The following is a 56613-nucleotide window of genomic DNA, read 5'->3' as shown; positions in this document are numbered from 1 at the left end:
TAGTTTGTAACACCATGTTATTTAAGATTTTATGCATAATATTAGTCTATCACGTTAAATTGATCTTAGTTATGATGAACATATAAATTTCCAACTGAAAAAATTTCAAAAATTCAAAGGGTTACATACTAAATTTTTTAAATAATATATTTAAATTTTGAAGAGTTGCGAATATTTTATATGTATTAATGATTTAAGTTGTGTTACATAAAATTTTATAAATTAATTTAATTTCTTATTTACTTCAAATAATCTATTTTTATGATATTCATTTCAATTTGGTAGATCTAAATAATTTTATGAAATCTTCAGTTTTTAAATATTTATAATATTTAAAAATTAAAATCCGTTCCGCGACCGTTCCGCGAAATTTCATTGTAACTGGAACGGTGGTCTCCGCGACGATGTCCGCAACCGCGATTGCGAAACTGTTGACGGCCGTGACTTTGAGAGGGGAGAAGGAAAGGGAACGGGGTTTGCTAGCTGTTGTCTTTGAATAGGGGTTCGAGATTGAGTTCTCTCTATTTTCACGTGTGTAGAGTGTATTTAAATTGACAATATTTTATAAAATATTGTCTTTTATTTAGAAAAAACTCTTGTAGACCACAGTTTTACAAAATTGTTGTAAATTGCTGTCTTTTTTATTGAAAAAACGCTCAAAGACAACAGTTTTAATTAAAAACATTGTTATAGGATAAAAGACAACAGTTTTAAGCTGTTGTCGTTTGAGTATTGTTAATAAAAAATTTTCTTGTAGCGTCTTCATCATGTTTAGGCAGTAGATTAACTTAATTAAGAGTCGGGCTACTACATCTATACTCGCAGTGATGGCGGTGACCATGGTGACGTCTAGGGGCATCATCATCTCCCCAATGACCCACACTATCATGATTCTCATCCTCTCTACTAGCCATCTGGAAGAAGTAGCGCACATCAAAAACGAAAAGTGTCTCACTAAGTCCGAAATATCAAGCATGCTCTGATACCATAAATATAAGGACCTAATCCGGATCACCTACTAAATCACTTATTAAGAATACAATTTAAGATAATCCTAAAACAGAAATCAAACAGAGGAAAATAAAACGAGTTTAAGAACCCAAACCGGCAGTATACAATCAGTGACTAAAAATCCAAAGTCACAATATCTTTATACAACCAAATCGAATCAGTAACAAAATCTACTGAACAACCCTGGAGAAGAACCACAACACTGCGGCCACTGATCCACTCTCAACCTTGCCTCGAACCACTGGCCTCGCTCAACTTGAGCCATGTCCCGTCGAATGGATGTACAAGGAAACAAAACACATGGACGTGAGCAAACTATGCTTAGTAAGCATGAGTATACAAACCTACTATGATGCATGCAAATGACGAGATACTGGTCAACTGTATCGTACTGCTAAGCCCAGGCGCCAATGAGCGTACAGTACTATCTAGGATCCACTCCGCTTGGTACATCCACACACTCGACAAGGATCACCGTAGCATCGGTCTCCGTAATCACGGCATCTCCCGGTGTCCAACAATATAACAAGAACGTAAGGTTGAGCGATCCTACTCAACTGGTTATCTCGAAGGAGATTCAACTCAACATGAATATGCACATGCATCATAATATATAAAACAGTAAAACATGGATAATGATACATAAAATGCAACATGTAATCAAGCATACTCACTGGAAATCAAGTCAGTACTTACGAACCTCACTAAGTCAGTCCTAGCAATACCAGTTTAGGGTCCAAACCTACAAGCCAACAATTATCATATCACTAAAGCTGGTGTAAAAGTCATAACTAAGCCAATATATAGTTACTCCCTAATAATACTAGAGATTCTCGGGCTATACATGCGTTCGTCATCAGCCCTTTGCTATCGAAGGCCCCAACTCATAAGCATCGCTCCGCAGCTCTTCCGGAAGCACCTCGTTGTTGCCCGGCCCTCGATTATATGGTTGTAAACGCCCCAAAGAACTCAAGACAAGAGAGGAAAGAAGTGTGAATGAGCAAGAAATCTGATTCTCAGATGCCCTATTTATAGGCGACGATTGAAAGTTCCGAACTCCCGATCGAAAGCTCCGATATCTGCCGATTTGTTTGTTGAATCAAATATTTAAAAATTAAGATAGAGCTTCATTATTCATGGGTCATCAACTATTATTCATGGTCTTAATTATTGAATGGGCTTATGAACATATAATACTAGTTTTGTTTTTGTTCTTGTAGATTTTGGTGTCCCAAAAATATTTGGGCCTGAGACAGGTCTGGGCCTGGCATAGTAACAACAACAATAAAAATAATAACAGCTCCTTAGACACGTCGGCCCTCACTCACTCATATAACATGATAATCTCGGGTTGAAAACAAAGGCTTAACTAGTTTACAAGTTGCCAATCTATTCAGGGAAGAGTCGATGCTACTCTGAGGGTAGCACCCTCAAAGTGATTTGGACGGACCAGATCAAATCATTTGATCTGCTGTGTAATCTGGTCCGTTCAAATCATGTTGGGGCAGCTACCCCCAAAATAGCATGAACCGTTCCTCTATTCAGAAGAAATGTTGCTTGATTTGATTTCTTTCCTTTAATTACTACGTACAGTGTAACATGATATTACATGGTGTACCCACAGAGTTTATTAACCTGTCATCATAGGGATGACAATGGGGCGGGTCGGGGACGGGGATGTCTTCCCCATCCCCGTCCCCGAATTCAAATTCGATCCCCATACCCGCCCCGATCCCCATTAAATCTTATCGGGGATTTCCCATACCCATCCCCGCGGGGATCAAGTCCCCATCCCCATACCCATACCCGAAATATATATATATTTATCTATATTATAAATAAATTTTATTATAACATATATATATACATATATATATATGTATGTATGAATTAGTAAATTTTATTGTATAAAAATATAAAAATTATTATTCAGTTTTATAATAAAATACCTAAAATATTTTGGGTCAAATTTTTTATTATAATATTAACTTTTAAAATTAATAAAAATATTTTAAATACAAAATATTTCTATAAATAAAAATTATTATTTTAAAAAAAATAATGTGTATCAAAAATTTATTAAGATTATATATTGTTTCTAAATTTATCAAAATAATATATATATATATATATATATATATAGACTAATATAAATACTATATATGTTTATGTAACATGAATGAGATTCAAATAATATTTTTATGTTATAAAAAACTACGCTATCATAAACGGATGTATTATATATAATGTATAAATATATATATATGTATAAACGAAATAATAATAATAATAATAATTATTATTATTATTATTATCGGAGCTGGTTCGGGGACGGGGATAGCATCCCCATACCCGCCTCAATATGTTTCGGGGATTTTTAAAAATCCCCGAACTTGAACTCATATCCAAAAATACTCCCTCAAACCCGTCCCGTTTTGGGTTTTTTCCGCGGGTATCCGAACCCGCGTGGAAAATTGCCATCCCTATGTCATCACACTTCGGTTTTAAACAAGTTTAGTGAATTATTTGCCCAACAATCAACAATTGATCATTTTTTGTTTGATGAGTACAATAATTAAATTTCAAAATCAGAGAGCGACTCTCCCACACGCAATACTTAAAAATAATTATAATCTTTTTTTTAACTCAATAATTATAGTCTTTCTACTAAACTATTTCTTTTTTTTTTTTAATTATCAAGTGTAAATCAACGGTCCATATTTTTTCGTATACTTTGGGTAAACCTCAAGATTAACATAATAGTTCAAATCATGCTAATGAGGTAAGTCATAGAGACTAATCCAAAAAAGTGTTGGTGAAAAATCAAACACTTAACATTGTTAAATTCTTACCTACTACTTTACCAACTTATACACCCACCAAAGTTTTTTCTAAATATATATTTGTTGAAATATCGAAAGTGGACCCTATATATATATATAATTCTTTATTGCTTTTCTCCTCTGTGGCTTTGATATATAATTCTTACCTACTATTTCTTTCTTCTCTTCCCCGCACTCCATGCACCATGGAGCTTCCCTTTCCCAAAAACCATACCAGGATGGGTAAAAAAGCAAAGGATATTTCTATGATATTATCCCTAGCTCTAGTCCTCATCACCTTTATTACTCTAATCCTAAATAATCCATATGATCTGTTCAAATATCCTTTGCTACCCTACAACAACTCAGTTAAAACAACTGGGAAATACTGTGATATCTCCAGAGGGGAATGGATCCCCAATCCGGATGCTCCGTATTACACGAACACGACGTGTTGGGCGATCCATGAGCACCAGAACTGTATGAAATACGGGAGACCCGATTCGGATTTTATGAAGTGGAGGTGGAAACCGGACGGGTGTGATTTGCCGGAGTTTGACCCGTTTCAGTTCCTGGATATGGTCCGGGACAAGTCTTTGGCCTTTGTTGGGGATTCTGTAGGGAGGAATCAAATGCAATCCATGATATGTCTCTTATCCAGGGTATGTTATCAATTGCCTAATTTTTTTTATTTTTTTTCGTTTCTTTCAAATTTCTATGGCTTGATTTATGCTAATTAGATTTACTAGCTGACAAAGAATAATGGGTTTAGTCAAATTATGTTGGAGTTGACTGCATTTGGTACGTTTATGATATATTGGGCAACACAAATTCATTAATTATAAAGTAAAGCATTTGCTTCTTAATTAGTATTCTCTTGCATGCACCTGAGAAGAGATCGAATTTATGTCTAGTTATGTTAGGGGAGTTTTTTCTCTTGTTTTTTGAACTCTTATGTTAGGGGAGTTTCATGTAAGCTGAAAATGTGAAATTGTTGAATTTGTTGTTGTACTTGTAAATTGTATCAGCCTGTTTATAAGTCGTGGGGTTCACACTCTTAATAATTATAATATTGATAAATAAATAAAATTGAATAATAAAAAAAAAGGGTTTGGCGAGTCTTTCAAAACCCGGCCCCATCTATACTTTTTGACATGATGATGACCAATTAATTAAACATGCATGTCACTAATTAGTACCGATCGACTCCCACTTAGCTACAATCCAATAATTAATTAATATTTTCTTTGCCAGCCCTGAAATTAATTATTGGTCGCTGTTTCGGACATAAAAGATAATAATCACAAAAGGGTAACAAACATTATAATCACCCGCACAGCAAATTAGGTGGGTTACGATTTTGAATTTGTGAACTTATTAGTCTGATATATATTTTTTCTCTGGAATGATCGGCCAAAAAGTAGAACTGGTGGCAATGTTGGCTGCATCGTCGTCTTATTCAATAATCTGTTGTACCGAATGCAATAATCCTGGGCCAATTATTATTTTTTCCAATTGGAACGAAACATTTATTAGTGAAAAAACAGTACTCTCTAAAATAATAGGGGGGGACATGGCTTGAGACAAAGTTTAAAGAATCAAATCTTGGGAACGTGACCTTTGAATTTTCTAATAATATTTAATATATATCTATCTATATATATATATATAAATATATACTAGAAAAATGTATGAGTGTTGCACGTAATTACAATTTTATTTGATTGAGAATGAAGTTATTAAATTTCAAATGTTTATGGTTATTAAAATCACGTGTTATACTTTTTACTGGCAAATTTAAATTTCAGTCACTATAATTTAATATCCAATTAGCAGGTGAAGCGAGAATATTATTACGTCTTTAACTTTTTCTTTGGTGATATTTTTGGTTCTTGCTCAAAGTTTTTTTTGGTAGTGATATTATATGTTTATACATTGAGTTTAATTTATTTTTTAACTGACAACTTTAAAGCAATAACATATGTTGTATAATTATTGAAAAACATAATATATATCTATATATATAATTTTGATCCCCTGCACCCTAGGGTGCAGGAAAACTGTGTGAGACCACTAAAACCCGGTGGTGAGTTTTAGTGGTGCAAAAAAACAAAAAATAAAAATCACTAAAACCCACTATCGGGTTTTAGTGGTCGCACTAAAATTTTCTGCAACCTAGGGTGCAGGGGATCGGTTATATATATATATATATATATGTATATATTTATTACAAACTGTAGGATCAAGTGATGTCAGTTATTAAAAGCTATAGTTGATAGGAACTGTGCAACTCAAATTTTTTAAATCGTACAACAGTACAAACAAACACATGTTTCAATTGTTCAATCTAGGAGAAGGACAATTATTGCATTCAAACAATCATTTTATCCATTATTGTGCTTTCAATCAATGTGAATCGAAATCATGACCTTGACTTCGATATTAATTGTATAACTGAACGCTTCTCGCTTTAACAAAATTTATAGTTGATGGCAACAATACGACTCAATTAATATTTTAAACAATACATACAAAATCTCAAGCGTCATGAATAATTTATGTTAAATGATAATTTTACTTATAATGATTTTAAGTAAAAAAAAATAGTAATTTATTTCAGAAAAATGATTTTTTTATTCATTAACTTGTCTAAATTTGAGTTTTAGTCCATTGAGTTGTCAAATTTGGTTTTGGTGCACTAACATTTAATTTTTTACTATTGTTAGTCCAATTGTTGACGTGATATTTGATAAACAATTTTCGATCTCAACATTTTTACGTCATGTCAGTAGTTTTTTTTTTATTACAAATCAGTATTTTTCAGTGTCACGTTATTCATTAGACCAATAATTGCTAAGAATTAAAATTTAGCGTACCAAAAATAAACTTTGAAAACTTAGTGGATCAGATCCTAAAAGTAAATAAGTTAGTGAACAAAAAAAACTATTTTTCCTTTATTTAAAAGTTTTATTTGGAAATGAATGTTGATCTTATATTAATAAAATAAATATAAATCATGTATTTTTTTTTCTGGTAAATCATGATAATCATAAACAATTGTTGTAGCTTGATTTGCTTTGATTTTCAATCATCTTGGTCATACATAATAATATATTCAAATTTTTCTTACGTATTTTTTTCCAATTTATTGAATAAATTTATTTGTTTGGCTTCGATAATCAAATTTAAATATACATTAGATAATAATTTAGTATAAAAAATAATCAATATGCTAACAAAAAATATAGAAATAAAAACAACATTTTTATAATATAAACTCTGTGTGTTATAGTATATATACAAATATATATTAATAGTATTTAATTCAATTATACAAATAATTATTTAATTAATGATATATATATATACATATTTTTTCATAAGTTTGTCAAACTCTTGTTTTCATAATTAATATGTCGTAAATATCTTTTTTCACAAATAAAATTCATATAATGTGCAACAGTCAATCCAAAATCTTATTTATACTTTTATTTGTTTAAATCTTGTAATATTTTTTTCAAAAAACTCTTAGAAAAGTAATTTTAGTGGAACTGGTGACATTATATTAAATTATCTTTTTTTCTTCCTATTCGAGATTACAAGTATAAAAATAAATTATTTTTAGTTTTCTATTATTATCGCTAATAACATAGTTTCTAGTATAGATATATTATATTAATATTTCTCGAACCTCTAATCAAGTATATGAAGAGAATAATTTTATGTCGTCCAATCTCATTACCTCTAGTTTTTCAATCATTATTTTATACGACAATGCCTTGATAAAACATTAATATGTTTTCTGCTTAATTTCTTCAATAGTAATCCAATCGAATTGTTTTAATTTGATATACATATAACGTATATGCTGTTTTACATGTCATAAAAAATATCTATATATGGAGTGTAATAATTAATTTATAATTTTTAATAATAGTATGCTAAATATATTATTTGAAAAAAATATGAGCAGATAAAAAAATTTGAAGAAATATATTTTTTAGAGGATGAACAATCATATTTTAAACAATTTAAAATTTTTTATACTCAATATTTCAAGGATTTAAGTAACTTAGGTATAAGAATAATTTCTCTGACATAAAAATCGATTTGAATGTAGTGTTTTTTTTACTTTTTGTCACGCAAATTTTTATGATTTCATAAGTATTAAATTAATTGATTATATTAGCCAACTATTATACTATAGTACAAACTACAAACATCAACATGAAACTTAGTTATAATCATACTCTCTATATCTCGCTTATTTAAACTACATATTTTTTTTTTTATCTTTCTCAATTATATAGTATAGTTTTCATATTAAATATCATTTGTACTACTCTTTTACCAATTTATCCATATTAAATTCATAAAATGTATAATTATTTTATTTTATTAAAATTTCACTAAGGAAAAAATAAGAAATTTATTTTTCTAAATAGTAGGATGAAATGAGTATATATATTTTATCTTGGATAAGAAAATATTGATATTGTTGATTACATTTGTAGTTCCTAAAATTTCAAAAATATTACACAATTAGTCATCACCATTTGTTTTATAATATCTCTTCCCAAAAACTGAAATATCAGAAAGTCTAGTTAGATGATCAAATCTCAAAAAAATAAATGAATGATTGAATAAAGAATGTGAGTACATTTTCTATATAAATAAAATAGAACATCGACTTATGACATGATTTCACTTGTCTTGAACACAATGGTGAAATTTAATGGTTTGATTTAATTTTTTTTATTTTTCTTAAAATTTTAATATTCAAAATATTACGTTAAAAAGTATAGTAAATTAAAAACGTAACTATGACGATAAAGTTTAAATAAGTCCAAAAAATTAATTTTTTTTCAATTTATAGAGCTAACATTAAGGTAGCTTTCAATAATTACTTTTTGTTTCCATGAGTGTCACAATATAGATTTAGGATATGCATTAAATATTAAAAATTAATTTATCTTCAATAAATAAATGAACACATAAAATGATATGAATTAAATATTAAAAATTAATCTAACTTGAATAAATAAATGGATTAATTTATAAAATAATATGAAAAACCTTAAAAATCCTTGAAAATGACAAAAATATTAATTATTAAATGAAATAATGAGGAAAAAATTGTAAATTCATTATCAAAAATGCCAAAATATAGATTTAGGACATAAATTAAATATTAACAATTAATTTACATTGGATAAATAAATGAACACAAAAAATTATATAAATTAAATATTAAAAATTAATCTACCTTGAATAAATAAATTGACTAATGTATAAAATAAATGCAAGACCTTAAAAAACCTTGAAAATAACAAAAATATTAATTATTAAATAAAATAATGAGGACAAAATTATAAATTGACAATTAAAACCAAATAATTAATGAAATAATGAGGATATTGAAGGAAATTTACAATTCAAACTTGTATATTTATATAGGTAAGTTAAGTTAAGTTAAGTATAAGTATAAGTAATAGAGTAATAGATAGATAATAGATAATAGATATATGTATATATGTATGTATCTTTTTGTTAACTAATTCTTATATTCGCTAAATCTATAATCTTTATCCACCTAGTGAAAAGTAGATTCGAAACTCCGTTCATTTCATCAATATTACTAGTTGTTTTTCACACGTAATGAATGTTGCCTTTCAAATATTGATTTCAGTTCTCCACTTTTGAGTTGTTGTATTTAAAATGGACACACACACTTTCACGTTTTGAAATAGATCTGGACACGTGCCGGGTCGGAACCCGTCAGGTAAGCAAAATACCAACCCTTAACTAACCCGAAATAAATATTTAAAAAATAAAAAAAATAAATTAAAAAAAACCTTTGCACAATTAAACTTATAAAAAATCTATCAATATATTTCATTATCTCAACAAAAAATTTATTATATTTATTCAATAAAAATATTACATTTCATTATATTCAATCACACTCACTTGCATTTCATTATATATATATATATAATTTTTTTTAAAAAAATGGGCTGACCCGCCGATTAAACCCGACCAACCCGAAGAGTCGGACCAATTGGTTCAGACCCGGCGGGTCGACGGGTTTGACACCCGTAACCGTAATGCCTAATGGCCGGACTGGTCATAGTTCCGGATCAAACCTGTTGACCCGGTTAACCAGTTCGCTGACCACGTGCCGTGCTGGGTTAGACCCGGTCTTTGGCCAGGACTACTTTGAAATATGATTGATTGTGTAGTAAAAATTGAAACATTATAATCATGATTAATAATATTGATTTTAGAAATTATTTTTTGTTTGGATATTCGAATATAGGTGGAATACCCAGTGGACGTTTCGACCTCATCAGACCAGGACTTCAAACGCTGGAGATACATAAATTACAACTTTACGCTCGCCACCTTCTGGACACCGTTCCTGGTCCGATCGCAAGAACGAGGTTCCGACGGCCCGACCCACACCGGCCTCTTCAACCTCTACCTCGACGAGTTCGACCCCTTGTGGACCACTCAAATCGACGATTTTGACTACGTCATCCTCAACGCCGGCCACTGGCTCACCCGCAGCGCCATCTACTACGAGAACAGCAGCGTTGTTGGTTGCCACTATTGCCAGCTTCCCAACATCACCGAGCTCAAAATGAGCTACGCCTACCGTCGCGCATTCCGCACGGCGCTTAGAGCTATCAACGGAAGAGAGAGTTTCAGAGGACTCACGTTTTTGCGTTCCTTTTCTCCTTCGCATTTCGAAGGCGGATTGTGGAACGAAGGCGGGAACTGTGTGCGGACGCGGCCGTTCCGCCGCAACGAGACGATGCTGGAGGGGAGAGATTTGGATTTTTACACGATCCAGTTGGAGGAATTTAGCCTGGCGGAGAAGGAAAGCAGGAAGAGATTGAGATTACTGGACACGACGCAGGCGATGCTCTTGAGGCCCGATGGGCATCCGAGTAGATACGGGCATCGCCCCGATGAGAATGTGACTTTGTACAATGATTGCGTGCATTGGTGCTTGCCTGGCCCGATCGATTCTTGGGCTGATTTTTTGTTTCACTTGTTGAAGTTGGAGGCCCGAAGCTCTTGATGCAAGAGATTTCACTTGATTATAATTTCTTTTATTATCATCATATAATATAATAATATATAAAAGTCTAGTGTAAACATAAAAGAGAGCATGACATATTTATATATGCTTCAGCCTGTAGATCATGCTAAGTTTTAGCATCAAATTCAATTATAAGTCTCACTATATAGTTGATTTCTATACAATTTCAGATCATGCCTTTTTTTATTATTATTATTTCAAATATTTATTCTAATAAATTATTTTAACTTTTCAAAATCAATTATTAAAAATATAATCAGAAAAGAAATCGTAGCAATATTTTTCACAAATCGTATCAGTAACCAAAATCTATATTAAATACCATTTCACAAAGATATTGAGTTAAAAGTTAAAACTAGGCAAAAATAAACAAATAAGATGAATATTCCCCTCTGAAAGCAGAATCAAAGGTTTCGTTAGGCAATCTCATTAAGCACACACCAGTTTAGGAACAAAAGCACCGTCTTCCACCAAATGCACATATTCAGGTGGTACAGTACATATGGTAAAGTATATTTTAGAATGAAATCTTGACGAATACCAATATATGTAAAACTAATATGTAAAGCACAAAAGCAGACCTGAGAAGCATCAACCTCTGTAAACTCTCACTTCGACCTGCTGTATGGACAGGAAGCCTGTGATAAGTATCGACGTCATAGTCTGAAGAAATCGGCCCCTTGTCAGACCCACTTCGTCCAAACCTATTTCTAGCTACATTAACATCTATACTGCTGCTCTCTTTTTGCCTCAATAGCCTGTTTAACTTTTCCAATTCCATTGTTCTGAGATGAACTTCGTGGAGGAGGCCTTCTGCTTGAGCCTGAAAATGCAGGAAGAAACAAATAGTAAGAGGACACTAACGTCCGTTTCATAATTTACGACAGTAATAGGAATTAGAAGAATAAATTTAACTTGTTTTGAAGCAAGTTGTTCGATTAGGCCGTGAAGCTGTTTATCCAATGCTTTTTCTCGCTGACCTACAAGGGATTGTATCAGTTAACGGAGAACGAAAAGGAAGCAAATACAAAAATTATATGATTGAAACAAGTTCCTAAAAATCTCTAATTTTTGAAAATTTGAGATTAACATGACACAACAATATACCTGGAGTTGGTTGCTTCAATGCATTATCCTGGACCTGCTGCCACTTTTTCTCCAAGATTTGAACTGCATCTTCCATTGACGCCTACAACAGATAAGAGGGTCAGCATTTAAACTAACAATGGACAAACACAGGAAAAAACATATATCCTTGAACACGAACACACCAGTTCCTTTCTCTTGTCTTCCAATTTTTCTGTTAATGCAGTTTTTCGAGCTTCTATATCTTCTTCAACTTTTGGTTTAGATTCATTGAGCATTTCTTTTGATTCTTCTGAACCCGTAGCAACCACACTAGTCTGCTCTCTCTGCAACTCAGTTCTCAGGTTCTCCTCAAACGATTGCACTTCCTTAAAAAACTAGAAAATTTTAGGCATAAAAACTATAAAAGATAAAGACAGCAGACTCACTTCCAAACATCCTACTAAAGTAAACGCAAAGCAATTGATAGAAATGGTAATATTTCAATGGCCCACAACATACACATAAAACATTAGGAAATTATAATCTGACCTTCAACTTACTTCGAAGTGTATCTGCCTCCTGCAGCTTTTCCTGTATTTTAATTTCACAATTTGATATGGCATTTTCATACTCCTTGTTTTCTTCTAGTAACCTGAGTTCTCTCAGTTGTACCTTCAACAAATATCACTTGTAAAGGTACAGTTTCGCCGCGTGTAAAGCAACTTAATCCACAATTTCCGCATGAAGTTTCAATCTACTGGGCAATAGATGACTGCAGGACAGATCAAGCCACAGGACGTGGAGGCTTTGGAGGAAAAACTAAGAATTTCACTATCATTATTTTTTATATGTATAGAATGTACACCGACTTCCTGTTCTACATTCCTGGATGGGCACTGGATGACAGTCTCCCAGTAGTTCAGATTTTGTTTATAAGTTGAAACAAACAGATGGAATGGAGAGTAAAAACATATAGGATAACTGACACGAATTATTATAAGAATGTACTGAAAAATCAGAATTCAACAAATTACAGTATCACGCGATGAACAAAATTTCAAATGCAACCTATCAAATTTGTAGCCACAGACCAGTTCTCAATTCTCTTACTGTGTACTGAATTTTTCTATCATAAGCGATATGTTCATGGTCAAAAACATGTTTTCCTAATATTATCATTGTTGTCGAGAAAAATAAGTGCATAAGCTCGAACTTCATATGCCAGTCGATTAAAAAAAAGAGAATTATCAATGGAATCACAAAGAATACAGATAGCATGAGACAGTTCTTACGAAAATAAAAGACGAAAACTAAAAGGTAAAGAAAACCTGTTGTTTCGTGGCGGAGTGGGCGTTAAGCTGGAGGGTAAGGGCGGCGTTGGAGGCAAGGGAATGGGCGTGGAGGTGGGGAAGGCGCTGCGAAATGTCCGGAGGAGGCAGTCTCATCCGCAGATCTTGGATCGAGCGGTTCAAAGAAGCTGCTTTCGCGTCCAATTCCTTGACGTAGCTCTGTTGTTCAGGAGTAAAGATGAGTGGGATGGAATCAGGGTGGTTGTCTTCGTCGCTCCGCCCGCCGACGCCGCCTCCCACCACGTCCGCCGCCCAGGCTAGTAGTCCCGCCATTGCACTTTGTTGTCGGGTTCCTGGTAAAAATTCAACAAAGGTTAAAGCTGTGGATCCATTTTAGGAACCGAGATGAAAACATCCACCGATTTTAATCACGGGTTGCCACGTCCTTGGGTGGGTTTTGTTTATGCTACCCGCATATCCTGCGGGCGACGTGTAACTTTATGATTGGTCAAAATCAATGGGCTCCATTGATTTTAACAAATCAAAATTCGTCACGCCACCCACAGGGCACTACCCTATGGGTGGCATCTACTTAACCCCTTGGGTGACAAGTGCCCTTGGGTGACATAGAACTTCTCGGTGTTGACATGGCAGCCGGCGGCAGGGTTGGTCAAATCTGAGACCGGCTCCACCTCTATTTTGGGGGAATGTTTATGCTAGAATATCCAACGACTCATTTTTTTTTTTTTTTTTGCATTTGAGATGTTCGCGCATGCAAAACAAATTTGACCGTTGGATTCTCATTTGGGCACTGCCTGATATGAATCTGGATGTGTAAGATTAGCAAACACAGTTACAATTTAAATCGCACCCTCTAATCAATAAACAAAAGATCCAAAGTTTTACACAATCTTTGAAACAAGTAAAATTGATAGGATTTTGGACTTCCACCTTTAATCGACGGTACGATTAACAACAGAAATCACAACAATTGAAACCAATGAAAACCTTTAGATAACTTGTATTTGACAATCTTCAGTGAGAAACAATCGACAAACGCTTCCAAGTAATTAAACTGAAAAAGTTTGATTTGAAGAACAAAGCAATACTTTGAATAAAAGAAAATTTCAATAATTTGTGTATAAATGAATCTGAATTATTATTAATGAAATAAACAAAAGTATTTATAGTTTACAATTAAAAATAAAAGATAATGCAAAATATAGCCTAAAGATATCAAAGATATCATCTAAAAAGTTTCCTAGTATAATTAAAAATCTCAAAAATAGAAAAATAAAACCAAAATATCAAAATCATGAACACACACACAACACGCCGAAGTGTATGTATTTTTCCAAAAAAATCACGCTCGCTCGAGCGAGCATAACTCGCGCTCGATCAAGGAGCTCTCTGGTCTCGAAAATTCCCAAGCTCGCTCAAGCGAGCACGAAGTGCGCTTGAGCGAGAAGTCCTCTGCCCAAAAATTGATTTATGCAGCTCGCTCGAAAGAGACTGGGTTGCGCTCGAGCGAGACCTCTTCTGCCTCACTTCGATTTTCTTCACTCCTTTTGACTCCCAACACTTCAAGGACGCATATGCAACTCCCAAATTGATCCTCAAGTGCTTCAACTCCATCTTGGTAATTTAGCATCAGCTTTTGAAGTTCCTTCTTGAATTTGTTAGCTCGGCTTCTCGTTACTGGCCCTCGTGGCAACTCCAAAGGATCGCGAACTCCTCTTGCCACTTGATCCACATGCGAGCTATCCATGATCGCATCATCCTCCCCTTCTTGAAAGTGATTTGTCCTCAAATCTCGTTCGTCTCCTACATCAAACAAAGATAAGTCAGATACATTAAATGTAGTACTCACGTTATACTCACCTGGAAAATCTAGTTTGTAGGCATTGTCGTTGATTCTCTCCACTACTTGAAAAGGACCATCCCCTCGAGATAACAACTTTGAACGCCACTTCTCCGAAAAACGCTCTTTTCTCAGATGCAACCAAACCCAATCACCGGGTTCAAATACAACCTTCTTCCTTCCCTTGTTCGCTTGCTTGGTATACTGCAAATTCTTTTTGTCGATATTTTCACGTACCTTTTCATGCAAGCTCCTCACAAAGTCAGCTTTCTTCTTGCTATCCATATTAACCCTTTTACTCATAGGTAACGACATCAAATCCAATGGAGTCAATGAGTTAAAACCATACACAATTTCAAAAGGTGAATAATTCGTAGTAGAATGTACACTACGATTATAAGCAAATTCAATAAATGGCAAACAATCCTCCCAATTTTTCAAGTTCTTTTAAATGATAGAGCGCAACAATGTCCCTAAATTTCTATTAACTACCTCATTCTGTCCATCAGTTTGTGGATGACAGCTAGTAGAAAACAACAACTTAGTTCCAAGTTTACACCACAATGTTTTCCAAAAGTAACTCAAAAACCGAGTATTCCTATCAGAAACAATACTTCTAGGCATGTCATGCAATCTCACAATCTCATTAAAGAACAAATCTTCAACATGCGAAGCATCATCTGATTTGTGACATGCAATAAAATGTGTTATTTTTGAAAACCTATCAACCACAACATAAATAGAATCTCTCCCCTTCTTAGAACTAGGTAATCCAAGAACAAAATCTATGGAAATATCTACCCACGGTTCATTAGGTACTTGAAGTGGAGTATATAACTCATGTGGTTGTGATCTAGACTTTTTCTTCTTACAAGTCACACACCGCTCACACATTCTCTCAACATCATGCTTCATATGCAGTCAATAAAAATGTTCATGCAAAATTTGATATAACTTAGCCACACCAAAATGCCCCATTAAACCACCGCTATGCGATTCCCTAACAAGTAACTCTCTAATTGAAGACTTAGGAATGAAAAATTTATCCTCTTTAAACAAATATCCATCATGCAAGTAAAATTTATCCTTTGGACCACGCATACATAATGCATAAATCTCTCCAAAATCAACATCACTCACATACAATGCTTTCACATGCTCAAACTCCAAAAATTTAGAATCTAAAGTAGTTAAGAGCACGTATCTTCTTGACAATGCATCCGCCACTACATTCTCCTTACCTTGCTTGTACTTGATTACATAAGGAAAAGTTTCTACGAACGCTACCCATTTGACATGTCTTTTATTCAACTTTTGTTGTCCCTGAGATGCTTCAAGGACTCATGATCCGTATGAATCACAAACTCTTTTGGCCTCAAGTAATGCTGCCATGTCTCGAGTACCCTCACCAACGCATAGAACTCCTTGTCTTAGGTAGGATAATTCAAAGACGCTCCACTCAACTTCTTGCTGAAGTACGCCACCGGCTTTCCCCCTTGCATCAAAACGCCTCCAGTCCCTACACCTGATGCATCACATTCAATTTCAAACATATAAGTAAAATCAGGTAAAACAAGTAAAGGAGCATTAATCAGCTTTTGCTTAATGATATTAAAAGACTTCTCTTGCTCCTCGCCCCAATGGAATGTAACGTTTTTCTTGATGACCGCAGTTGTAGCGACCCAACCCGGATCCATTACTTAATCAGAGTTAAGAGAATAATTAAGCATGCATTAAATAAATCACTACGAAAGACTTAAATAAAATCAGACCGGCAGAATACAAGAGGTTAAACAAATTCGATTATACAACTCAATCGAATAAATAAGCCTAAAGGGAAAAACCTACAGCTAAGCCTGCTGTCTTCATTGGTCACTGGCGACTCCATGCTCCTGGTGCTCAATCCTGCACCTACACCTGCCCCGTCGAATGTGGTGTCTAGGTACACAGAAAAGACTGGACGTGAGCTCTAAGCTCAATACGAAAGCACGGGTAAAACATACAAATATGATGCATGCACATGACTGGGTATCCATATCTGAGATAACTATATACAACTGCTCAGTAATGGTGCCTAGGACATGATTGGTACAACCCGGGGAGCAAACCCTGCGTACACTGCTCATTTCTAATGGACGTAGACCGTGTCTTCCAGATGCCAGTGTCGGCTAACCCGTCGGTCGCGGGGCGCTCGACATCAACCGTCCGAACAGGGCTGAGCGGCCCTACATGGCTCATCTCAAAATATGGACAGACGCAATATGATATGCACATGTTGCATAATAATATGATACACAAATGCAACATATAAGCATGCAAAACCCACTGGCTATCTCAGTCAGTACTTACGTACCTTATTACAGGCAGTCCTAGCAGTCCCACTCTAGGTTCCAAGCCTATCATCAACTCTACAATTCAAATACCCATGCATTATTTAATAAGCTCTAAAAGCCTTAACTAAGCTATTGCATACTCCTAAATAATTTAAGAATACCATAGCTATACCTGCGTCCATCGTCAGCCCGCTTATGGTAATTGCCTCAAAACTAGGCCACAGCTCTGCTACGACGCCTGGATCACCATGCCACTTTTGGATTACCCATTGGATGCCTAGATCTCACTATATCTGAGTTAGAAGGCTAAGAAATGAGAGAGAAGAGAGGAGAGGTGCGAGTTGGAATGAACCCTCGGACCCTCTATTTATAGACACGGAATGGAACGTCCGTTCCTCAACGTTGCGTCCGTTCTGCCTGACGAACGTTGCTTCCGATCCCCATCATTGCTTCCGATGTCCCATCAAGTGCATAATCAATGACGTAATATTGTTGATGTCACGGATGACATCAACTGCCAAAACGTTGCATCCGTTCATGAACATTGCTTTCGTTCCTGGTCACCCTTCGGGCCTTATCCAATCATTCTGAATCCATTTCTGAAGTCCGTTAATCCAACAGAAACTTCCTTAATCATGTATTAATAATTCAAAACATGATCACATGATTAATATAGTCATTAATCGTTAATTACGAATACGGGTTGTAAGAGTGGGTGCCCAGTGAGCCAACTGTGTGGCTATGGGCTTTGTTGACTCTTTGTATAAACAATCTTTTGTTTAATATTATTTACACTTTTATGGCAATGACTTTATATTACTTCATATTGTTATATTGTGATATACTATTGTTGTTTTGATAAAGACCTTGAATATACTATAGTGTATGTAAGATGTGGTAGAACATGGAGATGTCTATCATGAAATACATCTTATAGTCACTGTATATTCTAAAACCGTTCCTAGTCGATTGAGCCGTCCGATAATAAGGATAAGGATCGCTCGAGTTTGAGACTAGCATTTGCGATGCGGAGTACCACGTTTCATTGGTAGGGAACATGGAGATGTTCGAAGCATGCAAATGGATATTCATAGGATGAATAGTCGAACTACCCTATCCGGACTTTCCAAGTGGTTATCACTTATCGAGTGGATAAAGTCCGCGGTTTTGGTTGTACACCATTAGTCCTTACGACTTGAAACATCATGGAGACTCTATATGCTAGTACTGTGCTTTGACTCGTTTACCGACTCTGAGGGGGTCATCAGGTGTCGAGATTGGGTACAGTTACGACACATATAGGAGTCAATGCATTGTTGTCAAGGATTCACCACATACTTGCGAGTGTGGATATCCTATGCGATCTGAGGAGATATTAGTGTGACAAATCTCTGGCCAGAGTACTTGATGTGATTTAAGAAATGGTTTCTTAGTAGCACATGCGATGTCACTAATTTGATCTTCAAGATGTATTGCATAGTTATCGAATCTTGAGCGACTCTCGATATACCAATGGTTGTTGATTCGATCGGGATATATGGATGAAGGGACCGTACTGTACGCTAACCAAAATCTACTGGTTCTTGTAGGCACTATCAGTGATACCTAGGGAATCATGGTGCGATGTTGCTAGGCGCTTTACCATGATTCGTTGGGCAAGTCGGAAAGTGTTGTTCCGAGTCACAAGGAGTTGTGAGCCCACGGCTAGCTGTATCCCTGAACCATTGAGGGTCACACAGTGTAATGGAGTTTTAATCCCCGTTGAGATAGTTAAATTTAAAGAGTTAAATTTAATGAACTAAGGAGTTGGACTTCTTAAATAAGAGTAAGGGAGTAGGATTTCCTAAAATGACATAGGGATGGACATTTTTGGAAACCACTGAATTCGGATTCAGGAAAATTTATTTTGACTTTAAAACGTGCAGAAATGGTTTCTGTGCACATTGGTGAAATCGTTTTATCAATCGGAGTCACGATGAATTTTATATTAATTTATGAACGAGCGGGCTTTGCTTGTCGGGCCCCAGCTTATGACTAATGGGCCCTAAGGTGTTAGTGGCCTGCATTATAAATAAGTTATTTCAGTACAGAAATTACACACAACAGGTCATAAATTTTGAGAGCAAATTTCGAAAACCCTAGACCCTCTCAAAACGTTTTTGGCCGCCCCCTCCCTACTCTGTCAGAGAAAATTCCGGTCTGTGATTTTGAATCGCAGTAAGGAATAACGAATCAAATTCGTGTATTCTCTTCGCAGAAAACTTCTGATAGATTTTCTAGTGCAATCTATCAGAGGGATTAAACCTCTGTTCGTGGACCTGATTGAAGGTGTTCATCGGTTCCAGGGAGAGACAACAAGAGCAGAATTGTTCTGTTGGTGTCCATTAATCTCGTTGCGAGATTTGAGGTAAAATTTATTTAATTGTTATTTAAATTTTACACACACGTAATTCAATCGATGAACGGTTGATACCCAGACCATGGAAACGTTCCATGAAAAATTTTTAAACTTCCGCTGCACCGGGTATCAATCGTAATTGGTCTGGGAACTCGCCAGTTTTCCAACAGTGGTATCAGAGCCAGGTTGCTCAGATCAATCGATTGAATTAATCAATTGTACAAAATTTTTGAGTCTCGGTTTTTGAAACAAAATAAATATTTTAAATAAAAAAAAAATTTTTTTCGGGGCAAAACCCGGGCAGCGATTGGATCGCTGCCCGGTGGGGCAGCAATTGTTGCTGCCCCGGGCGGCGCACGGCGCCGCCCAAAGGGGGCGCACGGCGCCGCCCAGGGCGGCGCACGGCGCCGCCCAGGGCAGCGCTGTGCGCTGCCCAGCACAGCGCTGGGCGCTGCGCAGGGCAGCGCTCGGCGCTGCCCAGGGGCGGCGCTCAGCGCCGCCCAGCGCAGCGCCAGGCGCTGCGCAGGGCGGCGCTCGGCGCCGCCCAGGGCGGCGCACGGCGCCGCCCAGGGGCGGCGCCAGGCGCTGCCCTAAGGGGGCAGCCGGGCTGCCCCCGGCCCGCGCCCCGGGTGCGGGCCAACCCGGGAGTGTCCCGGGTGGCCCGCGGGAAAAATTATATTTTTATTAATTTTAATATTTAAAATTTTATTTTTGGTCCGGTCAAAAATTGTTTTTGATTGGTTCACGAGATTTCGGATCGAATTGTTCGAGTCCGTAAATTTTAAAATTGATTTTGGATAAATTTGAATTTTTGGAAAATTTTAATATTTTATCCGTAAATTGAATTTTGAAATCAATTATTTTGGTACAATTGATGATAAGATATGATCTTATGATATATTAGATAAAATATGATTTTATTTGTAAAATTGGATTTTATAGATAAAATATGATTTTATTTGATATGGAGATAAAATATGATTTTATATGTGAAATGTGATTTTATATATAAAATATGATTTTATCTTGTTTAAATTTGAATTGCCACAGCATGTTATCCAATAAATTAATTTTGAATTAAATGTTATTGGATAAGGATGATCGATTGCCATGACCAATTTTGTAGGTGTATGTTAGGAATTTACATTTTGTCTTTATTGTTGTTGGTTTTATTAATGGGCCTGGTTTATGGCCCGATATGAATGTCATATGTAATAAAAGTGGGCTTGGTTTATAGCCCGTTCCCACCCCCTAAAAATGTATCCCCTACTTGTCATTGTTATTTATTGTAAATACATTAGATTTAGTGGGAGATCAAGATTTGAAGATGGTGGGCCCAGCAGACAATGAAGACTGAAGAAATGTAAATTGGAAGCATATGTAATAGGATTGCATTTGCATACTGCATATTACCTAGGATTGGACTAAGACCCGTGATTGGCAACCACGGGTCAATTAGAAATGGAATCGATCATCCTATATAATATGTGATATTATGATTGTATGCATGTTTAGACATAAATTGCGTGAATCCGGCAATGCATGCAATAAATTAAATATGATGAGACAAATATTTTTATAAATAAAATCCCTCATTTTAAATATGATTTAAAATTTATATCAAGATAAATAAAGGAAATTTAAATATTGTTTAAATGTTCCTACCTTCCATCAACGGTCAATGTATGTGATGCTACCCGCGGATACGGTCCGGCTCATATTATTGGGGGGCCCGTCCGTCGGAAAGCTGTACATTGGATCGACAAATGTTGTAAGTTGGGTGGAACTCCCATGGGATCGGCTCATATTATTGGGGGATCCACATGGCGACCGTCCATCACAACTTAATATTGATGGGTCATCTTGACATGTCACTTTAAACGGCGTCATATTATTGGGCCCTTATTGGACATGAGGTAAACACATGGGGGTTGCTTTGGAAGCAATTGGGCTCTACCTTTTGAGAATTATGGTTGGCTGATATTATTCGGGACCATAAGTTTGTCAATTGGACTCCATGTTCTCACTAAGGAAAAAGTTTCCCGTTTTCACTAGAGGGTGGTGAAATCGTTAAAATAGTGGGAGTGAGATTCATAAAATTAAATTCGCCTATTTTATGTCTTAGTAAATTATTTAAACAATCATCGATAATTGTCTGTTTTATCTCAGTAATCCACATGTTTCTGTTCTCCAACAAAACAAACTTATTGACGCAAACAATACAGAATGATTCCATAAGTTAAGATTGTCCTAAGTTCGGAAAAGATTTTCTAAGTGTTAGAAAAGGCTTCTCCGAAAACAGCCCCGGCTGATGTAACTGCCGAAAGGTTGGCCGAATTAGAGAAATGGTTGGACCATGATCTCAAGGCCAAATGTTACATGCAAAATTGGACAAGTCTAAACAAGTTTGCCATCACTGCAGGAAACCCGGTAATTGGAAACGTAACTGCAAGGAATACCCCAAGCAGTTGCGAACTGCAAAGGGTATGTTTTACATTGAAATAAATGTTTTTCTTAATACTACTTCTTGGGTATTGGATACCAGATGTAGATCTCATATTTGCAATGAGTTGCAAATGATAACAAGAAGTAAAAGGATAAGGATGGGTGAGACCCAGTCAAGGCTCGGGAATGGTTCCAGAGTTAAATCCATAGCTATGGGAAATATTTATTTTTGCAGAACGGTTTTAAGTTACTTTTGATAGATGTTTTATTTGTTCCAGATTTAATTAAAACATTATTTCTGTTTCTATGCTAGATAGAGATGGTTATTCTTGTAATTTTGTGAATGGGATTTGCAGTATTTACAAGAATGAATGTTTAATTGGAAATGGACAACTTGAAAACGATCTATATAATTTAAAACTAAAAGACGTTCCAGTGAATTGTATTGACAAACCGGCAACAACAAACAAAAGGAAAATCGATAGTCAAAACCCGGCAAACCTATGGCACGCTAGACTAGGTCATATTTCCTCAAGGAGGATGAACAAGCTAGTGGGAGAGGGCATGTTTGATATGTCTGATATTAACTCTCTACCTACTTGTGAATCCTGCCTAAAAGGGAAAATGACTAAATCTCCTTTTAAGGGGAAGCCTGAGCGTAGTCAAAATCTGTTGGATTTGATCCATACAGATGTTTGTGGTCCATTTAGAGTAGGGACTCAACATGGCCACACCTACTTCATTACCTTTACTGATGATTATTCTAGGTATGGGTATTTATATTTAATGAAATATAAGTCTGAAGCATTTGAAAAGTTCAAAGAATTCAAGGCTGAAGTAGAAAACAAGCTAGGTAAAAGTATTAAAGCACTTCGATCGGATCGAGGTGGAGAATACTTGAGTACCGAGTTTTTGGACTATCTGAAAGAGAATGGGATTCTCTCTCAGTGGACTCCTCCTATGACACCACAGCTTAATGGTGTATCGGAGCGTCGTAATCGAACTTTGTTGGACATGGTTCGATCTATGATGAGCTTCACTGAGCTTCCACCTTCGTTTTGGGGCTATGCGCTTGAAACGGCGGTATTGTTGTTGAACAACGTCCACACTAAAGCAGTGGACAAAACACCATACGAGTTATGGAATGGCAAAGCTCCTAAGTATTCGTACTTGAGGATTTGGGGATGTCCTGCTTACGTGAAGCGGACAGTGGGAGATAAGTTGGATAGTCGATCCAGCTTGTGTTATTTTGTGGGGTATCCGAAGAATTCAATCGGATATTATTTCTATTATCCTGCTGAAACAAAGGTGTTTGTTTCACGGAATGCCACCTTCTTGGAGAAGGAGTTCTTATTGGATAAGAAAGGCGAGATGATGGAACTCGAAGAAGTTCGAGAAGAACCCAAAATACAAAATAACGATCCTACACCTCAGGAACCATTGCTGGACACGCCTGCACCTAGAAGATCCGAGAGGACTTCTAGACCTCCAGTTCGATATGGTCTTCTTCTTGAAGAGGGTCAAGATGAACCCGACATTGGATGTGATCCAAGAAGCTTCAAGGAAGCAATTTCTGATGCGGATTCGAATTTATGGCTTGAAGCTATGCAGTCAGAATTGGATTCGATGCATACTAACCAAGTCTGGTCTTTAGTGGATCCTCCCGATGGAATTGTTCCAATAGGGTGTAAATGGATCTACAAAAGAAAGCTTGGGCCTGATGGTAAGGTATTGACTTACAAGGCGCGATTGGTGGCAAAAGGTTATACTCAAAGGCAAGGAGTTGACTATGATGAAACCTTTTCACCAGTCGCAATGTTCAAGTCCATAAGAATCCTAATTGCCATAGCTGCATGGTATGACTATGAGATATGGCAGATGGATGTGAAGACTGCTTTTCTTAATGGAGACATTAAGGAAGAAATCTATATGAAGCAGCCTGAGGGGTACACATCCATGGGAAGCGAGCATAAGGTATGCAAGCTTCAGAGATCAATTTATGGTCTAAAACAAGCATCAAGAAGTTGGAACCAGAAATTTGATGAAACAATTAAAGACTTTGGTTTCATCAAGAACCCGGAGGAACCTTGCGTGTACAAGAAAGTAGTTAAGGATGCGGTGACATTCTTAGTACTTTATGTTGATGACATCCTACTCATTGGGAATGATGTAGGGATGTTGCAGTCAACAAAGATATGGTTATCAGGTAGATTTTCGATGAAGGATTTGGGTGAGGCATCCTACATTCTTGGGATACAGATCTATAGGGATAGATCTAAGAGAATGATAGGACTCACTCAATCAACCTACATCGATACCATATTGAAACGGTTTTCAATGGATGGGTCCAAGAGAGGACATCTACCCATGTGTCATGGAGTTTCTCTATCCAAGTCTATGTGTCCCAAGACTGATGCAGAGATAGAGAATATGACACATGTACCATATGCGTCAGCTATAGGTAGTATCATGTATGGGATGATATCTACCAGACCGGATGTAGCATTTGCTCTGAGTGTCACGAGCAGATATCAGTCTAATCCTGGTCAGATGCATTGGAAAGCCGTGAAGGACATTCTTAAGTACTTGCGAAGGACTAAGAATATGTTCATGGTTTATGGAGGACGAGAACTCAAACTGGAAGGCTATACCGACTCTAGCTTCCAAAATGATGTGGATGACTCGAAGTCAACCTCTGGATTTGTGTTCATGCTCAATGGCGGTGCTGTCTCTTGGAAGAGTTCCAAGCAGGACACCACAGCGGATTCCACCACTGAGGCTGAATACATTGCAGCATCAGCTGCTGCTAAAGAGGCCGTTTGGATGAGGAATTTCGTCCAAGAGTTGGGCGTCATTCCTGAATTTGTTGGTCCAGTCCCGGTGTACTGCGACAACACGGGTGCCGTTGCTCAAGCAAAGGAACCAAGGTCTCATCAAAGATCCAAACACGTACTGAGGAAATACCACATAATCCGGGAGATTGTGGAAAGAGGAGACATCAGTGTCGAACGAGTGGCCTCTGCAGACAATATCGCTGATCCACTTACTAAGCCTTTGCCAGGACCATTGTTTGACAAACATCGCGAAGCAATGGGTCTACGTAGTATGACTAGTTGGCTATAGGGCAAGTGGGAGATTGTAAGAGTGGGTGCCCAGTGAGCCAACTGTGTGGCTATGGGCTTTGTTGACTCTTTGTATAAACAATCTTTTGTTTAATATTATTTACACTTTTATGGCAATGACTTTATATTACTTCATATTGTTATATTGTGATATACTATTGTTGTTTTGATAAAGACCTTGAATATACTATAGTGTATGTAAGATGTGGTAGAACATGGAGATGTCTATCATGAAATACATCTTATAGTCACTGTATATTCTAAAACCGTTCCTAGTCGATTGAGCCGTCCGATAATAAGGATAAGGATCGCTCGAGTTTGAGACTAGCATTTGCGATGCGGAGTACCACGTTTCATTGGTAGGGAACATGGAGATGTTCGAAGCATGCAAATGGATATTCATAGGATGAATAGTCGAACTACCCTATCCGGACTTTCCAAGTGGTTATCACTTATCGAGTGGATAAAGTCCGCGGTTTTGGTTGTACACCATTAGTCCTTACGACTTGAAACATCATGGAGACTCTATATGCTAGTACTGTGCTTTGACTCGTTTACCGACTCTGAGGGGGTCATCAGGTGTCGAGATTGGGTACAGTTACGACACATATAGGAGTCAATGCATTGTTGTCAAGGATTCACCACATACTTGCGAGTGTGGATATCCTATGCGATCTGAGGAGATATTAGTGTGACAAATCTCTGGCCAGAGTACTTGATGTGATTTAAGAAATGGTTTCTTAGTAGCACATGCGATGTCACTAATTTGATCTTCAAGATGTATTGCATAGTTATCGAATCTTGAGCGACTCTCGATATACCAATGGTTGTTGATTCGATCGGGATATATGGATGAAGGGACCGTACTGTACGCTAACCAAAATCTACTGGTTCTTGTAGGCACTATCAGTGATACCTAGGGAATCATGGGGCGATGTTGCTAGGCGCTTTACCATGATTCGTTGGGCAAGTCGGAAAGTGTTGTTCCGAGTCACAAGGAGTTGTGAGCCCACGGCTAGCTGTATCCCTGAACCATTGAGGGTCACACAGTGTAATGGAGTTTTAATCCCCGTTGAGATAGTTAAATTTAAAGAGTTAAATTTAATGAACTAAGGAGTTGGACTTCTTAAATAAGAGTAAGGGAGTAGGATTTCCTAAAATGACATAGGGATGGACATTTTTGGAAACCACTGAATTCGGATTCAGGAAAATTTATTTTGACTTTAAAACGTGCAGAAATGGTTTCTGTGCACATTGGTGAAATCGTTTCATCAATCGGAGTCACGATGAATTTTATATTAATTTCTGAACGAGCGGGCTTTGCTTGTCGGGCCCCAGCTTATGACTAATGGGCCCTAAGGTGTTAGTGGCCTGCATTATAAATAAGTTATTTCAGTACAGAAATTACACACAACAGGTCATAAATTTTGAGAGCAAATTTCGAAAACCCTAGACCCTCTCAAAACGTTTTTGGCCGCCCCCTCCCTACTCTGTCAGAGAAAATTCCGGTCTGTGATTTTGAATCGCAGTAAGGAATAACGAATCAAATTCGTGTATTCTCTTCGCAGAAAACTTCTGATAGATTTTCTAGTGCAATCTATCAGAGGGATTAAACCTCTGTTCGTGGACCTGATTGAAGGTGTTCATCGGTTCCAGGGAGAGACAACAAGAGCAGAATTGTTCTGTTGGTGTCCATTAATCTCGTTGCGAGATTTGAGGTAAAATTTATTTAATTGTTATTTAAATTTTACACACACGTAATTCAATCGATGAACGGTTGATACCCATACCATGGAAACGTTCCATGAAAAATTTTTAAACTTCCGCTGCACCGGGTATCAATCGTAATTGGTCTGGGAACTCGCCAGTTTTCCAACACGGGTCACTACATTTTCCCCCCTTAAAAGATTTCGTCCTCGAAATCTAGGGTAAAACCTCGAGAACGTATTAAAAACCTTTGCTCGAGTGTCTGGTCGAAATAGCTCCCGACACACTCAGACTCTTGTCGAATTATCTGCAAGCTGCATAAATTCTAAACCGCGTTAGCATTCTCTTAGCTGAAAACTACTGCGTTACTTGGTGACATCCAATCTTCCTTGAAGCTAACGTATCACAGCACTGATACATCCTCCATCGTAACCACGATCTCACTGATCACGAATGATACCAATACCCGCTCAATCGAGATCATCGTCCCAAGGAAAATCTTAGACTGACAAAGAACAAATCATAACCTGATTGGCTTACTACATTCGTCGAATCACCAAACTAGATCTACCATCTAATGGTTCCAAAACTTCTCCGTGCTCAACACCTCTAGTCAGGAAACACCAATCCCAACACTTTGCTGACACAACAAATTCTGAATTTCTTCTCAAGAGAATTCAGTTGACACAAAGTTATCAATGTAACTGCTTAATATGATTCCAGACTGGTCATCCTTCCCATGCCCTACCGAAGCGAACGAGCTTCCTAAGCAACACTGGGAGTTCAGTCCACCATGCCTAGTGCGAATCTCAGTTCACGTTTCTTAGTATAACTCAGCACTGTGCCCTGATGAAAACTATCATCGCTCGCCAATAATGACGCTAAGTCATCTCCTAGCCATTGGCCTGCGAAGTCACGCATACACTGCAATAGAAGTCATCACGCCTCTGATGATCCACATCATCTCGACCATAGGTTATTCACCCATGAATTTCCAATCGATGACATCCTCCTGATAGTTATACATACTCGCAATCACTGTACACACACCAAGACTAAGGCAAGCTCCCACCTCGACTGGGACATTCCACAGTGCACAGGCATATGGAAATGCTTCCTATTCCGTCTCAAAACTCGACAGTTACATGCGCCTGGTATAACTCACCTCGGAGTCTCTGATAATACCATCATCGCTCGTCCCAACCTCCCAAGGTTGAACATAAAGATCCTGGAAAATAAATCCCAATGGATTTTTTAGAGTCCAATCACTCCTTTGCTGAACGTATCAGCCTTAGCACTGAAAAGACGAAGATTCCTGACGAACACGTCATCCATGGAAAATCGCAATCTTACAAAGTCTTCCAACCCAACAACAATTGTCGTTGGATACTAAGTCGACTACCGACTTTCTCAGTCATCTTAATGACATCGTGCACCACACGCTAAAAATTAGCGACACGCCCTACTGGATCTCGAGAACTAGATCCCAGCTAATGTCACACCTCACGATCAGACAACTGATGTCCATACGAGTACACCATTCTCGTTGGATCTAAAACCCAACGGTATACTAAGACATCATCACAAGAACACTATCCAGTGAACTACCAATTCCTTTGTTTGTTCCTTCTATCAAGTTAAAACTTAACTTGACCATACAAGTCAATTGTAATCTTTCAGTAGATTCGTCTCTGGAAAACCTAGAGACTCTAAAGCATCACCTACTCCGAGACTGTACCAAGTACTCATCTCCTAAGCACTATGCGACAAAATACTATCCCAAGTATTTCTCGATTGCTATATCCAAATCATCATTGATTGGATTTACCTTATCAATCTCGTCGAATTATCGATGCTCGCACTCGTCCGATCAGACAACCACTAATCATCTAAACCTACGTGGCTCAATCAATAACCATGACTCAGCTGCCATAAAGAACTATTTCCAAACACTTGGAATATCCAAATTGCTCTGGTTCCAACACACCCATAATTGATAACCAGAAAATAGCTATTAGTAGCCTATCGACACAATCTCGTGCCTTACTACTGACAGCTGCCTCGTATACTGAACTTAATCAATCTAACTCTGACAGAGTTAGCAAATTGCCACTGGTAGTCATTAGCACACATCCCATGCCACATCAGCACTACTAATCTTGGTCTTGTTTACCCAAGGCAAACGTCAAGACGAACTAAGCCCAAGATTCGCTTGCAATCTATCAACCTAGACCATTTCCATCCCATGGAAATCCTACGCTCCACCTCTGAAAATATCAGACAGTACTTAGCGCAAACACTGGACTCACTATCCTTACCTCGTTCATTTAGGATGAACACCACGGCTCGTCAAGTCCAAAAATATTACACTAAAGAATCCCAAAGATTCTCACAATCTTCGGACACACTCCTGATCCCTCATTAAGATTGTGCAACAATTCAAGACTGAGGTAGCTTACCACGATAACCCACCTGGACAATCACCAAGGTTTCACGGGTATAGGCCATGCTTTCCTCTCATCTCAAATAGTCCTGTAAAATCCTTAACATCTGATATAATCCATCACAGATGAAATCAATTATCATGAATTAGTCCTCATATTCGATTCAAAGTCTTAAAACAACATCCCATCCAAGTTCTTGGATGATTCCTATCACAGGAAAACTCGAACCACAACTCTGATGACAACCCCTAGCCATCCCTGGTAGAAATCCTTCCACCTACTAGACCCACACGTCTAGCATTAACCCAAAGGTTAAAACCTAACTGCTCAGAGTACACACTCGTCAAGGAAATCCCTCCAAGACTAGTTCTCATAGCAGAACACTCAAACTAATATCTCTGGAACACAAGACAATATCGAACCATCGATATCAAACCTGATATCTAATCCAAGGTCATACCTTGTCGTGACTGTCGCCAAATCCCTAGACTGAGTAGCCTTCCCACCGCCATCTCCTGAAGCACAAAAGCTCCCAGGTACCACTGGCATAGGATCGTGCCCCATCACGTCTAGTCATGGTTATAGTACACAACGCTCGGTATATACTGGACCTGGTATCCTGATGAAAACCAAATCTTCACAAGTCTAAACCTAAAAAAGGTCAGACAACCTACTGTTCTAAGGAAACAACCTAGAACAAAGCTCAAATGTTTTAAACCGAACAATACCCTTAATGCCTCTAGATGAGTCCACTCATCGCTGGAACTATCTTAGTCCACTGACTACTAGGTCAATCCTAGAAAAACTCTTAGACTAACCGCAAGTCAAACAGTCACAGTCGGCCCACTCAAATCCCATGCGTAACAATAGTTGAACACTAATAAACTAAAACCAAGCCAACCTTCCGCACAATCATGAAATCATTCACGATTTGCTGAATAAATAAAACATGTATCATTGCTTCAAGTTATGTACAATTCTATTTATTACAATCCCATGTAATACAATTACAGTATTTCGAAAATACAATGAAATGTACAACCAAACTTGAAATGATGCAACCATAGTATGATGATTCATTACAACTAAAATACTGTTTACAACTACAACAATACAGTATTTAAATCATCGTACAAGTCTTCGTTTCTTGAGCATGAAGCTTCTAATCGACACACGCATCGATACAAGCATACTCCTGCTCAAACCTCTTGGTATCTCGTCCTGCCAAGACTTCTGGAGAAATAACTCGAGCTCGCTAACCAGCTATGCTCTGCATCAGTGCCTATCAGTCGACCTCTTCTGCTCACGATCTACCGTCAGCTTTTTTCTTGTAATCGTATCATGCTTTTGAACATGAAGTTTTCCGTGTGCCTACCAAACACATCGATACAGGCGTACTAGCAAAACCATGTTCCGCATGAGTTTAATGACCTTACGCTCGAAACATGTCATGCTTTAGACATTCGAGGCATTCTCTGGTAAAGGTCAATATGAAAATCTCTCCAACTACGACTGGAGAATCTTCAGAGTAGTGTCATCATGGTACGGACTATACAGATGCAAACATCAAGTAAGTCCCCACCAATCCTCTTCCACTGCCTCTGGCATCCGGTACTCGATCCAAAGCTAGGATCCACATTAGTAGAAATCTGGAACTCTCGAACACGATCCATCGCTCCTGTCCGCACTTGCTGGAATCCCACAAGACAAATCTTCAGAAATCCTGCCGATGATGATAGTCTTCAGGCAATCTAATCGTCGCGTCATCATCTCTTCCAAGGTCTCATCAATCCTATAAGGATAACCCAAAGTTTTAATACTATATCCCAAGTCTCTTGCATGCCGCTCTGATACCAAAAAGTGTAGCGACCCAACCCGGATCCATTACCTAATCAGAGTTAAGAGCATAATTAAGCATGCATTAAATAAATCGCTGCGGAATACTTAAATAAAAGCAGACCGACAGAATACAACCGGTTAAACAAATTCGATTATACAACCCAATCGAATAAATAAGCCTAAAGGGCAAAACCTATAGCTAAGCCTGTTGTCTTTACTGGTTACTGGCGACTCCACGCTCCTGGTGCTCAATCCTGCACCTACACCTGCCGCGTCGAATAGGGTGTCCAGGTACACAGAAAAGACTAGACGTGAGCTCCAAGCTCAATACGAAAGCACGGGTAAAACATACAAATATGATGCATGCACATGACTGGGTATCCATATTTGGTATAACTGTATACAACTGCTCAGTAATGGCGCCTAGGACATGAGTGGTACAACCCGGGGAGCAAACCCTGCGTACACTGCGCATTCCTAATGGACGTAGATCGTGTCTTCCAGATGCCAGTGTCGGCTAACCCATCGGTCGCGGGGCGCTCGACATCAACCGTTCGAACAGGGCTGAGCAGCCCTACATGGCTCATCTCAAAAGATGGACATGCACAATATGATATGCACATGCTGCATAATAATATGACACACAAATTCAACATATAAGCATGCAAAACCCGCTGACTATCTCAGTCAGTACTTACATACCTTATTACAGGCAGTCCTAGCAGTCCCACTCTAGGTTCCAAGCCTATCATCAACTCTACAATGCAAATACCCATGCATCATTTAATAAGCTCTAAAAGCCTTAACTAAGCTATTTTATATTTCTAAATAATTTAAGGAGACCATAGCTATACCTGCGTCCGTCGTCAGCCCGCTGATGGTAATTGCCTCAAAACTAGGCCACAGCTCCGCTACGACGCCTGGATTGCTATGCCACTTCCGAATTCCCCATAGGATGCCTAGATCTCCCTAGATCTGAGTTAGAAGGCTAAGAAACGAGAGAGAAGAGAGGAGAGGTGCTAGTTGGAATGAACCCTCGGACCCTCTATTTATAGACACGAAATGGAACGTCCGTTCCTCAACGTTGCGTCCATTCTGCCTGACGAACGTTGCTTCCGATCCCCATCATTGCTTCCGATGTCCCATCAAGTGCGTAAGCAATGACGTAATATTGTTGGCGTCACGGATGACATCAACTGCCAGAACGTTGCATCCGTTCATGAACGTTTCTTCCGTTCCTGGTCACCCTTCGAGCCTTATCCGATCATTTTGAATCCATTTATGAAGTTCGTTAATCCAACAGAAACTTCCTTAATCATGTATTAATAATTCAAAACATGATCACACAATTAATATAGTCATTAATAGTTAATTACGGATACGGATCACTACATTAGTCATGAGTGACGCCGATGTGCTAAAATACTTCACGAACCTCCTGTAAAAACTCGCAAGCCCATGAAAACTCCGAACTTAACCAATCGATGTAGGTGTCGGCCAATCTTGAATGACACTTTCCTTCTCTTCATCAACCCTTACACCTTGTGCACTCACAACAAAACCAAGAAACACGAGTTTATTTGTACAAAACACACATTTTTTCAGGTTAGCATATATTTGTTCAGCATGCAATGTGATTAAAACAACTCTCAAGTGTTCCACATGATCATCTAAGTTTTTGCTATATACCAATATATCATCAAAATAGACAACCACAAACTTCCCAATATATGCACGCAAAACATGATTCATTGAACGCATGAAAGTACTAGGTGCATTAGTCAAACCAAAAGGCATAATCATCCATTCATACAACCCATACTTTGTTTTAAATGCAGTTTTTCACTCATCTCCCTCTCTCATCCTAATTTGACGATGACCACTTTTAAGATCAATTTTGCTAAACACACAAGCACCATGCAATTCATCTAACATATCATCTAGTATAGGAATAGGATGCCTATACTTGATGGTAATGTTATTTATAGCTCTACAATCAACACACATACGCCAAGATCCATCCTTTTTAGGTACTAACAACACAGGTACAACACATGGTGACATCGACTCACGCACAAAACCTTTATCTAAAAGCTCACTTACCTGTCGTTGCAACTCCTTAGTTTCCTCCGGATTGCTCCTATAAGCTGGACAATTCGGCAATGCACTCCCGGATACCAAGTCGATTTGGTGTTCAATTCCCCTCAAAGGTGGTAATCCTTGAAGTAGCTCATTCGGAAATAAATCATCGAATTCCTGAAATAGAGACACAACAATGCTCGGAAGATCTCCGGCTATATCATTTTTGTTAAGGAGTACCTCCTTATAAATCATCAACACAAGTGGAATTTGAAAATTCATAATATCTCTCAACTCACTCTTTTGGGCTATATATATATTTTTTTCAGCCTCTTTTCGCTCAATTTTTTTTTTCATCTTTTTTTGTATCATTCTTTTTTTCTAAGGTCATCTCACTTTTTTGATCACTCTTTTTTTCGGCTTCATCTCTCTTTTTCTTTTTCACTTGATCCTCCAACACTTGCTTTGGAGTCATAGACAACAATACAATAGATTCTTTGTTCATTACAAAAGAATATTTATTTTTAAAACCATCATCGACCACTCTCCTATCAAACTGCCATGGTCTACCCAATAAAATATTACATGCTTGCATAGGGACCACATCACACAAAACCTCATCAACGTATTTGCCAATAGAAAATGGCACCACAACTCGCCTATTAACTCTCACCTCCGCACAGTCATTGAACCATTGCAACCTATATGGTTGAGGATGCTTCAAAAGAGACAACCCCAATTTCTTCACAAGTTCGCAACTCACTACATTGGTGCAACTACCCCCATCAATGATAAGACTGCATACCTTTCCCTTTACAAAACAAAGAGTATGAAAAAGATTTTCCCTCTGACTCTCCTCTTCTTCTCTAGGTTGTGCATGTAATACTCTCCTACTCCGGAAGGTAATCGGCCAGCTCATCTTCTCTTGAGCTGCTATTCTACCTTCATGGTCGTCTGCACCATCTCATTCAAATCAAAACAGTGACGAAGCTCCGCTTGATCTTGGATTTCTCTATTCAAACCACACAAAAATCTGGCCATTGTAGCTTCATTATCTTCCTCAATATTGGTCTGGATCATCGTGGTCTCCAACTTTTTGTAGTAATCTTCCACGCTCCTTGGACCCTGCTTCAAAGTTTGTAAACGTCTGTACATATCACGATAATAATGGTTAGGCACAAACCGCTTCTTCATAACACGCTTTATCTCTTCCCACGTCTCAATAGGCGGCTCCCCACACCTCCTTCTAGTGGTCACTAATTGATCCCACCAGATTAACGCATAGTCTACAAACTCAACCACTGCCAACCTCACTTACTTAAGATCAGAATAGTGATGGAACTCAAACACAAACTTCACACGCTTCTCCCATTCTAGATATGCCTCCGGATCAGATTTCCCATGAAACGCTGGAATTTTCATCTTAATGCTACTAATATTCCCATCCTCCCTACTGCCCTCCGTAAATTTTTCACGTACAAATTCTCGCCTATGTCTACCCCCATGTATTCTTCTCTCCCCATCCCAATTCCCATCAAAACTTTCCTCATCGTCTTCAAAATCATTCCCTTTCCTATTTTTATTTTTTTTCCACTACCACTACTCTCCTCAAATTTACTCATCCGCTCATGAAGAGGTTCTAACTCCGATCTCATCACCCTAGTAAATTTCCCCATCAACGCCTCCATTTGAACCTTGGAAATTCCTTGGTTCACACTTTCACTAACATTTTTATTAGGATTCATGGTACCTGCAAGAAAATCGTTAGTAATAAATTTCCTCACACAAATTCTCACAGTTAACTCCAAACGACACTCAATCGCTCTTTTTTTTCCACTAAAATTTATGGAGAGGCTTTGCTTTGTAGAATAAAATTCAAACCTTCAAGTTTAAAAACTTTTAAACTCTTGAAAATTGACCCACAAAGATTGACGGAGACACGCAAGAAATTTTATGGACAAATTGACTTTGACTCGCGCTCAATGATGAACTGATAAGTGTATTTTATTCACTTAATTTAATTATGATTTTAATGTTAATTGTTGGTTTCGAGCAGATTTATGTGTGGGTTTTATTGTTTTTGTGTTCGTAGGAAATTATGGAGATTTGGTGGAGAAAAGAAGAAATTAATGGAAAAGAAGAATTATTGTGGAAGAGAATAAGAAATAAGAAAATTGTGTGAGAAAAGAGAAAATAAAAGAAAGAAAAAAGTAAAGAAGAAAAGAAAGGAACAGACAAGAACAACGAAATCAAGATGGGCTTCTTCAATTTGGGCTTTATGGTTAGCGCTTGTTTAGCGCTAAAGATTTAAGAGAGAAGAGCAATCGCGCTAAGTCTAGTGAAGCGAGAGAGTTTTGATAGAGCGTTATGCGCGCCCGCCTAGAATTTGGAGCGGGCGCGCGTCGCGAAATTTATGTGGGAATTTTTATCGGCAAAGGAAAGTTTCTATTTTCTTGGGCTTTATTCTTGGGCTTTTGTGGGACGATATAAAATAGATTTCTTTATCAGATTAAAAGAGCCAGCCACCACAACACACGTACAGATTAGAGAACATAGATTGATCGTGAATTTTTTGGGTGATTTCTGGAATATCTGGAGCTTAACTTGAAGAACGAAGACGGAGATCGATAGACCGAACACGGCGTCGACGACAGATTTGTTTTCTACTTTTTATTTTATTCTGAATATGTTTGGATTTATGAACATTTTTTGTTTTATTCAGAATTTGATTATGAACTAATTTTTATAGTCTAGAGGTCGGACGGAACCTGGTGTAGACGCTCTCATGAATTTTTGATTTTATTGAATTGAGTTTCTTCTAGATTAATTATTTTTTTTATAGAATTGATTGTCTTTTCAATTATCTGATCAATAATTTATTTGTTATATTTATTTGAAATCTGGCACTCGGGAGAGGAGATTTTGAATAGAACCATTAGAAACTACACTGTTAATTATTTATATAGCTCGGGAGAGTGTATAATTTTAACAGAGCTTTTAAAAAGAACATTGCTTTGTGATAGATCACTGCGATAAATTCTTAATAGGGATATTGAAATTGAATTGTAGTTGATAAAAATTATTTGTTGCTCGGGAGAGGGAATTAATAAACTTAAGTGTTCTTGGCTATTAATTGACTGGAATTCATGAAGATTAATTAATTAGGATTGATTGTTGTTGAAACCAGGTGAAATCTGAACCTCTAGACCATTTTCTCTGATTGATATTTATCTGAAAGTTGTGTGCGTGCTATAAAATCATCTGTTTATTTTTATTTTTCTGCAAAATTCTGAGTTATTAATTTTCTAGATAAAGTTTGGACTATTTTAATTACAAGCACTAAATATTTTCATTTTACTCCCTGTGGGATCGATATCTGATTTTATCAATATATTAAAACTTGACACTCGTACGCTTGCGAGTATTTTTCACAACATGAACAAAAACAAAGGAATTGGCCACAAGCTACTTTCTTCACTTAATTTTGTTTTTTTTCAGATTTTCGGTCCCATTATTTTTTTTGACCGATTATTTTTTTTGAATTTATAACTTGTAGCACAAGACCCGAGACTTGGATAACAAGTTTGAAAGAAACGACATAGAAATTTGATATGAGATAGACGAAGAACTAAGAACACGAAGAACATAAAGAATAGATCTAGATGTAGATAGGATACTTACTTGATTCAAAACCTGGCTCTGATACCAAATGATATGAATCTGGATGTGTAAGATTAGCAAACACGATTACAATTTGAATCGCACCCTCTAATCAATAAACAAAAGATCCAAAGTTTTGCCCAATCTTTGAAACAAGTAAAATTGATAGGATTTTGGACTTCTACCTTTAATCGTCGGTATGATTAACAACAAAAATCACGACAATTGAAACCAAGGAAAACTTTCAGATAACTTGTATCTGACAATCTTCAATGAGAAACAATCGACAAACGCTTACAAGTAATTAAACTAAAAAAGTTTGATTTGAAGAACAAAGCAAGGCTTTGAATAAAATTCTTGAGAGAATTTCAATAATTTATGTATAAATGTAGGGGTGTTCATTCGGGCGGTTTGTACCGAACCGAACCGAACCGAAATTTCGGTTAAACCGAAATTTTGGTTCTCCGAAAAGCCAAACCGAAAACCGAACCGAATTGGGCGGTTCGGTTCGGTTTTTAACCGAAATTATTTCGGTTTTTCGGTTCGGTTTTTCGGTTTTTTTTAAAAAATAATTTTTTTGAACTTTTTTTTTTTCTAAAAATCGGTTTTTTGAAAAAAATATTAAAATAATTTTTTTTAAAAAAACTAAATATTTTTAGTTATTCGAAAAAAATTTTGAAAAAAATTAATGGTTAAATCAAATATTTGTGATTTAATACTTCGAAAAATATATTTGAAAATAAATGCATTTAAAAAAAAATTGCTAACGTTTTTAATTTCAATAATAATAATTTTTTAATGTATAAAAATAATGTAATATATAATGCAAATATGTGTATATATAATATAATAAAATAACTTCATTAATTTTTAATTATTTCTATTTCAAAAATTAATATTTTTTAAAATCACTAAATCAATACATTTTTCAAGTTGAATTCACAATTCAAGTATGTTTGAATAATTAGATAACTAATTAAACCAATTATGTTTTTTTAAAAAAAGAACGAAGGATGACTTTTGTTATTTTAGTTTTTCAATAAAATTAATTTTATGGGCACACAATATTGATGTACATATTAATTGATTGGTAAAAAAATTCAAATTCAAATTCAAATTAAAAAAAAAAGGTTTTTCGGTTCGGTTCGGTTCGGTTAACCGCGAAAAAAAACCGAACCGAAAATCCGGAAATCCGAAAACCGAACCGAATTTTCGGTTCAGTTTTCGGTTCGAACCAAATTTTTGATTTCGGTTCGGTTCGGATCGGGCGGTTATCCGAACCGTGAACACCCTTATATAAATGAATCTGAATTATTATTAATGAAATAAACAAAAGTATTTATAGTTTATAATAAAAAAATAAAAGATAAAGCAAAATATAGCCTAAAGATATCAAAGATATCATCTAAAAAGTTTTTTAGTATAATTAAAACTCTCAAAAATAGGAAAATAACACCAAAATATCAAAATCCCGAACACACACAAAACATGCCAAAGTGTGTGTATTTTTCCGAAAAAATCACGCTCGCTCGAGCGAGGAGCTCTCTGGTCTCGAAAATTCCCAAGCTCGCTCGAGCGAGCACAAAGTGCGCTCGAGCGAGAAGTCCTCTGCCCAAAATTGATTTATGCAGCTCGCTCGAGCGAGACTGGGTTGCGCTCGAGCGAGACCTCTTCTGCCTCACTTCGATTTTCTTCACTCCTTTTGACTCTCAACACTTCAAGGACTCATATGAAACTCCTAAATTGATCCTCAAGTGCTCCAACTCCAATTTGGTAATTTAGCATCAGATTTTGAAGTGCCTTCTTGAATTTGTTAGCTCGGCTTCTCGTTATTGGCCATCGTGGCAACTCCAAAGGATCGCGAACTCCTCTTGCAACTCGATCCACATGCGAGCTATCCATGATTGCATAACTGCCAAAATGGGATAGCATAGACTGCTCCCTATTTTGTACCCGTCTTGTTCCGCTTCATCCTGTGAATAGGCCGAGTTTAATTCGGGTTAGATCTTTAGATCCTTAAAAATTTATATATTTTAAATTTATAATATTAAAAATTTAAAAAATTAACAAAAATCATTAATAAAGATTACAAGTTTCTTGTCAAAAAATAATATTTATATGTTTCATTTTTTATCCAGGTACAGAACAAGAGATTTCCCATGAGCGATCACCCTTCTCCGATCGGTGGAATGATGGTGCTTGAACCGAAGCCACCGGATGGAGGAAAAAAAATCCTATGCAGCGGCTTTCATGGCGTCGTCTCCGCGTACTCTCCATAAAAGTTTTTTAAAATGAGGCGAGCGACCGTTAGAGTGCAAACTTATGGTGATGTACAAGAACACCCCGGGTATTTTCTTCACGGAGGAGGAAACACGTGACATGGGCAAGGTCTATCCTTATGCCTTAATCGAAAAAATTTTAGGAGGTTGGCCTTCTCGCCAGCGGACCTTGGAAGCTTTTTCTACGGTAGGGTTTTTTGGTCCTTACGTTGTGAAATTTCCTCGGCCAGGCTATCTATTTACTGATTTCAAACTCGAGGAGGATATGGCTAGATTCTGGGGAAAGGTACGCGGTTTTTGCAAGGACACGTGTTGCGGGTGTTTAAGTGGATGCCAACGTTCTATTATCAAAGGGAAAGCTCGATCGTTCCTGTTTGGGTAAGATTTCGGACCTTCCGATTCCACTGTTTGATAAGAAGCAGTTGTATTTTGTGGCAAAATTGATAGAAAAACCTCTAAAGATGGATGAACCGTGAAACGACCCTAACTCTACTTTAAATAATAATTAAATAAAATGCGGATTTTTCAGAAAATTTTATAAAAATTTCGGCATGACCTATTTGTTTAAGTAAAAACCCGTCTGTCTCAGACATCAAACAAAATAAAATGGAAGAAATAAACAACCGACGACACAAGTAAACTAAACCGAGAAAAGAACGAGAACCCAAGAGAGAGATTCGACATAACAAATATCCAAAAGTTTAAAAATCTAATGTTTACAAGCCCAAATCAATTCCAACAAAACATTACGTAAATATTTGACAAATAAGCAAAATAAATGCTTCATAACATATAAATTCGAATGACTATGCGGAAGACTAGCATAGGTCGGAGGGATGTGCAGTGCCAGCATTACAGTCTTTTCGATAGTCTTGCCCCTCGATCTCAATGATAACGTAAATTGCCTGAAAACAAATAAGTGTAGTGAGTCTAACAGACTCAGCAAGAATAAAAGGGGGGGATAACGAGTACTACGTAAATACAATAACACGGTGATTAAAAAAATAGCTTGATAATAAAATACTTTGTGCCCTTAATTTGAATAAAATATACTTCTAAAATGAGAGAACATGAATATAACAAATGCATGGCTAAGTCATTTATAATCAATGTAACTGCATAAACTGTACTGAAACGTAGTCATAAAACTGTGAACTATAACTGTATCTGAATCTGTAACTGTAACTGTGAACTTAGATCCTTGATTGTGACCCTGTGATTTCGATCATGATCATGGCTGCAGTGCACTATGCCGCAAGGAGGTCAGGATAACACCCAACACAATCTTGCCCTGTATTTGGTAAGGGAGGCCAAGATATCTCTCAACCCCACATGAACACATGCTAAGGTAAGAAAACCCATAATGATTTGGTAAGGGAGGCCAAAACATCTCCCAGCCCCACACATATACATGAATAAATATAGTCACAATCATCTCACTTCGTTCGTAAAATACTTTCTTTCATTCATGAATATGAGACTTAGCATGCATATGTAAATATGACGTACATGTAAATATTAATCGATAATCATGCATATGACTCACACATGGATGATCGGGATGATGATTTAGGAGACAACCCAAAGGATGGGAAAACTAAACCATAATGTAGCGCTTAAGACAATTCGAGCGGTTCGCCCGTTAAATTTGTAACTTGCTCGATTCTTATTCAAAAAGAGTTTCGCTTGAAACCACGACTCCCACACTCTTAGAACTAAATTAAGAAGTCATCCTCGTGGTATCATTCCTATCCAATCATTTTACGCAAATTAAATTCCGGACAGCATCTCACAAGTATAAAATTCTGCACCTATTTCTTTCAATGCTTAGAATTCGACCAAAACTTAACCGAATTAATTCACGCTTTCACTGTCGTATTCCTAACATCTTAGAAAATTTCCAAACCCGATCCCTTAACCAAAACCCGAGTTTAACCCTGTTTTAAAAACCTCTTTCCGGACAGCCCAACACATATCCAATAATTCTGCTCATGCCCATTCCTCATACTCAATCCAAAAACCTATCTATTTTTCTCCAAACTCCAGCCACTATCCTAGTATCATAACCAACATTTAAGCTCACCCAAAACCCCCTTAAACTTACCACAAACAGCTCAAACTTAGCTCAACATGGCAACCAAAACCGAGCCCCTAAACTCTAGACCATTCGAAGTTTTCACAAAACCAACTCACAATCTAACTTCAACTCATCCTAACCCTACCATGTAAACTACATTTCACCCATGGTAGCCCCTAATCTACCATCCAAATCAACACAATCAATAACACAACATTTTCAAACCAACAAGCTAGGGAAACAATCTGAAATTTTCGAAACCAACAAGCATCAATACCATCACTGACCGCTTAATTCGGTATCAACTAGCAAGTGCACTAGGTCAAGTAATAGTAAAGTGAACTGAGAGTCCAAGTATCGATCCCACAAGGACTTTTGTCAATTCTCAAGAATTAATTATTTTACTTAATCTAGACAAAATAATAAAACAAGTGCTAAGAATTAACTAAAATTTAATTATTAAAATAAAATAAGAATTAAACTAGAATAAGAATAAATTCAATTAAATAAAGACAAACAAGACACACGAAGGTACCAAACAAATCATGCAAACAAGTGGCAAATCCAGGATCCAGATTTAATCTTAAATCACGGCGAATTATCCTATCTTGTTTAACAGTCTATTTCTAGAACATGTTAAACCTATTCAAGTTATGACGGATTAATTTTCATAATTCTAATCAAACATGAATGCATTCAATATTTGTGATAATTCAGTTTTCACCTAAAGCCGCATACTGAAACCGAATACTATTTCTAGTCGGTTTAACCATATGTCAATTATTGGAGTGATCGAAATCAATTCCTCCTCTGTCGACTTGGAATCAATTAACAAGCAAGTAAATAGTTGATCAGGTTATTCACAAGACAGAATTTAAATCCAACAATCAATAATATTAACAAAAATCCAAAAATCCTAAATAAACATCCAAATATTCAACATAAAACTGTCTGGTCCAATCTCGCGGTCTTGATTGAAGAAAAACTAATCAATAAACGAAAATATAGTTCAAACAAAAGTTTAATAATCTAAAGAAGAAAAGAAGAAAAACTCGAATGGAGCGTTCTTCAATCTCCAAGCTTCCTAGCCGCCGTCTCTCTTATGCGATTCCCCCCTTTCACGTCTGACAATCTCCTATTTATATGTCTTTAAAAGCCCAAGAAATAAAGCCCGGAAACTTGAAAGTTTTAATTCCCAAAAATTATATTTTTTTTGATTCTGCGACAGGCACGGACCCTAGATAAGGGTCCGTGTCTAGGTCCGTGCATTAAACTGTAAATGCCGAATTTTTTACGAGGATGCACGGACCCTTATCCGGACCCATGCACGGGGTCCATTCATACATCCTTGCCTGCGCGCAGTTTTCTTGAAAAATTCATATCTTCAGTTCTAGCCATCGGATCGAGCAAGGCTGCTCCGTAATTAATGCTTCACAAATCTATTTTCCTACAAAATTAACACCCGAGGAGTGAAATACACACACATGTTCTAAAACACATAAAAACACATAAAACAATATAAATGCACACAAAATAAACATAAAAAAATCACGAACTAATGCATACAAAATGTACTTATCAACACCCCCATACTTAACTCTTGCTCTCCCTCGAGCAAGACATGCAAAAACAATATGCAAACAAAAACATAAGTAAGAATGATTCATAAATGTGCACAGCCTCCGAGAAGTTCAATCACAAAACCAAAAACACAGACATGCTCTCAACTTTTTATAATACGCTTTCGGTTTAACATGAACGTGTGTGTGTGAAATGTCATTCCGGTTTCATGCAACTTAGATCGAATTCGTCTCAAATCTATTTAGGGACCTATGACAAATCAGTGCAAGTATCACAATCTAGTGCTCATTCCTTCCAATGACCTCTAGACTAAACCCACCTCCCTTGAGATAAAGAATTACACACCTCCGGATTTTGCACCCGGTATTGCTTTAGCCCCAATAATTACCCGCTGACTTAGCTATAACTTGCTAGGATACGAAAAATCATTCTATTTTTTCTTTTTAATCCACTCGTCTATAGCCCGGATGGAGCATCAATCCCATTTAACCCGCATACTTAGCCTTAAATTTAATTTTTTATAGGATTTTAATCCTTTCAAGGCCTGGATGGAATTGAATAATTTTTTTTTTCTAGGTGCGCCCAAGATCATAAGTGTCTTACTAGAGCCTCATCAAAATTCATAGAACACAATTAAGATCCACAAACCACCTATTGTCGTGCAATGGTCAAACAGACAGAAACTTCATCAAATCTTTCGCTACAATTCACTGGTCTAACATTAGTGCTTAAAATATTCACGATTCAACCTACAGTTTCTCATGTCCAGTCAATAGCAAAATTTTTCAAAAAACCATTTTTTTTTTCAAATAAACTTCATCATCATTGGCTATTATGACTCATCCAACTCATGCAAGACAACACAAACGAACAAAAACAAACAATATGAAAACAAACACGAAACATGACAGATGCAACACAAAAACATAGATAATAATGCAATAACTAATCTACCCCCCATACTTATCCAAAGCATTGCCCTTAATGCTCCAGAACAATAAACAGAATGCAAGACAAACAAAAACACAATGAAAACAAAAATAACACTCCCCTGGTTTTTGATTCATCCTCTTCCTTCTTGACAGTATCCGCTGGGACGGTATCAGCAGTCTAGATTTATCGACGGGCACAGCAAACTGGCATGGGAAAGAAACAAAAATCAAATAAAAACAAAACAAAAACAAAATAAAAAGCAAAAACAAAAACACTGGGTTGCCTCCCAGTCAGCGCTAAATTTATAGTCTATAGCCCGACTATGCAGAAGCCACCATCAAAGAGTAGCTGCCGTCCATAGTAAGAATCATATGACTCTACGTATGGGTCTTGATTTCCTTCGCCCTCAAGATTGGCGTGATATATATTTTGTAAGCTCGTCGGTCCAACAACACTTGGTCTGAAATTTTTCTTTTGGAAGAAGACTCCGAATCTAGGCTGGAGGTCATAGAGGATGGAATATGCTGGAGGTGGCGTCAATGGCAAGAAAGAATCTTCTAACGGTGTACATGGAACGACCATTGACGAGGTAAAATATGTAGCCTTGTATGTTTCTTCCTCCTCCAAGTCCACTATTGGCTCTTCTTCACAACAAAATTCCTCAAAAATTATTTCTTCATGCGCTGGCTCAGTTACTTCACTCTCTTGGCAAATCTCCAAATTTGGTTCTCTAAGAAGCGCAATCTGTTCATCCAAAAGACCCCAAGACTTGATACGGCTTTCTAAGAATTGATTTGTCTCTGTCTGTTGCCGCAAAAGATTCTTCAATTGAGCCACATGATCCTCAAAATACCCTACACACTCTTCTTGACGCTCCGGTGGTTGGTTCGAAAAATTTTTAGAATTGATATCTGGAGGATATTGGTGACTCCAACCCTGCAGTGAAGGATCACAATGCCAATGGTAGTCGAAATCTGCCATATCATTTAACAAGTGCATCTCACTGTTTTCATCTCTGCTGAACAAGTGACTGCCAGTGGCTAAAGCTCCATAATCTATCCAACGTCTTGTTAGCTCATCCAAACCACCATAAAAAATTTGAACTAGAGTGTAGTTCGAAAAATCATGACATCTAAACCTGTTAGCCTAATCATTGAATCTCCCCCAAGCAGCATAGAAGGGCTCCGAGTATTGTTGGCCAAACCTTGTGAACACCTGTCGATGATCCATCTCCAAGTACCTCACAAGTAAGAAAAATAATAATTAATAATTAAAAATAAAAAAAATGCAAAGAAAAAGTGTCTAGTCTCAAACAAATAATTTATCCTAATATTAACTGAACATTCCCCGGCAACGGCGCCAAAAACTTGACCGCTTAATTCGGTATCAACTAGTAAGTGCACTAGGTCAAGTAATAGTAAAGTGGACTGAGAGTCTAAGTATCGATCCCACAGGGACTGTTGTCAATTCTCAAGAATTAATTATTTTACTTAATCTAGACAAAATAATAAAACAAGTGCTAAGAATTAACTAAAATTTAATTATTAAAATAAAATAAGAATTAAACTAGAAGAAGAATAAATTCAATTAAATAGAGACAACCAAGACACACGAAGGTACCAAACAAATCATGCAAACAAGTGGCAAATCCAGGATCTAGATTTAATCTTAAATCACGGCGAATTATCCTATCTTGTTTAACAGTCTATTTCTAGAACATGTTAAACCTATTCAAGTTATGACGGATTAATTTTCATAATTCTAATCAAACATGAATGCATTCAATATTTGTGATAATTCAGTTTTCACCTAAAGCCGCATACTGAAACCGAATACTATTTCTAGTCGATTTAACCATATGTCAATTATTGGAGTGATCGAAATCAATTCCTCCCCTGTCGACTTGGAATCAATTAACAAGCAAGTAAATAGTTGATCAGGTTATTCACAAGACAGAATTTAAATCCAACAATCAATAATATTAACAAAAATCCAAAAATCCTAAATAAACATTCAAATATTCAACATAAAACTGTCTGGCCCAATCTCGCGGTCTTGGTTGAAGAAAAACTAATCAATAAACGAAAATATAGTTCAAACAAAAGTTTAATAATCTAAAGAAGAAAAGAAGAAAAACTCGAATGAAGCGTTCTTCAATCTCCAAGCCTCCTAGCCGCCGTCTCTCTTATGTGATTCCCCCCTTTCACGTCTGACAATCTCCTATTTATATGTCTTTGAAAGCCCAAGAAATAAAGCCCGGAAACTTGAAAGTTTTAATTCCCGAAAATTCTATTTTTTTTGATTCTGCGACAGGCACGGACCCTGGATAAGGGTCCGTGTCTAAGTCCGTGCATTAAACTGTAAACGCCAAATTTTTGACGAGGATGCACGGACCCTTATCCGGACCCATGCACGGGGTCCGTTCATACATCCTTGCCTGCGCGCAGTTTTCTTGAAAAATTCATATCTTCAGTTCTAGACATCGGATCAAGCAAGGCTGCTCCGTAATTAATGCTTCACAAATCTATTTTCCTACAAAATTAACACCCGAGGAGTGAAATACACACACATGTATTAAAACATATTAAAGCACATAAAATAATATAAATGCACACAAAATAAACATAAAAAAATCACGAACTAATGAAAGTGGAGCAACAACTCAGGTGGAGAGCTATCCATGATCACATCAGATGGTGCAGACAGCCATGAAAGTGGAGCAACAACTCAGGCGGAGAGGAGCTGCACACAAAATAAACATAAAAAAATCACGAACTAATGAAAGTGGAGCAACAACTCAGGCGGAGAGCTATCCATGATCACATCAGATGGTGCAGACAGCCATGAAAGTGGAGCAACAACTCAGGCAGAGAGGAGCTGCTATCTCCTTTGTTTTGGGATGATTTGTCCGAATCACCTGATTTGGGACCGGACATGCTTAGAGATATGGCAGAGCAAGTTAAGATCATTCAGTCTAGAATGAAGTCAGCTCAGGATAGACAAGCAAAGTATGCTAATGTCAGACGCAGACCTCTGAGTTTCGATCAGGGAGACCGAGTCTTTCTGAAGATTTTACTTTTCAGAGGCACCGTTAGATTTGGTAAGAGAGGAAAGTTATCTCCGAGATTCATTGGGCCGTACGAGATTCTCGAGAAGATAGGCGATCTTGCCTACAGACTTGCACTTCCTCCGTCTTTATCTGGTATTCACGACGTTTTTCACGTCTCTATGCTGCAGAAGTATCATCCAGATCCTTCTCATATTCTTCAGCCTCACGAAGCCGAGTTAGATGAGACTCTGAATTATTTTGAACGACCAATTCAGATCCTTGATCGGAAGGACAAGCAGCTCAGAACCAAGTTGATTCCGATATTGAAAGTGCAGTGGAGTCGACACAGAGTCAAGGAAGCAACTTGGGGACTGAGTCAGACATGAGACAACATTTTTCTGAGTTATTCGGATGACGTGAGTTCTTCTTACTGTCCTTAGTTCCTTTTTCTATCTTATGTGATTGATTCTGTTTGATTTCGGGGACGAAATCTCTTCTTAGAGGGGGAGAATTGTAACACCCCATTTTTATCTTAAATGAGTTTATTAATTTAATCGGAGATTACAGAGTTCAAAAGCCGACTTGATTTTGATCAGGGTCCTTTTTGTAAATTTTAGAAATTTCAGGGACTAAAAGCAAATATCAATTTTATTAGATATTCATAAGGATTTTGACTCATTCCAACCTCACTTCATCTCCTCCATCACGTCTCCCTCATCCATTGAAGCAAGAAACGTTTCTTCAAGCTTTGGAATTCTCCGATTTTGTCGATCCGTTAGTTGGAATTTATTTCTGAAGGCAGACTAGCTATCACGGCTGCGAGAGCTTCGTTCTATCGTAAGTCTTTCTACGATCAGATTCATTCTATTTTTCAGATGTTGTCAGAATCATTCGAGATTTGAGTATGTTGTTCTGGGAAGAGTTCTGATCATTTATTATCTATTGGTTTTGAATTTGGGCGTCGTTCGGAATTGTTATGATTTTTGGAAGCCATTTTCGAAAGTTTGAGTTTTGAGATGAGTTGGGTTTGAATTGTTATTGTTGTCTTAGTATTGTTATGAGTGGATATCGGTATTGTACTGCTGTTTGCGTTTCCGGTTTGTTCAGTTTATAGCCGTTATGCCGTCGGTTTGAGTTTTTGGAGATTTGAACCATTTTTGAGTTGTTGCACTTTGGCTTGTGAGTGATCGTTGTTATTGATCATCTCTTGTCTTCGTACAGATTCGTTGGAGTTTGTCGAGCCCTGTGTTAGCAGCATTTTATCGTCAAGTGATTAGACGAAGAACGGTAATGAGATTTACCTTGAACCGTAGTTGTCGTTTAGATTGTATAGTCTTTGATACAATCTTTTGTTGTAGCTTATTGTTGGAAAACTGGCGAGTTCCCAGACCAATTACGATTGATACCCGGTGCAGCGGAAGTTTAAAAATTTTCTCATGGAACGATTCCATGGTGTGGGTATCAACCATACAACGATTGAATTATTGTGTGTGTAAAATTTAAATAACAATTAAATAAATTTTACCTCAAATCTCGCAACGAGATTAATGGACACCAACAGAACAATTCTGCTCTTGTTGTCTCTCCCTGGAACCGATGAACGCCTTCAATCAGGTCCACGAACAGAGGTTTAATCCCTCTGATAGATTGCACTAGAAAATCTATCAGAAGTTTTCTGCGAAGAGATTACACGAATCTGATTCGTTATTCCTTACTGCGATTCAAAATCACAGACCGGAATTTTCTCGGGCAGAGCAAAGGGAGGGGACGGCCGATCGGTTTTGAGAGAGAGGAGGGTTCGAAATTTCTGTCTCAAAATAATGACCTGTTGTGTGTAATTTCTGTACTGAAATAACTTATTTATAATGCAGGCCACTAACACCTTAGGGCCCATTAGTCATAAGCTGGGGCCCGACAAGCAAAGCCCGCTCGTTCAGAAATTAATATAAAATTCATCGTGACTCCGATTGATGAAACGATTTCACCAATGTGCACAGAAACCATTTCTGCACGTTTTAAAGTCAAAATAAATTTTCCTGAATCCGAATTCAGTGGTTTCCAAAAATGTCCATCCCTATGTCATTTTAGGAAATCCTACTCCCTTACTCTTATTTAAGAAGTCCAACTCCTTAGTTCATTAAATTTAACTCTTTAAATTTAACTATCTCAACGGGGATTAAAACTCCATTACACTGTGTGACCCTCAATGGTTCAGGGATACAGCTAGCCGTGGGCTCACAACTCCTTGTGACTCGGAACAACACTTTCCGACTTGCCCAACGAATCATGGTAAAGCGCCTAGCAACATCGCCCCATGATTCCCTAGGTATCACTGATAGTGCCTACAAGAACCAGTAGATTTTGGTTAACGTACAGTACGGTCCCTTCATCCATATATCCCGATCGAATCAACAACCATTGGTATATCGAGAGTCGCTCAAGATTCGATAACTATGCAATGCATCTTGAAGATCAAATTAGTGACATCGCATGTGCTACTAAGAAATCATTTCTTAAATCACATCAAGTACTCTGGCCAGAGATTTGTCACACTAATATCTCCTCAGATCGCATAGGATATCCACACTCGCAAGTATGTGGTGAATCCTTGACAACAATGCATTGACTCCTATATGTGTCGTAACTGTACCCAATCTCGACACCTGATGACCCCCTCAGAGTCGGTAAACGAGTCAAAGCACAGTACTAGCATATAGAGTCTCCATGATGTTTCAAGTCGTAAGGACTAATGGTGTACAACCAAAACCGCGGACTTTATCCACTCGATAAGTGATAACCACTTGGAAAGTCCGGATAGGGTAGTTCGACTATTCATCCTATGAATATCCATTTGCATGCTTCGAACATCTCCATGTTCCCTACCAATGAAACGTGGTACTCCGCATCGCAAATGCTAGTCTCAAACTCGAGCGATCCTTATCCTTATTATCGGACGGCTCAATCGACTAGGAACGGTTTTAGAATATACAGTGACTATAAGATGTATTTCATGATAGACATCTCCATGTTCTACCACATCTTACATACACTATAGTATATTCAAGGTCTTTATCAAAACAACAATAGTATATCACAATATAACAATATGAAGTAATATAAAGTCATTGCCATAAAAGTGTAAATAATATTAAACAAAAGATTGTTTATACAAAGAGTCAACAAAGCCCATAGCCACACAGTTGGCTCACTGGGCACCCACTCTTACAATCTCCCACTTGCCCTATAGCCAACTAGTCATACTACGTAGACCCATTGCTTCGCGATGTTTGTCAAACAATGGTCCTGGCAAAGGCTTAGTAAGTGGATCAGCGATATTGTCTGCAGGCCACTCGTTCGACACTGATGTCTCCTCTTTCCACAATCTCCCGGATTATGTGGTATTTCCTCAGTACGTGTTTGGATCTTTGATGAGACCTTGGTTCCTTTGCTTGAGCAATGGCACCCGTGTTGTCGCAGTACACCGGGACTGGACCAACAAATTCAGGAATGACGCCCAACTCTTGGACGAAATTCCTCATCCAAACGGCCTCTTTAGCAGCAGCTGATGCTGCAATGTATTCAGCCTCAGTGGTGGAATCCGCTGTGGTGTCCTGCTTGGAACTCTTCCAAGAGACAGCACCGCCATTGAGCATGAACACAAATCCAGAGGTTGACTTCGAGTCATCCACATCACTTTGGAAGCTAGAGTCGGTATAGCCTTCCAGTTTGAGTTCTCGTCCTCCATAAACCATGAACATATTCTTAGTCCTTCGCAAGTACTTAAGAATGTCCTTCACGGCTTTCCAATGCATCTGACCAGGATTAGACTGATATCTGCTCGTGACACTCAGAGCAAATGCTACATCCGGTCTGGTAGATATCATCCCATACATGATACTACCTATAGCTGACGCATATGGTACATGTGTCATATTCTCTATCTCTGCATCAGTCTTGGGACACATAGACTTGGATAGAGAAACTCCATGACACATGGGTAGATGTCCTCTCTTGGACCCATCCATTGAAAACCGTTTCAATATGGTATCGATGTAGGTTGATTGAGTGAGTCCTATCATTCTCTTAGATCTATCTCTATAGATCTGAATCCCTAGAATGTAGGATGCCTCACCCAAATCCTTCATCGAAAATCTACCTGATAACCATATCTTTGTTGACTGCAACATCCCTACATCATTCCCAATGAGTAGGATGTCATCAACATAAAGTACTAAGAATGTCACCGCATCCTTAACTACTTTCTTGTACACGCAAGGTTCCTCCGGGTTCTTGATGAAACCAAAATCTTTAATTGTTTCATCAAATTTCTGGTTCCAACTTCTTGATGCTTGTTTTAGACCATAAATTGATCTCTGAAGCTTGCATACCTTATGCTCGCTTCCCATGGATGTGTACCCCTCAGGCTGCTTCATATAGATTTCTTCCTTAATGTCTCCATTAAGAAAAGCAGTCTTCACATCCATCTGCCATATCTCATAGTCATACCATGCAGCTATGGCAATAAGGATTCTTATGGACTTGAACATTGCAACTGGTGAAAAGGTTTCGTCATAGTCAACTCCTTGCCTTTGAGTATAACCTTTAGCCACCAATCGCGCCTTGTAGGTCAATACCTTACCATCAGGCCCAAGCTTTCTTTTGTAGATCCATTTACACCCTATTGGAACAATTCCATCGGGAGGATCCACTAAAGTCCAGACTTGGTTAGTATGCATCGAATCCAATTCTGATTGCATAGCTTCAAGCCATAAATTCGAATCCGCATCAGAAATTGCTTCCTTGAAGCTTCTTGGATCACATCCAATGTCGGGTTCATCTTGACCCTCTTCAAGAAGAAGACCATATCGAACTGGAGGTCTAGAAGTCCTCTCGGATCTTCTAGGTGCAGGCGTGTCCAGCAATGGTTCCTGAGGTGTGGGATCGTTATTTTGTATTTCGGGTTCTTCTCGAACTTCTTCGAGTTCCATCATCTCGCCTTTCTTATCCAATAAGAACTCCTTCTCCAAGAAGGTGGCATTCCGTGAAACAAACACCTTTGTTTCAGCAGGATAATAGAAATAATATCCGATTGAATTCTTCGGATACCCTACAAAATAACATAAGCTGGATCGACTATCCAACTTATCTCCCACTGTCCGCTTCACGTAAGCAGGACATCCCCAAATCCTCAAGTACGAATACTTAGGAGCTTTGCCATTCCATAACTCGTATGGTGTTTTGTCCACTGCTTTAGTGTGGACGTTGTTCAACAACAATACCGCCGTTTCAAGCGCATAGCCCCAAAACGAAGGTGGAAGCTCAGTGAAGCTCATCATAGATCGAACCATGTCCAACAAAGTTCGATTACGACGCTCCGATACACCATTAAGCTGTGGTGTCATAGGAGGTGTCCACTGAGAGAGAATCCCATTCTCTTTCAGATAGTCCAAAAACTCGGTACTCAAGTATTCTCCACCTCGATCCGATCGAAGTGCTTTAATACTTTTACCTAGATTGTTTTCTACTTCAGCCTTGAATTCTTTGAACTTTTCAAATGCTTCAGACTTATATTTCATTAAATATAAATACCCATACCTAGAATAATCATCAGTAAAGGTAATGAAGTAGGTGTGGCCATGTTGAGTCCCTACTCTAAATGGACCACAAACATCTGTATGGATCAAATCCAACAGATTTTGACTACGTTCAGGCTTCCCCTTAAAAGGAGATTTAGTCATTTTCCCTTTTAGGCAGGATTCACAAGTAGGTAGAGAGTTAATATCAGACATATCAAACATGCCCTCTCCCACTAGCTTGTTCATCCTCCTTGAGGAAATATGACCTAGTCTAGCGTGCCAAAGGTTTGCCGGGTTTTGACTATCGATTTTCCTTTTGTTTGTTGTTGCCGGTTTGTCAATACAATTCACTGGAACGTCTTTTAGTTTTAAATTATATAGATCGTTTTCAAGTTGTCCATTTCCAATTAAACATTCATTCTTGTAAATACTGCAAATCCCATTCACAAAATTACAAGAATAACCATCTCTATCAAGCATAGAAATAGAAATAATGTTTTTAATTAAATCTGGCACAAATAAAACATCTCTCAACAATAATTTAAAACCATTCTGCAAAATCAAACAAACATCTCCAATGGCCGTAGCTTCAACTCTGGAACCATTCCCGAGCCTCAGCTGGGTCTCACCCATTCTAAGCCTGCGACTTCTTGTCATCACCTGCAAATCATTGCAAATGTGAGAACCACATCCGGTATCCAATACCCAAGAAGTTGTATTAAGTGACATGTTTATTTCGATATAGAACATACCCTTTGCAGTTCCCAACTGCTCAAGATACTCCTTGCAGTTGCGCTTCCAATGACCCGGCTTCTTGCAGTAATGGCAAACATCCTTGGATTTTCCATCGTTTGAAGCCTTTGTCTTTTGCTTCTTCTCGGGTTCCACTTTCTTGGGTGGGGCAGAACGTTTCTTGCCCTTCATACTTGGCCCCTTCTTTGCAGAAGATGAGGAGCCCACCAAGAAAGCTGGCTTATCCTTCTTAAGTGTGGATTCATATGTAACGAGCATATTGACCATCTCTTCAAGGGTGGCCTCTATCTTGTTCATATTAAAATTTATCACGAATCCATCAAATGAAGAAGGAAGAGATAGAAGCAGCAAGTCCACATTGAGTTCATGCTCCAACACCAAATCAAGGGTCGCTAACTTCTGTATGAGCCAAATCACTCGTACCCCATGATCACGGACCGAAGTCCCTTCACGCATGCGGCACGTCATCAACTCCTTAACAGTAGAGAACCTTTCAGCCCTCGACTGAGCCCCAAAAAGTTCCTTGAGTTGCGTGTGAATGTCAGCAGCATTCACCGTGTCCTCAAATCGCCTCTGGAGTTCATCAGACATCGAGGCTTGCATATAGCATTTGGTCTTGATGTCATGGTCACACCATGCATCAAGTTTGGCCAATTCCTCCGGACTTATGTCAGCTGGTGCTTCCTTCGGAGGTGCTTTCTCTAACACGTAGAGCATTTTCTCCGAAGTTAAGACAATCTTCAACTTCCGGAACCATTCCGTATAGTTGGCGCCAGTCAGCTTGTTTTGTTCGAGGATCGAGAATAAAGGATTTCGCGAATTCATTGTATGAAATACTGAAAAGGAAAAACAGACATATATCAATGATTGTTTAACAATTTACTAAGACATAAAATAGGCGAATTTAATTTTATGAATCTCACTCCCACTATTTTAACGATTTCACCACCCTCTAGTGAAAACGGGAAACTTTTTCCTTAGTGAGAACATGGAGTCCAATTGACAAACTTATGGTCCCGAATAATATCAGCCAACCATAATTCTCAAAAGGTAGAGCCCAATTGCTTCCAAAGCAACCCCCATGTATTTACCTCATGTCCAATAAGGGCCCAATAATATGACGCCGTTTAAAGTGACATGTCAAGATGACCCATCAATATTAAGTTGTGATGGACGGTCGCCATGTGGATCCCCCAATAATATGAGCCGATCCCATGGGAGTTCCACCCAACTTACAACATTTGTCGATCCAATGTACAGCTTTCCGACGGACGGGCCCCCCCAATAATATGAGCCGGACCGTATCCGCGGGTAGCATCACATACATTGACCGTTGATGGAAGGTAGGAACATTTAAACAATATTTAAATTTCCTTTATTTATCTTGATATAAATTTTAAATCATATTTAAAATGAGGGATTTTTAATTATAAAAATATTTGTCTCATCATATTTAATTTATTGCATGCATTGCCGGATTCACGCAATTTATGTCTAAACATGCATACAATCATAATATCACATATTATATAGGATGATCGATTCCATTTCTAATTTGACCCGTGGTTGCCAATCACGGGTCTTAGTCCAATCCTAGGTAATATGCAGTATGCAAATGCAATCCTATTACATATGCTTCCAATTTACATTTCTTCAGTCTTCATTGTCTGCTGGGCCCACCATCTTCAAATCTTGATCTCCCACTAAATCTAATGTATTTACAATAAATAACAATGACAAGTAGGGGATACATTTTTAGGGGGTGGGAACGGGCTATAAACCAAGCCCACTTTTATTACATATGACATTCATATCGGGCCATAAACCAGGCCCATTAATAAAACCAACAACAATAAAGACAAAATGTAAATTCCTAACATACACCTACAAAATTGGTCATGGCAATCGATCATCCTTATCCAATAACATTTAATTCAAAATTAATTTATTGGATAACATGCTGTGGCAATTCAAATTTAAACAAGATAAAATCATATTTTATATATAAAATCACATTTCACATATAAAATCATATTTTATCTCCATATCAAATAAAATCATATTTTATCTATAAAATCCAATTTTACAAATAAAATCATATTTTATCTAATATATCATAAGATCATATCTTATCATCAATTGTACCAAAATAATTGATTTCAAAATTCAATTTACGGATAAAATATTAAAATTTTCCAAAAATTCAAATTTATCCAAAATCAATTTTAAAATTTACGGACTCGAACAATTCGATCCGAAATCTCGTGAACCAATCAAAAACAATTTTTGACCGGACCAAAAATAAAATTTTAAATATTAAAATTAATAAAAAATATAATTTTTCCCGCGGGCCGCCCGGGACACTCCCGGGCCGGCCCGCACCCGGGCGCGGGCCGGGGCAGCCCGGCTGCCCCCTTAGGGCAGCAACGTTTGCTGCCCTGGCGGCGCCTGGCGCCGCCGCTGGGCGGCGCCGTGCGTCGCCCTGGGCAGCGCCGAGCGCTGCCCTGGGCAGCGCCGAGCGCTGCCCTGCGCAGCGCCCAGCGCTGCGCTGGGCAGCGCACAGCGCTGCCCTGGGCAGCGCCGTGCGCCGCCCTGGGCGGCGACGGTCGCCGCCCTGGGCGGCGCCGTGCGCCCCCTTAGGGCGGCGCCGTGCGCCGCCCCTGGGGGCAGCGACCATCGCTGCCCCCTCCGGGCAGCGATCCAATCGCTGCCCGGGTTTCGCCCCCCGAAAAAAAAAATTTTTATTAAAAATATTTATTTTGTTTCAAAAACCGAGACTCAAAAATTTTGTACAATTGATTAATTCAATCGATTGATCTGAGCAACCTGGCTCTGATACCACTGTTGGAAAACTGGCGAGTTCCCAGACCAATTACGATTGATACCCGGTGCAGCGGAAGTTTAAAAATTTTTCTCATGGAACGATTCCATGGTGTGGGTATCAACCATACAACGATTGAATTATTGTGTGTGTAAAATTTAAATAACAATTAAATAAATTTTACCTCAAATCTCGCAACGAGATTAATGGACACCAACAGAACAATTCTGCTCTTGTTGTCTCTCCCTGGAACCGATGAACGCCTTCAATCAGGTCCACGAACAGAGGTTTAATCCCTCTGATAGATTGCACTAGAAAATCTATCAGAAGTTTTCTGCGAAGAGATTACACGAATCTG

At 37.7% G+C, this 56613-nt stretch overlaps 3 protein-coding genes across 4 annotated transcripts; 1 reads left to right on the top strand and 2 right to left on the bottom strand.

Moving 5' to 3' along the window:
* Positions 1-3995: 3995 nt before the first annotated feature.
* On the top strand, positions 3996-11091 carry LOC140891452 (protein trichome birefringence-like 19). Its single transcript, XM_073299945.1, has 2 exons — positions 3996-4495; positions 10153-11091. The coding sequence occupies exons 1-2, from the start codon at positions 4040-4042 to the stop codon at positions 10918-10920; spliced, it is 1224 nt and encodes a 407-aa protein (XP_073156046.1). The 5' UTR covers positions 3996-4039; the 3' UTR covers positions 10921-11091.
* Positions 11092-11278: 187 nt separating this feature from the next.
* LOC140892417 (uncharacterized) lies at positions 11279-13703 on the bottom strand. Of its 2 annotated transcripts, none has more exons than XM_073301294.1 (6): positions 13338-13703; positions 12570-12681; positions 12213-12391; positions 12049-12130; positions 11857-11921; positions 11279-11764 (listed from the first exon to the last, which is right to left on the bottom strand). In XM_073301294.1, exons 1-6 carry the CDS (start codon positions 13629-13631, stop codon positions 11459-11461), a joined length of 1038 nt encoding a protein of 345 aa, XP_073157395.1. In that variant the 5' UTR covers positions 13632-13703; the 3' UTR covers positions 11279-11458. The 2 variants fall into 2 exon arrangements, with proteins under 2 accessions (XP_073157395.1, XP_073157394.1); XM_073301293.1 differs by having other exon boundaries at positions 12213-12395; positions 12559-12681; positions 13338-13702.
* Positions 13704-15104: 1401 nt separating this feature from the next.
* On the bottom strand, positions 15105-34720 carry LOC140890195 (uncharacterized). The gene is made up of 10 exons (XM_073297953.1): positions 34565-34720; positions 34143-34337; positions 33551-33703; positions 28330-28392; positions 27572-27669; positions 16525-16684; positions 16165-16482; positions 15881-16068; positions 15169-15547; positions 15105-15122 (listed from the first exon to the last, which is right to left on the bottom strand). Exons 1-10 carry the CDS (start codon positions 34718-34720, stop codon positions 15105-15107), a joined length of 1728 nt encoding a protein of 575 aa, XP_073154054.1.
* Positions 34721-56613: the final 21893 nt, after the last annotated feature.

The sequence above is a fragment of the Henckelia pumila genome, chromosome 3 (assembly GCF_033568475.1).
Source record: "Henckelia pumila isolate YLH828 chromosome 3, ASM3356847v2, whole genome shotgun sequence".
Lineage (NCBI taxonomy): Eukaryota > Viridiplantae > Streptophyta > Magnoliopsida > Lamiales > Gesneriaceae > Henckelia > Henckelia pumila.
Note: the sequence above shows the minus strand (reverse complement) of the source record. Positions and strands in the feature narration are given on the sequence as shown.

Bases quoted from the DNA above. Each gene is read 5' to 3' on its own strand.
- LOC140892417 (XM_073301293.1), bottom strand. From the start codon at position 13,631: ATGGCGGGACTACTAGCCTGGGCGGCGGACGTGGTGGGAGGCGGCGTC. The intron at 12,682-13,337 runs GTTTTCTTTACC...TATTTGTTGAAG, and splicing joins ACTCCGCCACGAAACAACAG to GTACAACTGAGAGAACTCAG. The intron at 11,765-11,856 runs GTTAAATTTATT...CTGCATTTTCAG, and splicing joins AACAACTTGCTTCAAAACAA to GCTCAAGCAGAAGGCCTCCT.
- LOC140890195 (XM_073297953.1), bottom strand. From the start codon at position 34,720: ATGAAGAAGCGGTTTGTGCCTAACCATTATTATCGTGATATGTACAGA. The intron at 16,685-27,571 runs GTGATACGTTAG...GTGATGCATCAG, and splicing joins ATGGAGGATGTATCAGTGCT to GTGTAGGGACTGGAGGCGTT. The intron at 16,069-16,164 runs GTTAGGGAATCG...CTGCATATGAAG, and splicing joins CTTCAATTAGAGAGTTACTT to CATGATGTTGAGAGAATGTG.
- LOC140891452 (XM_073299945.1), top strand. From the start codon at position 4,040: ATGGAGCTTCCCTTTCCCAAAAACCATACCAGGATGGGTAAAAAAGCA. The intron at 4,496-10,152 runs GTATGTTATCAA...ATTCGAATATAG, and splicing joins TGATATGTCTCTTATCCAGG to GTGGAATACCCAGTGGACGT.